Raw genomic sequence first — 67,092 nt, forward strand, 5'->3', positions numbered from 1 at the left:
AGATGGCTATGACTTCACTGATAGATCAGTTAAGTTGTCCAATGAACAGCATGAACAGCTTCATGTTCTATGTTGATATGTGGTAAACATGTTATATTTGATCTTAGTTCCTCGAGGTGTTTATGAAGTGGGCTTCTTTTCCTGATCAATATTTGTGTATTTGTTGACATACCAAATCTCTTCAAACTCCCAATGAAATATAGTCACTGTCTTGCCTTCTTTATAATTGCATCGATATGTTGGGACCAGGTTAGATCCTCAAAGATCTTGAAGCTGCTCACTCTCTCCACTTCTGATCGTTCTATGAGGATTAGTATGTGTTCCTTTGTCTTACCCTTCTGGAAATCCACAATCAGCTCTTTCGTCTTACTGATGTTGAGTGCCAGGTTGTTGCTGCAACACCACTCCACTAGTTGGCATTATCTCACTCCTGTACACCCTCTTGTCACCACCTGAGATTCTACCAACAATGTTGTATCATCAGCAAATTTATAGATGGTATTTGAGCTATGCCCAGTCACAAAGTCGTGGGTGCAGAGAGATTAGAGCAATGGGCTAAGCACACACCCCTGAGGAGTGCCAGTGTTGATCATCAGCAAGGAGGATATGTTACCACCAATATGCACAGACTGCAGTCTTCCAGTTAGGAAGTCAAGGATCCAATTGTAGAGGGAGATACGGAGGCCCAGACTTCGCATTGTCTCAATCAGGATTGTGGGAATGATGGTATTAAATGCTGAGCTATAGTTGATGAACAGCATCCTGATGTAAGTGTTTGTGTTGCCCAGGTGGTCTAAAGCTATGTGAAGAGCCATTGAGATTGTGTCTGCCGTTGACCTGTTGTGGCAATCGGCAAATTGCAATGGGTCCAGGTCCTTGCTGAGGCAGGAGTTCAATCTAGTCATAACCAACCTCTCAGTGCATTTCATCACTGTTGATGTGAGTGCTACCAGGCGACTGTCATTAAGGCAGCCCACATTATTCTTCTTAGGCCCTGGTATAATTGTTGCCTTTTTGAAGCAAGTGGGAACTTCTGTCCATAGCAGTGAGAGGTTGAAAATGTCCTTGAACACCCCCACCAGTTGGTTGGCACAAGTTCTCAGAGCCTTACCAGGTACTCCATCTGGACCTTCAGCCTTGCGAGGGTTCACTCTCTTTAAAGACAGCCTAACATCAGCCTCTGAAACAAAGATCTCAGGGCCATCAGGTGCAGCAGGGATCATCACAGCTGCAGTTATATTCCCCCTTTCAAAGCAGAATACCCTCTACCTGTTTGCTGTTGCTTTATCATCAATACTGAAGGCACCATTCCAGAAAAATATTCCATTTCATTGGTATTGCTTTCTACCCTGAACATTTATGTCCTCTGCCACATTCACCTTAGTTACTTGGCTGAGCTGCCAAGTATGAAACTTCCACTGCTAAAGGCCTGGCTTCAAGCACATTGAACACCTCAAAGTCATACATCATTCTAACTTGGGGAAAAAATACTTCCATTCCTGTATCGTAACAAGATCTGAACCTTCAAACTTCCTTCCCAACAGTTCGTCAGGAGTATCTTCACTGCAGGGGCTTGTGCAGTTCAGGATTAAATCACATTCTCAAAGTAATTGGGTATGGGCATTAAACGCAGCTTTTTCCAGCAATGCTCTCATTTTGAAAAGGAATTTAAAAAAATACTCCACTCATAATCTAGACTTTAAGCATTTTGGCCAATATTCTCCCTAAAGCAATGTCAAATTAATTTACCATTTGTCTGCTTGTGAGAACCTACTAGATACAAATGACATGTTTATCTTATTTATATGTGATTACACCTCAAAACTCTCTCATTGCAAGGTTGTTTGAGCTGTCTTTAAGCTGTGAAAGACACCAGATAATAACATCAAATGATATAAATGTAAGGATCCCTCTCAAACCTATAGGCATTTAATAACGCACAAGAAGACATATTGGATTTGACATGAGTATTTTTTTAGTTATGTAAGTTAGTTGTATTATCACCTCATTTAATCACAGAAATCATAACAGTGCAATTTTTATGCAGCAATAGCAATTCTGAAAATTTAAAGGGAATTGTCAAGAATGTCATTGTGATTGCCTAGGATTAAATTTCAATTTATTTTTGTTCTAAGTTCAGCTAATAAATTTTGACACGTTGCCATTTTGATTCATTATCTTAAATCCCCAAGAGGGAAGGTCAGAAACCGTGGTGATAATTAGAAATGTTTTTCATGTTACAGTTGATAACAATTAAACATCAAATTCGAGAATTTTGCACTGCACCAATTCCATCTTCCTGACAAGGCCACAAAGGATAAATCTTTCCTTTATCTTCAGAAGAAAATAATAGTGAATTAGGAACTTTGAAATAAAAATCTGACAAAATAAACATTTGGAATGTGTTTTTGCCTCTATTTGATAGGACACTGCAAGGCAGTGCAGGCAATGGCTTTCTGATACAATCCATCTTATAACAGTTCATGTGCCATTATCTTCCACTCCTCAGAACTACAGTGAAAGCGAGTCATCCTCAGTCCTAGTTTGAAGAAGAAGAATGGTGCAGAGAATATTGCCAAAGGGAGGCTTCTTCAAGCTGATCTACAAAAATAGCCTAATTTCTTCTTTTTAATGTCTCTCCTTTCCTTTTCCAGGTGGGTGGGACTCTGTTGGTGCCAGTGATCTACAGCTGTACTCATACTGCGGTTCTTTACAACAATGGTTCCCACTGCCAGGGCTCACTGAGCGGCCATTTTATTTTATCCCGAAGATGTGCATCTTCGGGGTGAGGCTCTGCAGCGCAGTGCACAGGCTGATTCCATACCGGAGTCACTGACTGAGGCAGCGAGGAAGAAATGAAACACTGCAAACAGTGGATCAGCTTTTGGAGGCCTCTGTAACCAGGCAATCACTCTTTCTCTCTCTCTCGCTCTTTCCTTTGATGGTGGGGGGAGAGTTGGCTGCCGATTCTCGAGTCGGTGAACTTGGAATAAAAGCGACGTGAGAGACAGTAATATCATAATTAGTGCGTAGTTTTGTTTCGATGGTCTTCCCTCCCACTGTGGGAAAGGTGACACCGTTCTGTCCCGTTACTAGGGAGAGAGAGAGAGAGCCTGTGGCATGTCGAACTAACGGGTGAACATGGTCTCTCTTTGGGGGCTTTTGGTGAGTGGTGGGTGCTGATGCTTCCTGCTGAAGTAAGTGGGGGGAGGGGGAAGAGGGCTGTTGCTTGTGCATGGGAGGGGGAGAGGAGGTTTGGGGGTTCTAACACTTTACTGTCATTAATTCTTTAGGGTACTCTTCTGTTATCATGAATATCTGCGAAAAGCAATAATTTAAGTTTGCATGCTGTATATGTTCCCTGATATCAAATAGAACCATTGAATCACTGAAGAAGTGCTTTTGAGTGGGACTGTGTGTTACAAGGATTTTAGAAGTTAAATGAGGAGCCGATTCTCAAACATATTTACTTAATGAAGCAATCTCTTCATAGTAGGTAAGTACTCATAATGTAGGCTTTCGAAAATAAAACAGCAGAGATGTTTACGTACAATGGAAACCGTAACAACTCATTTATTGTCCTCCAAACACAGAACGTAAAGCACGGTTTAAAAAATCTTCACATAATTACATCATCACATCAGGCCAGTCTCCTAAAGATTACCCCAACTCAATGTTGGTGGTAGTGAACTATATATGTTTCCACTCAATATATTGCCCTACAGTAACATTAAACTCAGTCATACTCTAGTTAGGTAACACAAAAGATTTTGCAATGAGCTAAGTGATTTTAAAAAACTTTATGCAAATGAGCAGCAAAATAATATAATTTGTCTTGACTGATCTTGTCAATTAGTTTATAATCAAGTTTTACTGTTATTTTGCTTGTGTTAACTACGGTTTAGTATTTCTAATAGCATGTTATCAATTAAAGTAGCTATTATGAAACTATATTCTATTATGAAACAAACATCAGCAGCAAAGTAATTAAAATACTAAAACTAGTTGGTAGAAATAGTCAGCAGGGAGTTAGTCATTGTGTAATATCCCATTGAGAGAGGCAATGATTATTGCTTGGAATGTCTGGTGCATCTATAATCTGAAGTTAGTAATTTACTTGCCACTACAATCAGGTAGAAGGTACAAGAGCCTCAGGTTCAAGAACAGTTACTACACCTCAACCATTGGGCTCTTAAACAAAAGGGGATAACTACACTCACTTTCCCATCCATTGAGATGTTCCCACAACCAATGACCTCACTTTAAGAACTCTTTATTATTTCATGTTCTCGTTGTTTATTGCTATTTATTTAGATTTGCATTTGCACAGTTTGTTGTCTTCTGCACTCCGCTGATCTTTCATTGATCCTATTATAGATTTGCTGAGAATGCCCACAGGAAAATGTGTGTCTCAGGGTTGCATATGGTGACCTATATGTACTTGATAATAAAATTGACTTTGAACAATGTATTAAACTAAACAGGTATTGACACTAATCACAAAGTTGATTTCCACAATGGAAAATAAACTTCTTTCACCTTCCCCCCGCCCCCCACCCCACCACCCAATGCCCAGGTCTGCAAGTTTCATGAATTATGGACCTCTCACAATTGTGAAATAATCCAGTGATCTGTTATTATCAGCCCATTACTGTTTTGTGAAAATTATTTCACATGTGACATACGAAGCATTTAATTTCAAGAATACAAAAATTAGAATGGAAGATTCCTTTAGAATCTACTGTTAACCATCATCACAGACTGTCTAAGCCTTGACCTGAGTAATCCTCAGTGGAACAATTAAATTATTGTACCTCTTACAATATAAAATTATCAGTTCTTCACTGTGGAAAATTTACCCATTTCAAACGCACCTTAAGTGCCTTGAGATCTTTAATCCTTTTCGCTCCTTATGGGGCATAGGGCCTCAACAAAAGTCCTCCACTTCCTGCGATCTCTAGCAGATGTTTTTGCAGTCTCCCAAGTTTGGCCGGCGGCTTTCAGTTCATCCAAAAGCCTACGCCTTCAGGTTTGCTTTGGGCGACCTCTTCTTCTCTTCCCTTGTGGATTCCATTCGAGTGATTGTCGAGTGACATTCGACTGGCTCTTCCTCAAGGTGTGGCCGACCCATCTCCACTTCCTCCTCCTTATCTGGAATACAATGGGCTCTTGGTTTGCTCTCTTCCATAGGTCTAGGTTTGACACTCTGTCGTACCACTTGAGGTGGAGGATCTGCCGGAGGCATTTGTTGAGAAAGGTCTGGATCTTGTTGCAGCTGGTGTTAGTGATTCTCCATGTTTCGGATCCATATAGCAGGATGGCTTTCACATTGGAGCTGAATATACGGAGCTTAGTTTTGACAGAGATGGCCGTAGATCTCCAAACTGGTCGCAGGGTTGTGAAGGCATGTTGGGCTTTTCCGATCCTTGCTCTGATGTCCTCATCTGTACCTCCTAATTTACTGATTTTGCTTCCGAGGTAGGTGAATTTGTCTACATCTTCAACTATTTGTCCTTCAATCCGTAATGGCTCTTCTTGTTTGTTATTAATGCGTAGAGCTTTGGTCTTCTCCTGACTGATCTTAAGGCCTACTCGCTGTGAGGTCTCTCCCAAGGAATCTACTTTCTTCTGCAAACCTTGAAGCCGGTGTGAGAGAAGAGTGAGATCATCTGCAAATGCCAGGTCTTCCAATTTCCCTTTCTTTCTTTTTCAATCTTTTTATTAAATTTCATATATAAAAAAAAACAACACATAATAATGAATAGATTACCGATTCAATAAACTTGAGATTACATTAGTAATAGGATAATAATATCCTATTAAAACATCCATCAACAACAGGTACATAAATCAATCAAGTCTATATAAATATATATGAAAAAAAAACAAAAATAATCATCAAAAAAAGAAAAAAAAATTGAGATTATATATGAGAAAAAATATATATTGAAAAAAAAAATACTAAACTATAACTAACATGGGCAATAATAGTACTTTATAAATATATGAAGGTGTCAAGAAAAGAACTCCGGAACTCCATACCTGAACAAGGATAAGTAGAGAAAAGGATCTGAAATAGGCCAAATTAATTCATATGAAAGTGTCGAATAAATGGTCCCCAGGTTTCTTCAAATTTAATTGAAGAATCAAAGATAGTGCTTCTGATTTTTTCCAAACTCAAATAAGAAATAGTTTGGGAGAACCACTGAAATGTAGTAGGAGGATTTACTTCTTTCCAGTTTTGTAATATAGACCTTCTGGCCATTAATGTTACAAAGGCAATCATTCGTCTGATTGAAGGGGAAAGCTGATTGCCATCTTCATTTGGTATACCGAAAATTGCAGTAATAAAATGGGGATGTAAATCGATATTCCATACTGAGGAAATGACATCAAAAATGTCCTTCCAATAGTTATGTAAAGTGGGACATGTCCAAAACATGTGAGTCAATGAAGCCACTTCTAAGTGACATCTGTCACATTGAGGATTAATATGCGAATAAAATCGGGCAAGCTTATCTTTAGACATATAAGCTCTATGTACAATTTTAAATTGTATTAAAGCATGTTTAGCACAAATAGAGGAGGAATTAACCATTTGTAAAATTTTTTCCCATTTATCTGTTGATATATTACATCGAAGTTCTTTTTCCCATTCTTGTCTAATTCTATCCGATATTTCTGGCTGTATCTTCATAATCATGTTATAAATAAAAGCTACTAATCCCTTCTGACAAGGATTAAAAGTAAAAATCAAATCTGAAAAATCCGATGGAGTTGAATTAGGAAAAGATGGAAGAATTTTATGTAAGAAATTTCTAATTTGTAAGTATCTAAAAAAATTAGATTTAGGTAATTCAAATTTGTTGGATAGTTGATCAAAAGACATCAAAGTACCTTCAAAAAAAAGATCACGAAAACATTTTATACCTTTCCTTTTCCATATACTAAAAGCTTGATCTGTCAATGAAGGTTTAAAAAAAAAATTACATAAAATAGGGCTGTCCAGAGCAAAGTTTTTCAGATTAAAGAATTTGCGAAATTGAAACCAAATTCGTAGTGTATGTTTAACAACAGGGTTAGATATCTGTTTATTGAATTTGGCTAAATCAATAGGAAGAAAAGAACCAAGAACGGAAAATATAGAATATCCCTTAACCTCACTACATTCCAAATTTACCCACTGTGGGCACACAGGTGAATCCAAATCTAGTTTCCAGTACATTAGGTTACGAATATTATTCGCCCAATAATAAAATCTAAAGTTAGGTAAAGCTAGACCACCATCTTTTTTAGACTTTTGTAATTGCCTTTTGCTTAACCTAGGATTTTTATTTTGCCACACAAATGAGGAAATTTTTGAATCAATATTATCAAAAAAAGATTTAGGAATAAAAATTGGTAAAGCTTGGAATAAATATAAAAATTTCGGTAAAATCATCATTTTAATAGCATTAATCCGACCAACTAATGATAAAAATAAGGGAGACCATCTTGTAGTAAGTTGCTGAATTTGATGAAGCATAGGTAAAAAATTCAGTCCAAATAAATCTTTATATTTCTTGGTGATTTTTATACCTAAATAGATAAAGTTATCAGTAACAACTTTAAATGGCATCCTATCACTCAATAAAGTTTGCGCGTTTAAAGGGAATAACTCACTCTTATCTAAGTTTAACTTATAACCAGAAAAGCTACCAAATTGAGCCAACAAGGATAAAATAGCAGGAATAGACCTACTAGGATTAGAAATATATAACAACAAATCATCAGCATAAAGCGATAATTTGTATAACTTCTCATTACGGGTAATACCAAAAATATTAGGAGACTCACGAATAGCAATAGCTAAAGGTTCTAATGCAATATTAAATAATAAAGGACTTAAAGGACAACCTTGTCTCGTACCACGAGATAATTGAAAAAAAGAGGATCTATAATTATTTGTAAGAACAGAAGCAACAGGTTTATAATATATTAATTTAATCCATGATATAAAATTAGGACTAAAATTAAAGTTTCTCAATGCATTAAATAAATATGTCCATTCAACTCTATCAAAGGCTTTTTCAGCATCTAATGAGATAACACATTCTGGGGTTGTAGGTGATGAAGTATAAATTATGTTAATCAATTTTCTAATATTAAAAAAGGAATACCGATTCCTAATAAAACCAGTTTGATCTTCTGAAATAATCTGTGGTAATACCTTTTCTAATCTAATGGCTAAAATTTTTGTAAGAATCTTAGAGTCTACATTTAATAATGATATAGGGCGATAAGATGCACATAAAGTAGGATCTTTATCTTTTTTAAGAATTAGAGAGATAGTAGCTTCATAAAACGATTGAGGTAATCTCTTCTTAACAAACGCATCATTAAAGATTTCACATAGCCAAGGAGAAAGCAATAAAGAAAAAGTTTTAAAAAATTCTACAATAAAACCATCAGGACCAGGAGCTTTCCCTGAATTCATTGATGAGATAGCCTCTCTTATTTCATCCATAGAAATAGGAGCATCAAGCAAGCTACAATCTTCATCTATCAGTTTAGGAATATTCAAGTTATTAAAAAAATTATCCATCGTAAACCGGTCACCGTCAAATTCTGATTGATATAAAGATTTATAAAAATCTTGAAAAGTGTTATTGATTTCTTTATAATCAGTAGTTAAATTACCGTCTTGTTTACGAATTTTAATAATTTGTCGCTTAGTCGAAATAGCTTTTAATTGATTAGCTAACAATTTACCAGTTCGATCACTATGAATATAAAATTGAGCCCTAGTCTTAATTAATTGATTCTCAATTGAAGAAGATAATAATAAACTATGTTCCATTTGAAGCTCAACTCTCTTCTTATAAAGTTCTTTGGTAGGAGTAACGGAATAAATCTTATCAATTTCTTTAATTTTATCCACCAATAAAGCTATATCTGAATATCTTTGTTTTCTTTTACCAGCGGAATATGAAATAATTTGTCCACGAATAAAAGCCTTGAAAGAGTCCCAAAGTATTCCTTTGTCAATCTCTTCATTATAGTTTGTTGAAAAAAATAAGTCAATTTGTTGTTTTATGAAGGTAATAAATTCTGGATCTTGAAGCAAAGTAGCATTAAGTCTCCAAGATCTAGTATTGATAGAAGAGTCCGGAATCTTAATAGATAACTTCAAAGGCGCATGATCCGAAATAGCAATAGAATCATATTTACAATCAATAACATCTGTTAATAAATGATGATCAATAAGGAAATAATCAATTCTAGAATAACTATGATATACATGTGAAAAAAATGAAAATTCTTTATCTTTAGGGTTCAAAAACCGCCATATTTCAGTAATTCCAGAATCAACCATAAAAGAATTAATAAGTAAAGCTGATCTATTCGGAAGAGTTCGAATAGGTTTAGATCTATCCATCGAAGGATTCAAACAACAATTAAAGTCTCCACCCATAATCAACATATATTCATTCAAATTAGGAAGAGAAGTAAATAAACGTTTAAAAAATTCAGGACAATCAAAGTTTGGAGCATAAATATTAACTAAAACAACTTTCCGATTAAAAAGTGAACCAGTTATCAACAAAAATCTACCCTGTGGATCAGAAATAATTTCATAATGTGTAAACGAAATTGAGGCGTCTATAAAAATAGACACACCCCTAATTTTAGCGGTACAATTTGAGTGAAATTGTTGACCTTTCCAGAACCTAAAAAAACGTTGATTATCCTCCCTCCTAATGTGGGTCTCCTGTGCAAAAATAATATTAGCGTTCAATCTATGGAATACTTTAAATATTTTTTTACGTTTAATCGGATGATTTAAACCATTAGTATTCCACGAGATAAAGTTAATAGATTTATCCATCATACCAATATTAATTGTGTGTATCATAAAAGGTTAAAAAGACACATAACCCACAACTTAGGAAGAAGGAAAATTGATTCAGGAGCAACCGGAGATCCTGACACCTCAACAATATTGACAATTTAAAGTCAGCCCATAAACTAAAAGCAAAAGCATGAAAAAAGATCCCTCCCCCCTCCCCCCACCCTTTGAAAGAAAGCCAAGCGGCAGGCGCATAAACTAATACTAATATTACCCCCATTTCAAGATGGCAGCTCCATAAGAAAATTTTTTTAAGAAAAAACTATATAACACCCCAATTAAAATATAGAGTTGCAAAAAAAAAAAAATATATATATATATATATATACCTACATATATATATATATACATACACATACACACACATATCAGACAAGTCAAAAAAAAACTAAAATAGTAAAACCAGAAAAATCATTAATAAAAAAAATGAACATTAAAGTTTAAAAATGTGATACACCTTTAAAAAAGAAATTCCATATTCAGATACAAAGATGACGTTTCACAAGCCAAGACTTATGGGAAGAAGAAACGACATTTTGAGAAAGCCATATTACAAAATATGAATATAAATTCAGCAATCTAATAAGAAAATTTAGTAAAAAAAAAGTTATCAAAATAGAATTTTTTTTTAAAAAAAAGATTTAATAGACACTACAACATATATAAAAAAAAAAGACTAAAAAAAAAGAATTCAAAACCTTTGTTCCATTTCTAAATACAGGCAAGCAAGTAAACGCTTATAAAAAGTAAAGACTTATGGGAAGAAGAAACGACATTTTGAAAAAATAATTCATTATTACAAAATACAAACGTGTATAAAAAAGGATATTATAAAAATTAAAACAGCATCTATAAGCAATAATAAAAGTAGTAAAAAAAAAGACCCAGACCCATAGTTCAAAATAAAAAGTTATAACCCAACTTCCAAGGTTAAAACTTAAAATGAAATGGCATCCTCTCTCCAAAAAAAAAATCTTCAATGTAACTCATAGTTCAAGTTGCACTAGAGGATCGATATTCTTCAACAAATTTCTTCGCTTCTTCAGGAGTGTTAAAAAAGTGTAGACTGTTGTCGGGCAGCACCATTCTAAGCTTCGCTGGATACATTAAAGCTTGTTTAAATCCAATCGAATGAATCTCTGCCATCACTGGTTTAAAAGCGATCCTGGCTTTCATTACTTCATACGAATAGTCCTCAACAATTCGAAATGAGTAATTTTTGTAGGAGATCATACCTTTTTTACGAGCTAACCGAATTAGAAGCTCTTTCTCACGAGGATAATGAAGGCGAACAATCACCGCTCGTGGTTTATCAGACACAGACGAAAGCCTCGCAACTCTGTGAGCACGGTCGATAACAGGTTCATTTTTCAAACCTTCACCACCGAAAATTTCCCACAGTAATTTAGAGAAAAATTCAGTTAAATCACCGGACTCAACTTTTTCGGGAATTCCGATGATGCGCAAATTCTGTCTGCGAGAACGATTTTCAAGATCAGTAATTTTAAACTTATACTGATCTAAAGTTTTAGCAGTCGACTCTATCTTCTTCTCTAACACTTCAATTGTACGTGCTTTTTCACAAATTGATTGTTCAAGAGTCGTGATCTTATTTCCAAGCTGCTGAACCACTAACGCCTGCGACTGAAACTTAGTTTCAAGCGATTTAACAACTCCTTCAAAATCGGATATTTTCGTAGTAATCCTCCTTTCCAAACTTAACAGTTTACTGTCCAATTTACCTTCTAGTCTGCCTTCCAGACCCGCAAATTTAGCATCCAGTTTATTGTCCAATTTACCTTCCATACCCGCAAATTTAACATCCAGTTTAATGTCCAAAAGACCAGAAATTGCGTCGATGGATACAGGATCCTTAGCCGATTTCTTACTTGTAGCCATTTTAGGTTTGACAAGATTAGATCAACTATTATTTTAGGAAAAAAGGGTCAATCAAAGGTAGCAACTCATATGATTAAGTTCGAAAAGATCTAATTAAAGGGTGATTATAGTTAAAAAAATAAAGAGCGCCTAAAAGGCAGATGCTTACGTCGCCATCTTGAAACTCCACCCCCCCCAATTTCCCTGTTAACGTCCACTGGATGCCTCTCTCTGAGCCAGCATGGGCTGTTCTTGTAGCCCAGTCGAGTACTATAAGAAAAAGTAGAGGCAACAGCAGGCATCCCTGTCTGACTCCAGTAGTGACCAGGAACTCTTCGGACAGTCTCCCATCATGGATGACCCTGCATGAGAAGCCATCATAAAGCTGCTTGATGATATTCACCATCTCTTCCGATACACCATAGTGTCGTAAGATGCTCCACATTGACTTTCTGTCCAGGCTGTCAAATGCCTTCTCAAAATCAATAAAACACACATGTAGTGGAGTTTGCCATTCTATTGTCTACTCCACAATGACTCTAAGTGTAGCTATCTGGTCAATGCATGATCTCTCTTTCCTGAACCCTGCCTGCTCATCTCTAAGTCTCTGGTCAATGGCGTCTTTCATCCACTCCAAGATGACCCTGGTGAGAACTTTGCTAGGAATGGACAACAAGGTGATCCCCCTCCACTTGCCACACAGTGAAAGATCTCCAGATTTTGGCAGCTTCACAAGGAGGCTCTTCTTCCAATCTGATGGGATCTCTCCTGTTCTCCATATCAAATTCAGCAGTATATGCAAATGGTCCACCATAACCTCTCCACCCTCTTTTAATGCTTCTGCAGGAATGTCGGCTTCTCCAGCAGCCTTGCTGTTCTTCAGGCTTTTCAGGGCTTTTCAAATTTCTTGCTTAGTGATTTCACCTATATTGATGTTGAGTGGGTCTCCAGGCTCCAGGTGAGGTGGGTTCTGTGGTGGTGGTCTATTCAATACCTCCTGGAAGTGTTCCTTCCATCTTGCCAGCTGATCTTCAACCGAAGTGAGCAGATGGCCTGTCTTGTCTCTAACAGGTCTGTTGAAATTGCTTTTCTTCCCTCTCAAAAGTTTAGTTGTCGTGTAGAGTGCCTTGAGGTCCCCTTTACTGGCCGCTGTTTCTGCTTGCTCTGCTATTTCATTGAAGTATGACCTCTTTTCCTTTCTGAGCTGTTTCTTCACCTTCTTGGCCATCACGTTGTACCTGTTGGCAGTGATTTGTTTCTGTTGCCGGGTTCTGGCCTGATTCAACTCCTGTTTGATCTTTTTCCTCTCCTCCACCTTCTGCCATGTCTCGTCCCTGATCCAAGGTTTACTGTTGACTGGTGGTCTTCCCAGTACTTCTTTACAGGCTCCTACAGTGGCCTGCTCGAAGGTAATCCAGGTGTGTTCCGCTGTTCTCTCATCTTGTTCCTCTATTTGAAGAGCCCCAAAGCTGTTTTGCAAGGCGATGTGGAAATCTTTCTTGTTCCCTTCCGTCTGTAGTTTTCTAACATCAAACTTTATTCGTGTGTTCTGTTGCTTCTTCTTGGCTGACAGCTTCATCCTCAGCTTTGCAACAACCAAGTGGTGGTCAGATCCAATATCTGCTCCTCTTTTGGCTCTCACATCTTGCAATGAACTTCTCCAGCGCTGGCGGACTATGACTTGATTGATCTGGTTCTCTGTTTGATGGTCAGGCGAGACCCAGGTTATCTTGTGGCAGCGTCGGTGGGGAAAGAGGGTACCTCCAATGGTCAGTTCATTGAAGGCACAGAAGTCGGTAAGGAGTTCTCCATTTTCATTCATATTCCCCAAACCACTCTGGCCCATCTCTCTCTCCCTGCCAGTGTTATCGCTGCTTACTTTGGCATTCAGATCTCCCATGACGATCAACATATCTTGCTTAGGTACCTTTCCAACTACTGCTTGAAGTTGGGTGTAGAAGAGATCTTTTTCTTCTTCCTCTGCGTTGTTAGTTGGGGTGTAGCACAGGATGATGGATACCTTCTGGAATCTGGACTCGAACCTGGCTGTGATGATACTGTCGGATGCTGGTTCCCATTCTATCAAACTTCTGGCTGCTTCTTTGGACAACATCAGGGCCACACCAGCCTCATGCGGGTCTTCCTCTTTTTCTTTGCTGGAATAGAGCAGAGTTTCTCCCATCTCCCATTTGGTCTCACCAAGAGTATTCCACCCTGCTTTGCACATGCCCAGGAGTGTGAGGTGGTATCGGTTCATTTCCTTCACTGCCTGTGCGCACCTACCTGTCTCCTAAAGCGATCTCACATTCCATGTTCCGATTAGGATAGATTTCTTCTGTGAGAGCAGCTTTGGAACCTCCATTATGGTTTTCCTCGGGTGAAGGAGGGTTGTCAGCCCTGCAGCTTCCTGACGGGTTTGGTTGCAGTGTGTCATCAGCCTCCTGAATGGGGCCCTGCTTTTCCCGAGATCTGGGTTAGTGGTTGACAATCTGTTGACGGTTTCTGTAACAATTGCTTGTTTTACGTGAACCGGTTGTTAGCCCATTGCACAACCCCCAACCTGGAGGACCAGGGGTTTTCTGTCGGGGTCACCTTCCCCTAGGCCAGGGGTCAGCAACCTTTACCACTGAAAGAGCCACTTGGACCCGTTTCCCACAGAAAAGAAAACACTGGGAGCCGCAAAACCCGTTTGACATTTAAAATGAAATAACACTGCATACAACGTTTTTTTTGCCTTTATGCTATGTATAAACAAACTATAATGTGTTGCATTTATGAAATTGATGAACTCCTGCAGAGAAAACGAAATTACATTTCTGCATGCAACAAAAACATTTTGAACTCCGAAAAAAAGACGTTGGGTTGAAAGTTACTTTTAAGTAAAATATTCAATGTCTATTTGAGTCCTTCTTGTATTTATGAAAAACGCCGAACTTAAATTTTCCGCCAGCAGCAAACCAAAAATAACGTCAGCCAGCTGTCATCCTGAAAAATGAAAGGACTATTTCACTGAACAATGAAAAAATATGAATATAAGTAAAATAATAGGCAATTAAAATATTTATCATACTTGGTTAATGGGATTTCTGCTCCTGGACCTCAGCGCACAGCGTCTGCACATCAGGGCTGTATGATGTCACCTTCATCTTTACACAGGATCGCAAGCTGTCATCTGTGAGGTTTTCAATATCACTCCATTTGTGTTTCTGAGCAAGAACGGCCTTCTGACGGGCAACATCTTCAAGGTCTGCTGTCAAGCGTCTAAACTTGGACACCCATATGTCTTTGTCGGCTATGTCGGCCAGTTCCATCTCAAGATCAGGTTGACTCACACCTGCCAATGCAGTCGTATTCAGTAGGGAAGGATCGATGCTTAAGGGGGTGACCGGGAAGGATAATGTGTTTTTTTCCTCTCTGAACTCACAGAAGCGTTTCCCAAACGATGTTTGCATTGCGATGATTGCAGAATGTAAATACTCCGAAATTATCATGTCATGACCTTGTTTGAACTCTCTCAAATTGGGGAAGTGAGACAAAGTGCCTTTCTGTAAATCTCTGGCAAGCACTGTCAACTTGCGCTCGAATGCCAAAACATCCTCCAACATGTGCAGGGCTGTACGTCCTTTCCCCTGAAGAGCTGTGTTCAGCGTGTTCAGGTGCGCTGTCATGTCTACCATGAAGTGTAGCTTTTCCAGCCACTCTGGCTGTTCCAGCTCAGGAAAGGTGAGCCCTTTGCTGCCCAGGAAAGTTTTCACTTCTTCCAGACACGCGACAAAGCGTTTCAGCACCTTCCGTCTGGACAGCCAGCGATAAAAACACGTTGTAGCGGTGTCAGTAAACTGCAGTCAAAGATAGCTTTATTCGAACTAAACAGCCTTGCTTTTCAGCTTCCCTCAACCCAGCCCCCATGGACGCAGATGCTGCAAAAGACGCGTACTTACAAACCCCCGTAGGCTATCTCCCTTAGCCGGAATGCTGGCTAATTGTGAGCCGTTTCGGATGTGGCAGGAAATGTGTCGCTACACTTAGGTTGTACAAGATCACCATAATTACATTTCAAAAGCTAATAAACTAACATAAAATACATTTTAATTAAATACTGACCAATTATTTCCCAAAGCCACAGGGAGCCGCAGCACAGAGGTGAAAGAGCCACAAATGGCTCGGGAGCCGCAGGTTGCCGACCCCCGCCCTAGGCGATGGCATTTCCATGCTAACGAGCTCCACCTGCCCGGGTTTGAAATCAGAGTTTACCCTCTCCTAGATAGGCTGCCTTCCAAGGCTAACGAGTCCTATCTACCCGGGTTTGGAATCGGAGTTCCTTCTCCTAGGCTATGTTGGTTCGCGGCACCTTCTTCCATATTATCCGGTGCACCCCTCACATGAGGGATCCCCCATCCACCACCCAGGGGACGTGCCTCAACGCCGTCCAGCCCCAGTGTGAGGGAAGTGCCTTGAGAGACTCATGATATTGTTGCCAAGGTGATATTCCACTTCTCTTTGCTATGTTATTAGGGTGTGTTTAATATGAGTACGTTTAACATTTTCTTGTTGAACTTTTTTCTTCACTGTGCTAGTTTCAAATTTATTAGACTAATTTTCTAGTTGACAAACTTCACTAATTGCAAGAACTGAAATTCCAAATAATACCTAAATATGACATTTACAGGATATAATTCTAAAACAGCCCAAGAGACTTAGCAATAACAAATCAGAGGTCTTGGAAACTTTTGCATTCTGTTCATGACAAATAGCTCCATCAAGGCTATTATCAGCCTTTACACTGATAAGCCTGCAATAATAGATCTGAGAAGTTACAATAGATACAGTGATGGCCTGGCCATGCACTTCCTCATCTAATAAAGGCAATCACACTGAAGGACGAATAATATAGACACCCCTAATTATTTGAACATTTCATATAAAAGATATGCTTATTCAAGAATGATTTGGAAATAACCTCTTTATGCTGTTCATTGAAATTGTTTTGTTAATAAATTGGAAAAGTCTGATTGCACTTCATCAAAAAATATATTTGTACTCCAAGACTGTCTCTTCACTAAAATAATTGGGAGTATTATTTCCCACACTACAAACTTGCCTGGTGGCTTTCAGATTTCTGTCTATGATGGAACTGTGATTTTTACTGCTGATTTCAAACTGTTACAAAATTTGAAATGTAAGAAAAATGAAATTTCAAACTGCATCATATGAAACACTGGAAACTAACCTACAGGCAATGAAACGTATTTATAAAACAGTGGAGGAACGAAAAATGCTATTAGCACAGAGTTAATTGTTTAGTTAATTGATCTCTGTAAATTGTCCCTCGTTTGTAGGTGAATGGTGGAATCTGAGGAAACAAATGAGAATGCGGGGAAAATAGATTTGCAGAATATGTGGGATTGCCATGTTGTCTAGCGTGGCTGAAGTGGGTTTAAATGGCCTCCCTTTTATGTTGTTCGAAGTTCAAAGTAAACTTTATTGTCAGAGTACATACAAATGCTGCATGCCACCACATGCAACCTTGAAAAATTTTTGGCTGCAGGGATACTCAGAAAATCTATAGACAGTAACTGTAAACAAGATCAATGAAAGAGCAAGAGCATAGAAGACAACAAACTGTGCAAATGCAAATATAAATAAAAAATAAGAGCATGAAATAACAAGATAAAGAGTCCTTAAAGAGGGAACAACTCAATAAATGAGTGTAGTTATCCTCTTCTGTTCATGATCATGATGGTTGGGGGATAGTAGTCATTGAACCTGGTGGTGAAAGCCCTGAGGCACTTGTACCTTCTACCTGATGGCAACAGCAAGAAGAGAGAATGGCCTGGGTGGTGAGGACCTCTAACGATGGATGCTGCTTTCCTACGACAGCGGTTCAGGTAGATGTGCTCAATGGTTGGGAGGGTTTTACCTGCGATGTGCTGGGTTGAATCTGCTACCTTTCGTTGTAAAGTGCTATGGAAACTATTGAAGGACCTAAACAAGTATATGTTCTATTTCCAGTCACAAGCATTTCTAAAGCTCCCCCATTCAGAACAAGAATGATTTATAGAAAGTAGATATCAACAGCCCCTTAATAAAATCAATGATGGCTATTTTATATTAAATGTCAACAAATATGACATACTAAACATTTGTGGTTGCCAGGTGCCATGTTTTAAAATACTGATCTCAAAATGTTACTGCCCTGTACATGAAACAGACAGAATATTTTCTGAGGGCAAGTGACATATCAATATAACAAGGAGGTGGAGACACAAAAGACTGCAGATGGTGTTATCTGCAGCGATAAAAATGTGCCGCATGAACGCAGTGGGTTAAGCAGCTTCTGTGGAGGTCAACTCTCAGGTCAAAACCCTGCATTAAAGCTGGAGATATAGGATCTCAACCCAAAATACTGACTATCATTTAATCAAAAAGAAGTGAAAAAGGAATGTCCTGAGGGACTTATTGCTTATACAATCATAGTTATACAGAGTAGAAACAGGTCCACCGACCGAATCCGTCCATGCCAATTACTGTACATTGTCTACCTAAACCAGTTCCATTTAAGGCACACAGTCATAGGGTAATGATTACAGGATTGAGAGCTTAACACAGGAGAAGCGTTTAATGGTCCTGGACCTGTACTCACTGGAATTCAGAAGAATGAGGGGTGATCTCATTGAAACCTATCAAATATTGAAAGGTCTTGACAGAGAAGATTTGGAGAGGATGCTTCCTATGTTGAGGGAGTCTAAGACGAGAGGACACAGCCTCAGAATAGAGGGAAAACCATTTAGAATAGAGATGAGGGGGTATTTCTTTAGCCAGAGGGTGGTGAATCTATGGAATTCATTGCCACAGGTGGGTGTGGAGGCCAGGTCGTTAGGTATTCTAAGGCAGAAGTTGACAGATTCTTGATTAGTCATGACATGAAGGGATATGGGGAAAAGGCAGGAGATTGGAGCTAAGAAGGAAATGGATCAGCCATGATGAAATGGCCAAGCAGACTCGATGGGCCAAATTGCCTAACTCTGCTCCTACCTCTTATGGTCTTAAGCATTAAGAGGATGGTACAGACAGTAAAGGAGATGGTTATGAACTACAGGAGGAACAGAGGCAGGTTCACCCCTATTGACGTCAATGGATCTGGGATTGAGAGGGTGAACAGCTTCAAGTTCCTCGGTATATAAATCACTGAGGATCTCACTTGGTCTGTACATACCGACTATGTGGTGAAAAAGGCACAACAGCAACTCTTTCACCTCAGATGGTTGAAGAAGTTCATCATGAGTCCCCAGATCCTAAGAACTTTCTACAGGAGCACAATTGGTAGCACCCTGACTGGCTGCATCACTGCCTGGTATGGGAACTGTACCTCCCTCAATCACAGGACTCTGCAGTCCAGTCCAGCACATCTGTGGATGTGAACTTCCCACTATTCAGGACATTTATAACAACAGGTGCATATAAAGGTCCGAAGGGTCATTGGGGACCTGAGTCACCTGCAACCACAAACTATTCCAGATATTCCATCCAGGAGACATTACCGCAATATCAAAGCCAGGATCAACAGGCTCTGCGACAGCTTCTTCCACCAGGCCATCAGACTGATAAATTTACTCTGGTACAATTGTATTTTTATGCTATATTGACTGTCCTGTTGGATATCTTAATGTACATACCACTCATTACAATTTAATTTACACATTACCATCAGATGGAGATGTATATGAAGGATGTAAGAAATAAAGTCAATTCAATTCAATTAAATTTAAAGCTATGTTATTAACCTAGAATGAAATTATAAGGTCGTATCCAGTGTTATGTTGGTCTCTGGGAGGCCAGAATGTTGACAGGAAGCATTTTGACTATATTTGCTTGACGCAGAGCAATATGTTGTTGGACACATCTGCTAGGAAGGTTCCCTCAATTATTGGGAAAATAAACTATTGGAATGCCAGTGGAGATCAATTGATCAAATTATCCACCTCTAGACTTAGGGGTGTGCACCTATTACCAGAGGACTTGGACAAGGAGTGACGTGTTTCAGGAGATGTACCCAAACGGTTAACTGCTGAGAAGTGCCGAGCACTTCTAAAGCACGGAAACACTGGCAGACCAGTGTCGCAGACTGCAGCTTCAATGAAGGCACACAAAATCAAAGGTTATCACACAATCATGTAGAACAGCGAGAGACAGTATAACTTGGAAGTAGAGTCCAATGAGGCAAGTGACTTTCTCATCCGAATAGGCATGATGAGCAGAATCAGGTTTATTATCGCAGATGTATGTTGTGAAACTTGGCAGCAGTTTAGTGCAAGACATAAAAAGTTACCATAAGTTACAGTAATAATAAATAAATAGCTAAATAATAAATAAACGAACAAATAAATAAATAGTGCAAAAGAGGAATAATGAAGTAATAATGTTCATGGGTTCCTGGATCATTCAGAAATTTTATGGCAGAGGGAATAAAGCTGTTTCTAAAACATTGAGTGTGTGTCTTCATGCATCTGTACCTCTTCCCTGATGGTAGTGTGGAAGTTATTGTAAGGCAAAAGTTAAAGACAATGTCCAGGCAAGAATAGCCTGGGGCAGTTGTAGTGTAGCCAGACCTCTGCAGTGAGAATGCTGGAGCTGATCTTGCCTACTGCAGGCGAGATAGGTGGGGAATGGCTGTGGCTGTGTGCATTCAACACAGAGGAACATGGCCTCCCTTTACACCATTGGCGATGCTGTAGTCAGACAAGATAGAAATCACAGAAGGATATGAAACGCACCCAGCAACTAAGGGACAATTGCTTCACTTACTTCAAAATATCATTGGCTGTCAATTTGTAGTTTCTATTGACTTTATCACCTCTATTGTGAAGGGCGAATGATCTTGCAAGGAATTCAGACATAAGTAATTTAAACAAATGGCCAACTTCCATAACTGATAAGCCAATTCTGTATAAGAATAGTGGTTTTCTGTCCTGGCTTCAGAACAGTGTGGACAACAGAGGCCACATTCTTCTTCTTGTGTGCAAGTAAATCAAATATGTTTGAGTTGACAGAAGTACTCAGAAAAGGGGATGTCCTGGATCGTGAGAGTCCTCGATTTTCAAGATATGGGTCACAATGCATAAGATGGAGGTTGATGGTGGTTTACCTAAAGAGGAATGTTTGGCAAATAGGTCAGCTACGTAGCTAAACGTAAGCCCTTGCTGGGAGGGTGTATACCAACGGCAAAGGTTACTTGCTAGGGAGATGAAGAAAGGAAGGATATCGGGCCCTTCAGTGAAATGTTACAGTGCAAAATATTTATCACAGACATCAATATTATCAACAAAGCATATACATCCTGTGACATGAAGACATTAAAGCGTTATTCAAAAGCCAGGAATGTGCAGTGCTAAGCATTTGTGTGTCTGCCAGCAAGGGATGGGCATCTGAGCAAGTAAAATAAATGTCTTATTATGCTGTCAGGAGAATACTATGGGAGAAGAGTCTTTTAGAGTTCCCACAAGGCTGCAAGTCTAGCCTGTGTAAAAGGAGTAAGAAATGAGCCAGGGAAACAGACCAGCGTGGGGCGAGCAACCAGCTAGAACGAGGAATCGGAATACCGAGTGTCACTTGGGCAAAGATTTAGCTTAACAGTAGCAACGGGAATATTCCCACTCCTCAACAGCCAGGCATTTCAGAGGAAGTCTGTAATCTGAATGGTATGAGAAAATTGGTTCTCTGGAGCTTGAAGGTGATGGCTGTGTCACCCCAAGAATTCACTGATAAGACTGAAACATAACGAACAGCTCGGCATAAAGTGTTGTAGAAAGGTCATTTCAAATACATCTGGCACCGATGACACTGCTGAAGAAGGTGATACTGTTATGTTACGGGGGAAAGGCTCAGAGTCTGTAAGGCTTTTACTGTTACAGAATTTTGAATGGTTCAAATCAAGATCAGACTGAGCGATATACTTTAATGGATCTCAGAACTGTCATACGGAAATAGTTCAAAAGTCCAGAGGATCCTTAGACAGATGATCTTAATTGTGAGCTCCCCGTACAGTGTAGCTAGAAGGTAGCACTCTAAACTCAGAATCAGAATCAACTTTAACATCTCCTGTATATGTTGTGAAATTTGTTGTTCTTGCAGCAGAAGTACAACACAATACATAATACTGTAAAATTGTGAATTACAGTAAATATAAAAATAATGAAATTTTTATAAAGTAGTGAGGTAATGTTCTTGGGTTCATTGTCCATTCGGAAACCGGACGGCAGAGGGGAAGAAGCTGTTCCTAGATCGTTGAGTGCAGCTCAAGGTAAAATTTTAAATATTGGCAACAATCCAGCAGTCCCGGAAAGAAAAGTCAGATGACACAACTTTGTGACTTCGGGAAGGATAACAGTCAGTAGGAAAGGATTGGTGACTGCAGGTAGCCAGAATGGAAGCCAAGATACAAGAAAAGTGATGATGGAGAGCACAAAGAGATAAAGAAGCTTTTGTAAATGCAATGTGTAACTGTAACTACAGGTGCCCCCCGCTTTACGAATGTTCGTTTTACGTCACTTCGCTTTTACAAAAAACCGACATTAGTAACCTGTTTTCGCATTGCAAAGAGGATTTTTGCTTTTACAAAAATGTTTCCCATATAAATTAATGGTTCTTCGCTTTATGCCATTTCGGCTTATGAAAGGTTTCATAGGAACACTCTACCTTTGGAAAGGGGTGGGGGGGGGAGACACCTGTACTTCAAAAATCAGTCTATATGAAATCAGAATCAGGTTTAATATCTCTGGCATATGTTGTCAAATTTGTTGTTTTGCGACAGCAGTACATTGCAATACATAATTTTTAAAAGCAGTAATTAAGATAAGAAATATATATATTAATAATTAGTGCAACAAGAGAAAGAAAAGTAGTGGGGTAGTGTACATGGGTTCAATGTCCATTCAGAAATCAGATGTCAGAGGGGAAGAAGCTTTTCTTGAATCGCTGTGTGTGTGCCTTCAGGCTTCTGTACTTTCTTCCTGATGGTAGCAATGAGAACAAGGCATGAGCTGGATGATGGGGGTCCTTAATGACAGAAGCTGCCTGTTTAAGGCACTGCTCCTTGAAGATGTCTTGGATGCTGGGGAGTATGATGTTAATTGTTGACATTTAGGAAAGAATTTATAGTTACAAGAATAATCATAAAAATCTTAAAAAATGGTATAGAATATGTATTCCAGTGCACAAGAGGCTTTCCAGAGAAGTGATCAACTAGGAGTGTCAATATTGAACTGGGAACCACTGAAGTATTAAGTACAGCTTCTCAATGAAGGATTGAGAAAGTTAAGAAACTGCGATGTGTGTTTGGTTACATTAGCAACTCTGTTTATTTGTCACTATAAATAGTGATTACATATTTTCATAACTATGAATAGTTAACTGTTAGAATGTTTTATGAATATAAACAGTTGATCGATATTATGAGGAAATTATAATTTTAGAAGTAAGAATAGATGAGACTTAAAGTACCTTTAAGTTCTGCATAGATTATATGGGTTGAGTTTTGATGCATTGCTGCATCTGCCACTGTTGTTACTTGCGATTTGACTGTCTTCAATAAAAGATGGCTTCTTGATATGCCAGTTATTTGCCTAATTAAATAGTTGTACTGAGGAACTTAAAGGCACAATGTTTTCTGAATCAATGCACACAATGTTTCAGCCTGAAATGTCAACTGTTTTTTTCCCATCCATAGATGCTGCCTGACCTGCTGAGCTCCTCCAGCACGTTGTGTGTATTGCTCTTGACTTCCAGCATCTGCAGTAGCTCTTGTTATATGTTGTCCATGCTGAGGTTTCCCCTGTGGAGAGTCGCAACTGAGGCACTGCGGGGGCTTCACTTGTAAAGAGAAGCAGGAGAAAGTTTAAGTGAGAGCATATTCTGTAGTTAGGGGAGCAGACAAGCATTGCTGTCGTTCCAGATGTGAGGGTGGTACATTGCCTTCTGGGTGTCGGGGTCAAGGAGAGACCAGCCTTACTATATTGTTGCAAAAGGCCCCAGAGTGGGGTGGGGGGGAAGACTGGTTACGAGCTGAGCTGCGCAATCAAATTCTGAGCACTCCATTCAATATTAAAGTGCAAAGGCTTGAGCAGTTTATTAGTGCAGTCTGTTTTTTTCAAAACATGTAGTTCATATAAAACAAAGCGAAACCCAATAGCATGAATGGCAGCGATGGTTAACCACCAGATGAACTGAATGCCTTCTATGCCCACTTTGAAAGGGAGAATATAACTAAAGCTGTGAAGGACCCTACAGCACCCGGTGACCCTGTGATCTCTGTCTCAGAGGCCGATGGAGTACCTGGTAAGGCTCTGAAAACCTGTGCCAACCAACTGGTGGAAATACTCAAGCACATTTTCAATCTCTCACTGCTATGGGCGGAAGTTCCCACTTGCTACAAAAAGGCAACAAATACCAGTGCCTTAGAAGAATAATGTGAGCTGCCTTAATGACTGTCGCCCGGTAGCACTCACATTGACAGTGATGAAATGCTTTGAGAGTCTGGTCATGACTAGACTGAACTCCTGCCTCAGCAAGGACCTGGACCCATTGCAATTTGCCTATTTCCACAATCCTGATTGAGAAGTTACAGAACCTGGGCCTCTGTACCTCCCTCTGCAATTGGATCCTCGACTTCCTAACTGGAAGACCACATTCTGTGCGGATTGGTGATAACATCTCCTCCTCACTGACAACCAACACTGGTGCACCTCAGGGGTGTGTGCTTAGCCCACTGCTCTACACTCTGTATACACATGACTGTGTGGCTAGGCATAGCTCAAATGCCATCTACAAATTTGCTGATGATATAACCATTGTTGGTAGAATCTCAGGTGGTGACAAGAGGGCGTACAGGAGTGAGATACGCCAACTAGTGGAGTGGTTCCGCAGCAACAACCTGGCACTCAACATCAGTAAGACGAAAGAGCTGATTGTGGACTTCAGGAAGGGTAAGACGAAGGAACACATACCAATCTTCACAGAGGGATCAGAAGTGGAGAGAGTGAGCAGTTTCAAGTTACTGGGTGTCAAGATTGGAGGTCCTAACCTGGTCCCAACATATCGCTGCAGTTATAAAGACAGTGCCAGTACTTCATTAGGAGTTTGAAGAGGTCTGGTATGTCAACAAATACACTCAAAAACTTGTATAGTTGTACCGTGGGGAGCATTCTGACAGGCTGCATCACTGTCTGATATGGAGGAGCTACTTCACAGGAATGAAAGAAGCTGCAGAGGGTTGTAAATCTTGTCAGCTCCATCTTGGGTACTAGCCTACAAAGTACCCTGGACATCTTCAAGGAATGGTGTCTCAGAAAGGCAGCATCCATTATTAAGGACCTCCCAGGGCATGCCCCTCTCTCACTGTTACCATCAGGTAGGAGGTACAGAAGCCTGAAGGCACACACTCAGTGATTCAGGAACAGCTTCTTCCCCTCTGTCATCCGATTCCTAAATGGACATTGAACCCATGAATGCTACCTCACTTTTCTAATATTTCTGCTTTTTGCTTGACTTTTAATCTATTTAATATACATATACTGTCATTGATTTACTTATTTTATTTAGTATTGTTTTTCCTCTTCTAGATTATGTGTTGCATTGAACTGCTGCTGCTGTTAACAAATACCACGACACATGCCGGTGATAATAAACCTGATTCGGATTCTGATTCTTCTGACATTACCTGATAGCAGGGTCCCCAGCCTAAGGTTCACTGACCCCTTCGTCAGTGGTAAGATTCCATGACATGAAACCAGTTGTGATCTTCTGCCGTAGAGTATATTGTTGATGGTATATAAATAGCATAATTTCTTAGGCTAACCTCAATGGAAAATGTGGCATGGTTTTGTAGAATGAGTCACAAAGTATGAAGTGATGATCTTTAATGAACAACAAACTTACTACAACATATGACTACTCATTTGGAGTGACTGAGAAGCACTTTGTTTTTGACCTTCCAGAGGTATGGTCAGGTGTTCAGAAGACAAGATGCGAATGCTCCGGAGGAGTCACAAGGCATACTGAGTTTGGCTACATAACAGAACATCAACAGTGCCTCAGGGGAAGGCAGCCACTTTCTGAACTGTCTATTGGTGATATTGACACAAATTGAATGTAGCAGCTGAACAGAGGGCAACCTATTTTAATGCAACCTGTCTCGTACCTGGAGGGCAAGTGGAGTGGTGCAGGTCTATTCCCAAAGAAATTCTGTTCAAAGCAAGTGATACAATGGCCAAGTATTCCTGGCATGAATTTTGCATTGTGCTTCTGGAGTGGTTCAACAGTGATCTCAGCTCAGTGCCAGATGCAATCACGTCACAGATCTGTTTAAATCCGAATCATAAGCAGATGCAGAATGTAGGAATAACTGGATTTTTAAAAAAATATTTCTTTCAATTGCTCAGTTACCCGGCACAAAGGTTTAAACTCATAATCCTTTTATTTCCCTTTTCAGTTACGAAGAGTCACTCAGTAAGCTGGTTCGTTTCCCTTAGAATGGAGAAGGCTGATGGGACAGCTGATTGAGCTATATTACTTTTGTTACTTACCCCGTGGGTATCTTGTGACTGTCTTATGACCATGATGTAATTGAGTATCTGATGAGCATGATGTAATGGTCTTGTGATGGTGGGGTGATGTAATATCCCGCCAGTGTGAGGTCACATGATGTAATTTTCCCACCAGTGAGAGGTCATGTGATGGCCTGTTCTAATGGGTGTAAAACAGGAAAGACTTGCTGTGACACAGGTTAGTTCATTGTTTAATTCGTCAGTTACTCTGTTATGCTGCGTATTCATCTCATGACACAGTTTTGTCTTAAAGTGGAGTTTTACTTTCTGTCTTAAGTCTCAAAGGTTATTGGCGGCAGTTTCGCCAAATGCTGCCACTTGTGGTTTGGTTTTTACCTTTGCAGTTCAGTTAGAGAGTGAAGAATTTATCAAAGTACGGGAACCTGAAGCCTCGAATAAAGTTGGTGTCATCGGCGGTAATACAGGATCAACCTTATTGGATCTTCGTTCTGGAATTAGTACCCTGCATCTGAGATAACCCCTGTCTTGTAAGGACAGAAAGGGTTGGGGCAGTGTTATTCATCAAGGAAAAGGTCAGTTCCTTCAAGCCGTTTTTATTTCCTTCGTCGCAAGTCTTTCAGGCAAGGCATATTTCAGCTGGGATCAGCAGTAACGTCACATCATCGAGGAATACATTACTTCAGGAAAGTCTCTCCTAATTGACTGTATAAATCATTTGGACTTTCGCATTTATCGCTTTAAGAACTGCTTCAGTTGCCGTATTGCAGTTAACCTCCGGTTAAGTTAGTCATTTGTTTACTTTTCATTTTTATCGAGCAGAATTTAAATAAATATTTATTTGTTTATATAAAAATAAACCTGTCTCAATTCTATATTCATAGTTGCTGGAGAAGTATCGTAACACTTTGAACCAGTCACTCACATCCTGGGTAAGCCAAGAAGGCAGGACGTATTCACAACATCTGAGAAGTACCTAAATCAGCACTTAAATCAGTAAGGCATGGAAAAAAACAAATCAAGTACTGATAAATGGGATTAATATACATTCTATTGTTGATGATTACGATGGAGATGTTGGGCTGAACTGTGGTATGCATCCCTGTAATCCTATGACTCTAAACAACTAAGGCAAGAACAACTGTCGTCTTTAAGAACTGGACCATATTTTTGTAGACCTAGATCCATGCAGCATTTATTATTGATGGAGGTTTCAATAACTAAGAAATAGTCTTTATTGGTCTAGAACAGGGTTCCCAGCCTGGTGTCCATGGACCCCTCGGTCCACAGCATAGAAAAGGTTGGGAAACCCTGGTGTAGGATTTAAGAGCAAGGAAAGATGGGCATTCTTGGCTGAAACTTAAGTTAACTGAGAGAGGTAGATTCTCAACCCTCCAATGTTTTCAGGCTGTAGGACTTCTGAACAGAAGCACAACAAGATGTAGGATATTTGCTCAGGTGAAGTGAAAAACTGACTGGTTACTTCTGGGAATAACACCTCATCTAACTGGTCCAAACAGAATGAGCCTAACTACCCAATAAATCATTGAACTACCATGGAGTGAAACCAAGTCATTGTCACATTCTGTTGAAGGAAATGTCCAAATCCTCTGGGAAAGATTTTAATAAATACCCTTTGTGTGACAGAAATAAAGTTCATACGCTGATAGTTGGTGTTTTCAACACCACCCTGATATATCTGCAAGATAAACCTATGAAACCAACCCATGAGAACTATTTCCATTTCCAAGGCCCAGCAAAATTTTAGAAACAGCTTCTTTCCCTCTCCCATCAGATCTCTGAATGTTCAATGAACACTACCTCACTATCCTCTGTCTCCCTTTTTGCACTCTATATTGATCTATCCATCTATCTATTTGGCTATCTATCAATCTATCTGTTTATTTTATTTATTGAGATACAGCATGGAATAGGCCCTTCCAGCCAAGCAGCCTAGCAACCCCCCAATTTAATCCAAGCCTAATTACAGGGCAATTTACAATGACCTATTAACCTGCCAACTGGTACATCTTTGGACTGTGGGAGGAAACCCATGCAGTCATGGAGAGAACGTAGAAACTCCTTACAGGCAGCAGTGGGAATACTGAATATATTTCTTACTGCAATTTATAGCTTTTTTAAGTATTGCACTGTACTGCTGCTGCAAAACATGTTTCACCACATATGTCAGCGATACTGAATCCTAATTCTGATTCTGAAGATGGAGCAGATGGTCAGTAGCGAGAATTCCACCTGTAAAATGACATTGTCTTATATTGCAGATTTGTACTTGTGACTTCCTCCTATGATTTATAGAACACCAACATGCTTCCAACAGGTAGGTATCCAGGACAGCATCTTAGATAATGTCCCGGATTTATCTTGGTGTCTAACAAGACACCAACAAGAATTAATCTGAGGCATTGATAGGATGTAAATTATAGAAATCTCAATGTCTCACGCTTTTAAATGCTGCACTTTTCTCTCTTTGGCTTCTCTGATTGTATTAGCCTACTCCTTTAATCTTGCTTTGCAAGTTAAGTTCCCTGAAGGTTATCATCTCTTCCCTGATGGGCCAACAGAAAATATTCCACTTCAAGGAGCCAGATACTCAAATGTTCTGCGGAGGGCAAGAAGAGTATTACAGTGGAAACTTCATTTAATGATGTTAATTGTATTGGTAGTATTTCAAAGATTGGTTTTTGGAGACTGACGAGTGCACATTGGCTAATGGCTGTATTTTACAAAAGTAACTCAAAGGTACTTAAGTGTATGTCCTTCAAACTCAATTATCATCCTACTGAATATTAATTAACACAGAGGGCCAGTTTTCAATGCTTGATCTCAGGTGTCTGATGGCAAAAATGAAACAATAATTGTGCTATTAATTATCTTTATATGCTATGATTGAGCATTACCTTAATTAGACAATATCCCTTCGGATAATTATCTCTTTTGGACACGTTCATTCTTGATGAAAGGTTGCTCCATTTACTAATGTAATATCATCATATTTAAGTATCTTGTATCATAGAAGACGTGTTAAGCACTGAGGTGAAGCAAAGAGAGATTTTTTTATTCACTTTACATCATATGTTTCTAAGCTTTCTGTGCAGAGTCATTAGTTCATTTGACAACATCATTCTTTATTGTTTTTTTGTAACCAATATTTTTTGTGAGAAAGGGGCCTAGTTTAAATTTTCTTCGATCTCTTGAAATAAGATGCTTTCTTTTGTACAAAAATGGAAAGCTTATATACGCAGAAAGCTCTGGAAAACATAATGAATAATCAGATTATTTTAAATAATCTACTACATTTTTCATCGGAGTGGGACCAAAAAATATCTAGCTCATTTACGGAGGGAAATGTACCAGGTTTGCCCAGTCAGACCTTGGTGTGACTTCAGACACGTAGTAAGATGGTTGGTTTTTAACTGATCTGTGAAATGGCTTGTAATGTCATTTGACTATAAGAACATAATCGAACAACATAAGAAAACAGGAGAAGAAATTATACATAAACAAGAGAAGGTCTGCAGATGATTGAAATCCAAGCAACACACACAAAGTGTTGGAGGAACTCAGCCAGGCAGCATCTATGGAAAAAGATACAGTCAACGTTTCGGGCCAAGACCCTTCAGGAGTAGGCCACTCAGCCCCTCAGTCCTGGTCTTGTCATTCATGGGTGATCACCTGTGACGGTTCCCTATCATCCTCAATTCCCTCATAGTTAAAATATTCAGCTAATTCTTTTTTAAATACAAATGACAATGGAGCAAGATTCTCAAATGTCTATGTTCAAATACCAATGACAAATTCAAAGTCAAATTAGCATTGGTTATTAAAATATGAAATAGTATTAAAAGTTCTTTTGATTATTAGCAGATAATCCGGCATCTGAGGAAGGTCAAATAAAGTGGGCATTTCAATGACCTTTTTTCAGAAATAGGAAAAGTTTGACATTAAACAAGGTTTAGGATGGAGAGCAATGGAAGAAGGGGGGAAAGAACCTACCTGTGGAAAGCCATAGCAACTAGGCCTCAGGCTATCTGGCTCTATGGCTCAGAAGGGAAAAAGGGAGAAGAGATCAGTGGTGATAGCGTATTCAGTAGTTAAGGGAACAGGAAGGAGATTATGTGGACATAAAAACAGATGATATGTTTCCTCCCAGGATCCAGCATCAGAAACAGTTCAGATCGAGTCCACAGCATTCTCAAGGGGGAGGGGGAGCAATTGGAAGACATGATACTCAGTGATACCAATGACACAGCTAGGAAAAAAGATGGGGTCCTGAAGAGAGAATAAAGAGACCTAGGTAGAGAATGAAAAAGCAGGACCAGAAGGGGAGTGATGCCAGTGAGGGTTTTATGGCAAGTGAATGCATAGCTGAAAAATAGATGCAGGGGGGCAGAGTTTAAGATTTGTGGATTATTAGGATCCCTTCCCGGGGAGGTATGACCTGTACAACTTTCTCTCCCAGGCCGTAAGACCACTGAACTCCCTGCGACCACCCAGGTCTTATTATGTATGAAGCACCAATTGTGTTCTACTGTTTACTTTTTAACTTGTGTCATAGTCTGCGGTGCAGACTCGAGGGGCCGAATGGTCTACTTCTGCACCTATTGTCTATTGTCTATAAATTTATTTGTGGTAATATAACGTTATGTGTTATGTGTGTGAGTTACTTGTACTGTGTTGTGCACCTTGGTCCTGAAGAATGTTGGTATACAAGTGTACTGTTGAATGACAATAAACTTGAACTTGAACAGGGAAAGGGTACACCTGAACTCAAGCGAGAACAATATCCTTGCAGGTAGGTTTGCTAGAGCTGTTGGGGAGGGCTTAAACTAGGTTGGCAGGGGGATGGGAACCAGGTTGATTGGTCAGATGATGGAACAGTTAGAGAAAACGTAGATGCAATGTGCGAGGAAAGATTGGCAGTGGATAGAGCATAAATTTAGTCAGTTGGATGGATTGAAATGTATTTATTTTAAAGCAAGAAGAATCGAGAACAAAGGTGATGAACTTAGATCATGGATCAGTACATTAACCTTGTTGCCATTTCGAAGATTTGGCTGTCATAAGGCCAGGAATGGCTGCTGGAAGTTCTGGGGTTTAAAAGAGGTGGCAGAGTGGGATAGCTAAGCAGGGACAGTATCACAGCTACAGAAAGGGAGGAATTGTCTTCTGAGTCGGTGTGGGTGGATATCAGAAACAGAAAGGGAGCAATCACTCTATTGGGAGTATTTTATAGCCCCACCACCACCACCCCAATTGCAACTAGGACTCTGAGGCACAGATAAGTAAGCAGATTTTAGAAAGGTGCAAAACTAACAGAATTGTTGTCATGGGTGACTATGATTGGCAGCTCCTCCATGCAAGAAGTTTAGATGGGGTAGAATTTGTTTCGTGCATCTATTGGAGTATAAAAGTTGCATTATTTGCTGTGTAACCAAAATATGTACAGTCAGCTTTGAAACTTGCTATTTGCTATGCATATATCCAATTGAATGTAGAAGACAATGTTGTGTTAATAAGAGGAAGCTAAGAGATGTAAATTATGTAGTCTGAGTTTGCTATTTGCTATGCATGTACCCAATTTAGTAGGAGAATGAAACCTTAAGAATGTAGAAGACAATGGTGTGTTAATGAGAGGTAGCTAAGAGATGTAGATTAGAACATGATTAAGTCAATGGGTAGAAACAATAGTGGCAGATGTACCTGTGATACGCAACTATAGACCAATTGCATATGCTAATGCAACTAAACCAGGAGATTGCTATAAAACATTCTATGTCCAAGGATCGGTGGGCAATCAGCAGCTAGTTCAATGACTGTCTCAGCTTTGATTTGCAAATTAAAGTTTAACCCTTCTTGAAGAATCTTCTGCGTCTCCTGGTCATTTGTGGGACACGAGAAACCACGACACATCCAGGAAGGAGTCCTTACACAATATGCGGACAGGATGACTAGAGGAGAGGCCATACTGGATCTTGTACTAGGCAATGAACCGGATCTCTCGGTGGGTGAGCATTTTGGAAACAGTGACCACAACCCTCTGTCCTTTACCATTCCCTTGGAAAAGGATAGGAGCAGACTGTGTGAGAAAGTATTTAGGAGGGCTAATTATGATGCTATGAGGCAGAAAACTGGAATTATAAATTGGGAAGAGGTATTCTCAGAAAATGGAAATGCAAAGGTTGTTTAGGGAGCACGTGCATGGGGTTCTGGATAGGCTTGTCCTATTGAGGAAGGGAAAGGAAGTGGAACATTTAGTCAAGAGGAAGAAGGAAGTATACTTAAGGTTTAGAAAGCAAAGGCCAGACAGGGCTCTTGGGAGTTATAAGGTAGCCAAGAAGGGACTTAAGAGAGTTTGAAGGGGATATGAAACCCCAAGACATTCTATATATACATGAAGAAGAGGAAGATGACTAGAGTGTGAGTAGTTCTGCTCAGGGATAAAAGAGGAAACACGTGCCTGGAGATAGGAGAGGTACCTAACAGGATAGGGTAGGTCCTTAATAAATACCTTGCTTCCGAATTCACCAGAGAGAGGGACATTGACAAATATGAAATCAGCATAGAACAAGCTAATATGCTTGAACTGGTCAAAGTTAATAAAGAGGGTAAGTTTAAACTTTTGAAAAACATTAGGATAGATAAGTCCCCAGAGCTTGACAGGATATACCCCAGGATGCTACAGGGAGTGAGGAAGAGATTGCTGTGCCATTGACAGTGAGCTTTGCATCCTCATTGGCCACAGGAGTAGTACCAGAAGATTGAAAGAATGGCAAATGTTGAGAAATAGACTATGTGGGAAGTAAGGATTAGATTGATCTTGGGTAGGCTAAAGGGTCAGAACAACATCATGGCTGAAGGGCCTGTATTGTGCTCTACTGATTTTATGTTCCTGTGTTCTAGAAGGCAAAGAGAGGTCAATATTTTTGAGACATCTTGAGTCTGCAGTCAGAGGTCTGTCCAATGCAGCAGTAGAAAAGTATTTCATCCCCCTGCCAGGCATGATTCTGCTAATGATAAGTGCAAATGAACATGAATGTAAATATTTTACATGGCAAGCACTGGTGTTCAGTTGCTGGTGTTTGCTTTAGGAGGAATGTTCCAATGTGCTCAGCTCTTACTGCCAGCTGCAGGCAATGAGGCAGCTTGTGAAACTCCCCCCCCTTCCTTGACAACATCCATTTGACGTCTCAGATGAGCGCGTGGGGAACGTATCCTTCCTAGTCATAGGTTTGCCTCAGTGTCACAGCCAGGCAGTGACTTCCACCCACGGAGACATGGACAGGGGACCAGCCAGGCTTGGCCTACTTTCCCAGGCAAAGGAGTCAACACTGATCCACTGATCTGGGTGCAACAGAAACAGAAAGAGATTTACTATAATTGTGTTATGTCAAGAAAATCTTTGTTTTGCAGCAGCAGTACTGTGCAATACATTTAAAAAATTACTATAAGTTACAGTAGATTCCAACTAATTGGGATATATCGGGACCAGTACATTTTAACCCAATTAAGCAGCTGCTCCAGTTAGCTAAGGTTTCATGAAAATAGTTAAAAAGGTACATGAAAAAAACTACCATTGAATTGAGTAACAAATTATGTACTTAAATGAAATACAGAATAAATTAGAACACTACCAATATTACACAGTACTATAAAATGGTGTATTAGTTCCTAATAGCTAATACGAAGGAATTTATTCAGTACATGCTGATGTGTTCTTGTAAATGAACAAAATCAGCGCAGAGACTTTGTACAGATAATGGACTGCCTTCACACAATGCTTTCGATGATCATGTCCTCCAATCTTCATTTCAATTGTAACATTAAAGATTATTGTCAATATCTTCAAATTCTTCCTCTTCCCACCCTGTCTCTTGCAAAAAGGCTATCCCCTTTTCACAATTCCTCCGTCTCCGCCGCATCTGTTCTCAGGATGAGGCTTTTCATTCCAGGACGAAGGAGATGTCTTCCTTTTTTAAACAAAGGGGCTTCCCTTCGTCCACCAGCAACTCTGCTCTCAAAAGCATCTCTCCCATTTCCCGCACATCTGCCCTCACCCCATCCACCCGCCACCTCACTTGGGATAGGGTTCCCCTTGTCCTTACCTACCACGCCACCAGCCTCCGGGTCCAATGTATAATTCTCCGTAACTTCTGCCCCCTCCAACGGGATCCCACTGCCAAACACATCTTTCTCTCCCCCACTTCTGCTTTTCGCAGGGATCGCTCCCTACGCGACTCCCTTGTCCACTCGTCCCCCCCATCCCTTCCCACCAATCTCCCTTTGGCACTTATCCTTGTAAGCGGAACAAGTGCTACACCTGCCCTTACACTTCCTCCCTCACCACCATTCAGGGCCCCAGACAGTCCTTCCAGGTGAGGTGACACTTCACCTGTGAGTCGGCTGGTGTGGTATACTGCGTCCGGTGCTTCCGGTGTGGCCTTTTATATATTGGTGAGACCCGACGGAGACTGGGAGACCATTTCACTGAACACCTACGCTCTGTCCACCAGAAAAAGCAGGATCTCCCAGTGGCCACACATATTAATTCCACGTCCCATTCCCATTCTGATATGTCTATCCATGGCCTCCTCTACTGTTAAAATGAATCCAAACTCAGGTTGGAGGAACAACACCTTATATACCGGCTGGGTAACCTCCAACCTGATGGCATGAACATTGACTTCTCTATCTTCCGTTAATGCCCCTCCTCCCCTTCTTATCCCATCCCTGACATATTTAGTTGTTTGCCTGTTCTCCATCTCCCTCTGGTGCTCCGCCCCCACTCCTTTCTTTCTCCTGAGGCCTCCCGTCCCATGACCCTTTCCCTTCTCCAGCTCTGTATCACTTTCGCCAATCACCTTTCCAGCTCTTAGCTTCATCCCACCCCCACCCGGTCTTCTCTTATCATTTTGCATTTCCCCCTCCCCCCACTACTTTCAAATCCCTTACTACCTTTCCTTTCAGTTAGTCCTGATGAAGGGTCTCGGCCCGAAACGTTGACAGCGCTTCTCCCTATAGATGCTGCCTGGCCTGCTGTGTTCCACCAGCATTTGGTATGTGTTGTTGTTTGAATTTCCAGCATCTGCAGATTTCCTCGTGTTTGCTCTTCAAATTCTTTGTAGTTTCTAACTTGCTGATTTAGTGAAATTGTTTCATTTTCAATCCAGGCCCTTTCTGGCATCTCCATGTCTGAATGCTTGAAACTGCCATGAGCAAAACAGTTCATAATTGTCTTTCTGTTTATTACTTACCATCATTGACAAAAATCACTACATTTTGAATACAAACATGCAAGTGATGGTATTTGAAAACTGTTGGCTCTAAGCACAGTGTATTGTCTAATGACCAGAGGATGTACACACAACCAACGTTAGTTAGAAAATGTTCGGCAACAGGTGCCTGCCCCAATTAAGTGGCATGGTGTCCCAAATAAATGAAGGGAATTCCAGCTGGAATCTCAATTTGTTTTTGTTCTTTAAGAGTTGTCCCAAATAAGCAGCTGCCCTGCTTTACCAATGGACCAATTAACCGGAATCTATTGTATGTATAAAAAATATAGTGCATCGTGAGAGCAAAGCAGTTGGGTAATTTCTTGAGTTCATGGACTCCTCAGAAATCTGATGTCGGGGGGTGGGGGGGGGTCAAAGTTGTTCCTAAAACACTTAGTGTAACCATTGACTAAATACCTGAGGGGAACCTGAGGGGGAACTTCTTCACTCAGGGGGTGGCTCGAGTGTGAAATGAGCTGCCAGCAAAGGTGGTGGATGCGGGTCTGAATGCAACATTCAGAAGAGGTTTGGAGAAGTGCATTGATGAAAGGTGTGTGGAGGGCTATGATCCAGGTGTGGGTCGATGGGACTAGGCAGAATAAAACTTCAGCACAGACGAGATGGGCCAGATTGCCTGGCCCCGTGCTGTAGAGCTCTGTGACTAAAATATTCCAGTAAATGTGTCTAACTTTATAAGGAATAAAAAATGAGGTTCATTCAGGGCTTTAATTTTATACCTGACCAGACTTGCTGCATATTTCTCTCATGACCAGCAATACAATGTCCTTACCCACCAGAGGTTTGGTGCACCTATGAGAACAATAAGCCTCTTTCCAGCAGTAAACACCTCCTTTGTATGACAGCTTTATGATTCCATTGAATGGGACGCATTCTTTAACTGGCCAGGATGTCGTCCACCAGCGAGGCAGGTGCTTTGCCCACTAACAAGAAAGGCACTTGGCTCATACTTGTGACAGATCTTCTTCTTGTGAGTGGAATGGGCTTCGTACTCACGAGTAAACGTGCAACATCACCTTTCAGTGAAGCAGGCCTTATCATCTCGGAGCACGGGACACTGAACCAACATTGAGGTAGGGAATATCTGCCCAGTAGAGGGGCAGGACCCTTGTGATGGGTTGTTGACACTGGCGAATCAGACCTCTTGCTCATCTGTAACGCTTTAGTCCATTGGGTACCATTCAAGGCCTTTGTAGGGGTGGATCAGCACAGGGTACAGTAGTGAAGCAATTAGAGCTTCACCACCAGAGTTCCTGTGGCCCTGGTTTGATACTGATCTCAGGTGCAGTCCGTGTAGAACCTGAATGTACAGCATCTGGCTTAGTGGGTTCATTAGCCACTGGAAACTCCCTAAAACACAGACGAGTGGTGGGACAGTCCATGTGGAGATGGTGGACATGTGAGCGAAATGAAAGGGTGAATGTGGCTGAGCATAATGCTCTGTGAGCTAGCATAGAACTGATAGGCTGAATGGCCTCCTAAGTATGTCACATAGAAATATCAGAAAAATATGGCACAACCATATATATCCCAGCCATCTCAAGACCCACTAGATTTAGGGGCGATTAGTTTTCCTTCCATCTCGTACACTCTTTCTACCCAGATGCTAGCTATCAGGCATCATTGTGGATACAACTTCAAAATGAGGTGAGTTTCTCACTTTGGAGCCTAAAACTTATAAGCACTTGCAACTCTCCTATATTGGCATCTACCAGTTCGATGTATCTGGAACTACCCACTTTGAACAGTGGTCTTTAATTGAACAGCCCAGATTTAGATTTAAACATCATAGAAGTTTTCAGACTAGGATTACTAATGAACAATGTTGTTGAAGATCCACAAGAATGAATCTATCCTTATGCTCTACTTTTGAGCAAAACAATCTTGCTTTGGTGTGCTTAATGAACTGTTGTGTTTTACCAAGGTTAGTGCAAGGCAGGTGCTTTCTTACCATATATGGTTTCAGTAATTTAATGCAGGAATATCATGTTTCTTTTTGTCTGAAGCCACTGCAGACGAAAATAGAAGACATACCATGCTCCACTGGGAGTTTGCTTACACTGACAGAAAGTGCTTAAGTGTACTCGAACTAAAGCACATCTTGTTGCTTTTCTGTTGAGGATGAGGGTGATGTGCTTTTTCACTGTACGTTTTTGGCTTGATGTACAGTACTGTGCAAAAGTCTCAGGCACACGTAAAAACAAAAATCTGGAAAGCAAAGATGCTTTCAAAAATAATAAAATGAGAAGCTTCTAAATAGCAAAAAATTGACTATAAAGAGCAAAAGGCAGTAAAGAAAAACTGAATCAAACGAGTATTCGGTGTGACCATCCTTTGCTTTTAAAACTGCATCAATTCTCTTAGATAGGCTGTCATGCAGTGCTATCAGAAAATCGACTGGGAGGTTGTTCCAAGCATCTTGGTAACTTGCCACAGTTCTTCTGGAGACTCTGGCTGTCTCGGTTACCTATTTGTCAAATATGCCGGGAAGCACTGGATCCTTTTTCTGTTGTCTCTCCCGGTAATCCCAGACAGCCTTAATGTTGAGATTAAGGTTCTCTGGAGACCATACCATCTTCTTGTTCTTCTTTTCGCTGAAGGTAGTTCTTTATGACCTTGGCCTTGTGTTTGGTGTCATTGTCCTGCTGCAGAGTGAAGCTGGGACTGATCAGTCATCTCCCTGATGGTACTGCTTGATGGATAAGAATCTGCTTCTAATTCTCAGCATTGAGGACTCCATTAGTTCTGACCAGATCACCAACTCCATTTGCAGAAACATGGTCCCAAACCACCTGCAGGAACCTCTGCCATGCTTTATTATTGCCTACAGACATTCATCTACGTAGCACTCTCCACTCTTCTAAAGTGTCTCCTGTTTGAGCCAAAATTTTCAAATGTTGACTCCTCAGTCCAGAGCACTTGCTGCCATCTTCAGCTACCTGGTCTGCGTCTTTTTGTGCATAGGGGAGTCTTTTGGCTTTGTTTCCACTGCAGAGCAATGGCTTTTTGGCAACAACTCTTCCATGAAGACCCCTTCTGATCAGGGCTCTGCAGACGCCACACAATGTGTACCCGTACAAAAAATGAAGGGTGTCTAAGACTTTTGCACGTCATTTAAATTTAGCCAAGGGAAAGGCAATAACAGGGCAGTGATCTGCGTTGTGAACCTGAGCACTTTTGCAGTTCTGTAGAAATAGCAACACAGAAATGTTTATGTGTACAGTACATTACAGCAATGTCCTGCCACAATATTTCTCCCATTGGAAGCGGTATGGCACTATAAAAATCCATGCCATACTCTAAAGTGCTTTCATCCAGCAGGCAGTCTCTTTTTTTTTGGCCAAGTGGGTGGGTGGGGAGGATATGGAAATAGTGGTCAGGAACTTATACTGAGTTCATATCAATATTGGTGTAATCATGATGAACTTAAACCTGGCATGTGGAATTTCACACAGGATCTCTGCACTCCCTCCTTGACTTTCACTGGATCTAAAGGGCCCATGCTGCAGATTTCACACCCTTGGGTTGTGCAGCAAAGTCTCAGTAGGCCAGGGGTGACATAGCACAGAGAACTGGTGTGCAGGCTTTCACAAAATTCAAAGCTGGGAGGCAGTCTTACCTTCTGTCAAAACAGTGTCATTTTAACTGTTACTTAGGTTAAGTTAAATATGTAAAAATGTTACGTGATTTTTTAGTAAAAATGTTAAGGAAATTCAAACCACAAAACAAATATATTTAAAATCATTAAATGAAAATAAAGCCATTTAACAAAATACCTACTTTCCCCATGCCTCCTAATCCGCAAGCCTAGAATCCATGGAAAAATCAATGTGATTTCAGATCCTGTACGAGAGAAGGCAATGATAGAAATGAGACCACTCATCTGTCATTGTGCTTGGAGCTCCACACTAAACAGCATATGTACAGAAGTCTAAAACTTACCGGAATTTCAATATATGTTGTCAGTTCCCATTGGCATTTTTGACTCTAGTCAGAGGACTTCCCTCACCATGTCTGAATATTTTATGTCAATTCCTTTAAAGTATTTTCAACTTTTTGTTGTGAAAATAAGCTGATTTTTTTCCCCAAACTGTTTCACACATATGAATCATAAAGTTCCTCTGTCTCAGGTGCAGCTATAGGAAAGTACAGCACAAAAGCAGGCCCTTCAGCCCATCTATTCCATGCCAAACCACTTAAACTGCCTACTCCCATCAACCCATAGCCCTCCATACCATTGTCCCTATCCAAACTTCCCCTAAACATTGAAATCGAGCTTGCGTGCACCACTTGCGCTGGCAGCTCATTCCACACTCTCACGACCCTCAGGGTGAAGAGGTTCCCCCCTCATGTTCCCTTTAACTTTTTCACCTTTCACCCTTAAACCATGACCTCTAGTTGTCGAAGAAAAAGCCTGCTTGCATTTACTCTATCTATACCACTCACAATTTTGTATACCTCTATCAAATCTCCTCTCAATCTTCTACATTCCAAGCAATAAAGTCCTCAACCTTTCCTTATAACTCAGGTCCGCCAGTCCCAGCAACATCCTTTTAAATTTTCTCTGTGCTCTTTCAACCTTATTTACATTTTATAACTTGAGTTATGATAAAGTCATCTAATATTTAATCGGTGACTGCATCTCAGGAAATGTCAGAAGTGGAATCATTTTTTTTTCCTTTTAAGGCCAGCAGAGAAGGGAAAGCTTTCTATGTTATCTATCTATGTTAGCACAGTGGTAGAGATAACAAACAGAAACATTCTGTTCCTTCCAACTAACAGCAGAGTTTGATGGTATTTAACTAACAACGTGATAACTTGTGAATAGATGAAAATTCACTCCAGTCTGTTTATTGATTCGATCCAATTTACATAGAACAACTGGGAAATTACAGCATAGAATCAGGTCCAATTATTCCAGGGTCTTGGAGCTTGTTTCCATCACTTAACCTTCACGATATAGCTTTCAGTCCGTCAATGCCCCATGTAACATTGCATCTTGGCCATTTGCCTCAAGCACTCCTTGAGGAAGCAGGTTGAACATTCTACCCACTCTCTGCTTGAGGAAGGTCCTGTTGCATCCCCTTCAGATTTTTGGGGGGCAACCTCCACATTCTCTGTTCAAAGTAAATTTGTTATCAAAGTACGTAGATGTCACCCTATGCCACACTGATATTCATTTTCTGTGGGGAGCTGTTGGAGTCAAAAGTACCCTTTCAGCTCTGAAATCCTTCAGGTTGGTGACACACATCCAAAATTACCAGCAGGCATATTCAACAAGGGTTGAGTGACAACAAAAATGCTCAATGGGTCAGTCTGCACCCGTGGGAAGAGCAGCAGAGTTAATATTTAAGACTAAGCATCAGGTTTTCATTTCTAACAACAAAAATAATTTGTCTCTGGGAATGTGTCGCATCTATTCTCATGTAGGGAGAGGGACTAGGCTGGAAGATGTCATTGACAAGACATTCAAGAGAAAGAATTCAAAGTTATCTGATGGTGCAGACTGTTCAACTAATTTTAATGCCACAGCATTGGGTTGTGGGTGGAGATATGTCCCTACCAAAAGGAGTGTAAGATACTCCTTCCCTCCAATTGTCTTCAGGTCACTCTTTGGCCAGGTGTAGCTCCTGCTTAAACCCCACAATCATGATCACATGAAGGCATGGGAGCAGGTAGTGAGTGGTTGTGTAAGCAGCTGGGTTCATATCACAAGTCCTGGTTATGTGACCACTGACGCCAGGCAGACAATCTCTGAAGAATATTGATAATGGCTGGGGCCTCCCATCTTGTAAAGGTTCAAAGGTTGAAGGTTCATTTTATTGTCTAAGTATGCATGTGCAATACAACTCTGATATTTGTCTTCCCCAGATAGCCATTAAATACAGAAAGACCATGGAAGTTGCTGAGATCGACCGCTGATCTCTTCCGCATTTGCCTCGATGCTTCAGTCTTCCTCAATGCTTCGAAATGGAATTGTTCATGACCTCTGGTCTTTTCCACGAGGCAGTTCTTCTCCACATGGCAACCGTCGTTGTTGGTCCTCTCAGCACGCAGCAGAGTGCTAGATCTTTCTACCGAAGTCCAAGCTGCATGTCACAGGCTCCAACACTTTCCGTAACACAATCAGAACAAAAGGAACAAGCAGAAGACTTAGAGAAAGTGAAACAATCAATGAGATTAGCTATCTGAAAGATGTCGCAGGAGGAATCGTTGTCCTCTGGCGCCATCTTGACTGGAAGTCTAGTAAAAGCATTGCCCATAAGTAGGCAATGGCAAACAACTTCTGTAGAAAAATTTCCAAGAACAATCATGGTCATGGATAGACCAGGTTTGCCCATGTATTACGACACGGCACAAAATGAGGATGATGACAGTATTCAGGGAAGAGAAACAACCAGAGCAACTGCGAACAAAATCAACTGACAGGTGACTTTATGGAAATAGGTAGGCATATGTATGATTTAATTGGAACACCACTTCGGTATTTATCCAGAATGTACTGAAGGGGATCTAGAGTTAAAATGTTGAAGGACAAATTTTAAGGCACACTTCACCAAAATGACAATGAAGGAATTGAATAGTGTTTCAGTAAAGACTATTCATCGTATGGTGGGGAAAAATAGATCTCCTTATGCTTGAAGAGTACTTAAAATGGATTAAGTCACTTTCCTCATCAGTATCATATTGTGATGTGAGGTCTTCAATTTGAAGTGTGAAGAAGACAAATAACATCATTAAATATTAAAAGTAGACCCACAAATAAACACATTAACGAGCACAACATGTATATTGTTACACTCTAATATAACAACTTCTCTACAGCTCCATGTATCTTGGTCAAATATCAGATTAGACAGTGATGCTAAGGAGATTTTGAATTTAAAAATACAAAATAAAGATAATATAATTTTGGAGAAAGCACTTATAACTTCCTGTTTTATTACAAATTTATTTAATGCACTACAACTTTTCCATAGAACTGAAAATCTTCAGTATCAAAAAAAATAAACTTTTGTTCCATATTTATTTTGGCAAATGGGCTGTAATAAAGGGAGTAAATGCATTGTGATTTATGCCAAGGCACACTGCCTTTAGTAGATTCTTGATGCAATTTGCCTTGAACTTAGTTCAGGATTAAGCAATTTGCGTCTAAATTTATGAACACATTTTGTCACATTTGACACAATGGAAGAAAAATCCAAGTGATGTCTAATCTAAAAAAGGAGGGATGCTCGCCTGAAAATGTACTGTCTTATAAATAGCTATGTGCAGTAGAGCATATAAAACTTCAGAAAGCAAAGTTGGCAGATTGTCATTATTGGTTGCTAGCAGCCAGGCATAAATCTTTGCTCTTCAGAAAACAATATTTACAAGCAATATGTGTGGATAATGAAATGAGATGTCTTTGCAGTTGCACCAAAAAAAGTCACCTAATGTCATTTTAGCAGAAGCACCTAACACAGAAAATTGCAGGCTTTGCTCACTTTCTGTGCATATAAATCCTGCCAGGTATCTAAAGCAATCACATGGAGTTGTTTGTCATCTTTAATCTACATGCAGGTGCTCCTTGGTGTAAAATGTGCTCACATGCTCTAATTAACCAGCTCCTTCAGTTTGCTGACAGTATCCCTGGTGAACACCAAGTTATTACTCAACATCAGCCTTTCTACCTTTATCTGCTTCGGCACTGCATTTTTGCCTGATATGAGAGTGCTGGAGCATCACTGAAATGATGACCAGATTAACGTGTACTATTCATAACTTTGCTGTCATATTGGGTCTCAAATGACCACTGAACCATTTCCCTGCACCATCATTAAGATTGTTTATTTGCATTTTTGTGACTTAACCTAGCTTTTGCCCCCAATCATTTGCTGCTCAATCCCACATCCATCATCTTGTTCAACTAGACTTGACCGCCTTCAATGTTTTCTTGGCTCAGAAAAATGTATCATCCAAAATTCTAATCTTTACTTTCAATGTGCTATTATTCCATCATTCCTGGGTTTGCTGACTTTTAGCGGTTTCTAGTGAAGAGAGTTTTCAACTTGTAAATTCTTACCTTTATAAACCTTGCTGTTTTTGTCATCTCCACCATTCCTGTAAAGCTCAAAGATATTTGTAGCACAAAGACCAAGTAATCTGTAGATGCTGGAAATCCAAGCAACACTCACAAAATGCTGGAGGAGCTCAGCACGTCAGACAGCTGAGATGTCTGGGCATGAAACTCTTCTCTACAGATGCTGCTGACCTGCTGAGCTCCCCCAGCATCTTGTGTGTTTCACGATATTTGTACTCTCCAAAATCAGCCATTTTGAAATTGCCCCATACTTAGTTGCCATGGCATTAACAGCTTTGCCGTCAGCTGTCTCAGAGTAGGCACTGAAATCCCTTTTCAAAACTTCCCCACCTACATAAAGCCACTATCATTGATCAACCGTTCAGTCAACAGTACTAATATTCTTGCTGATCTGTCGACTCTCTGCTCAAAGTGTGGTGGAAGCCGAACACTGCAACATATTTAAAAAGTATGGTACACAGATAGGCACAGAAAGAGCCATCATTTACAAGAGCTCAGTCTGAGAACTGAGAAGTGGAATGAAATAAAATGGCTCCATATTTAGATGGAATGAAAGCAAAGGGCGAGATGGCATCCTTTCCCATCCATTAATTTATATGATTCCATGATCATAGGCAGAACAGGCTATTTTTCATTTCTCTACAGTGTATTTTCCTCTCTTTCGCTTATAATTAACAAGAGAGAGAATTTCTGCACAGGTCCTCCTGTAGACTTGTCATATCTTCAGCAGCGCAACGCAGAAGCCCCACAAGGGAACGATACAATACTGCAGAGTGGGATAAGCTCTGCAGAAGCTGGAGCACTGCAATCTGCTAATTAAATAAAACAGAAAATGATGTAAACACTCATTTATTAACCATTTCAGATGGCAGCAGAAAGATGTGAAATGAGCTGCCGGCACGTGGTGCATGAGGTCTTGATTTCAATGTTTAAGAGAAATTTAGATAGGTACATGGATAGTAGGGGTGTTAAAGTTTATGGTCCTGATGCAGGGTGATAGGAATAGGCAGCTTAAATGGTGTTGCATGGACTAAATGGGCAGAAGGGCCTGATCATGTGCTGTACTTCTCTATGACTCTATGTGTGAAATGATTGATTCAGCAACCAATTTTAAGGAAATCACTTTTGATCATTGCAAATTAAAAGTGTGATAATCTAATTTTCTTAGACATCTGGTATTTGGACACATCTTCCCTGAAGCCCAATCTTTAACTGATTATTTCTGATGCTCGATGACTGATTGACTTGCCTTATTGTTCAGCAACAGCTGATCATGCAGACATTGTCCATTATGTTCTGATAATTGTGTTTGAACATTGAACCTGAAATACTTGTTGTTAATCACCAACACCCAACTTTTTATCTGATTCAATAAACATTGGATGTTGGAAGCTGACATTTAACAAACCCAGGAACTTAATGGTTGGAAGTACGATATATTTTTCTAAATTTTATTTATTTATTTGCTTGTTTGCTCAGGATAACAAAACTTTCAATTTCCAGATACACTTACATTTACATTTCTTTCCCTCACAGATATCAGGTATCAAACACTTCCATCGAAATATAAACATCACCACAACATCCTATACAAAAGCCCTTATTAGTATAGCAGACTGGTTTACATCTACATACTGCAGAAAAGGTTGCCATGTTTTCTGAGTGTACCATGCATGTCGAAAAGTCCAAAGGAATGTATTCCATGATTAATTATGCCAATCAAAAAGTCCAGGGAGTACAATATTTGATGGACTTAAGGTAAACTGAACAACTCTAGAGGAAAAAAAGAAGCATCTGCTAATTTGTGGTTGAATGAAGATGAGGCCCCTATGGACTATCAGCATGATAGACCCCTATAGAGGACCCAATAGACCATCAACACGATCACAGCTAAATGGCTTCTTTTTTATGAGGCTTTTCCAATTACTACAATAGGTCACCTACCAGCCTCTATCTCGTCCCTCCCACTAACTTATTGACTCGCAACCTTCCATCGACACTCTTAGTCCTGATGCAGGGCAATGGCCCGAAACACTGACTATCCCTTTCCCCTCACTGATACTGATGACGTTTGATCCGGTGAGTTCTTCCATCCCTTGTTGCTCCAGATTCCAGCATCTGCAGCTTTTGTGTCTTCATTCTATAAGACGTTTCCCATTGTTTCTCTTTCCACAGATGCTGCCTGATCTGCTGAGTGTTTCCAACATTTTCTGCTTTATTTAATTAACAAATTGCAATGCTTCAGCTTCTACAGAGCGCCTCTCCTTTGGTCGTCTTTTATTGTTCTTGTGGGGTTTTTCTACTGTGAGTTGAAGTGAATGGGAGAACCTGTGTGGAAATTTTCTCTTAATGATTACAAGCAAAAGAGAGGGAAAACACTGCAGAGCAGGAGTTTCCAACTTGGGGTCTACGGACCCCTTGCTTAATGGTATTGGTCCATGGTATGAACAGGTTAGAAACCCCTGCTGTAGAGAGCCCGTTCAGCAAATGATTAGATAAAAATAGAAATTCACAAATTGGAAAGGAATCCATTTGGCTCCTTGCCTCTAAGCTGGCCAAGTATGAAGCTATTTTGTTTCATTCCACTTCTCAGTTCTCAGACTGTACTCTCGTAAAAGCTGGCTCTTCCTGGCTGAGCACTTGTTAAATATGTTGAGGTTTTCTCATTCCATTCCCCTCTGAGCAGAAGGTTTCAGATCCCCGCTGTTCTCAAAGCAGTTAAAAAAATACCGGAATGATCTTTTGAAGACCTGCAGCCTACAAGGCTGTGCACCAAGAGCTGAGGTGTTGACAGTGAACTTGCTTTTTATCGTTCCAGAATCAGAAAAAAAGGATTCAATACCATTGTCCTTTGTCATTATTATTAATGATTCTACTCTTGAAGATGTGCTCTGTTGACATGCAATCTCGGATGAAGAAAGTGTTCTTTTAACCACTATTTGCACAATTCCTTTCAAGTTGCACACCATCCTGTGTTAAAATAATATCTTTCGTCATTATCATTGGGTCTACCAAGAACTCACTCCTGAACAGCACTATGGAAACCCCCTTCTCCAGGAAAAGAAACACTATAGAGACAGGAAAATTAGTCTCTTATACATCTTAGGGACATACACTATATAAGGCCAAAAGACCATAAGACATATGAGCAGAATTAGCCCATCTGGCCCATGGCTGATCCTTTATCTATCTCCTCCTCAACCCTAGTTCCCGGCTTTCTCCCCAAAACCTTCCATACCATGTCCAATCAAGAACCTATCAATCTCTGCCAACGACCTGGCCTCCACAGCTGCATGTGGCAATAAATTCCACAAATTCACCACCCTTGGGCTGAAAAAAATTTCCCCACATCTCTGTTTCGAAAGGGCGCTCCTCTATCCCGAGGTTATGCCCTCTTGTCCTAGAATTTCCTGCCAAGGGAAGTATCCTTTCCACATCTACTCTGTCTAGGCCTTTCAACATTCGAAAGGTTTCAATGAGATCCCCCCTCATCCTTTTGAATTCCAGCAATTACAGACCAGAGTCATTAAATGTTCCTGGTCTGATAACCCTTTCATTCCTGGAATCTCTTTGTGAACCTCCTCTGGACCCTCTCCAATGCCAGCACATCTTTTCTAAAATGAAAACTGTTCACAAAACTGTTCACAATACTCAAGGTGAGGCCTCACCAGTGCCTTATAAAGCCTCAGCATCACATCCTTGCTCTTGTATTCTAGACCTCTTGAAAGGAATGCTAACATGGCACTTGTCTTCCTCACCACCAACTCAACCTGGGAGTTAACCTTCAGGGTGTTCTGCACAATGACTCCCAAGTCCCTCAGCATCTCAGAGTCCTGGATTTTCTTCCCATTTAGAAAATTGTCCACACATTTATTTCTACCACCAAAGTGCATGACCATGCATTTTCCAACACTATATTTCATTTTCCACTTTCTTGCCCTTTCTCCTAATCTGTCCTTCTGCATCCTACCTGTTTCCTCAACACTACCTGCCCCTCCACCAATCTTCATATCATCTGCAAACTTGGCAACAAAGCCATTTATTCCATCATCGAAGTGTTTGCAACACCGACCCCTGCTGAATACCACTGGTCACTGGCAGCCAACCAGAAAAGGATCCTTTTATTCCCACTCACTGTCTCCTACCAATCAGCCAATGCTCTAACCATGCTAGTAACTTTCCTGTAATACTGTGGGCTCTTAACTTGGTAAGCAGCCTCATGCATCGTACCTTGTCAAAGGTTCTTCTGAAAGTTCAAAGATACAACATCCACTGCATCCCTTTATCTATCCTACTTGTAATCTCCTCAAAGAATTCTAACAGGTTCGTCAGGCAGGATTTTCCCTGAAGGAAACCATTTATAGTTAAGATGCCTAAGACTTTTACACAGAACTGTAGTCATTTTATGCATTGCTCTACACTGCTGCCACAGAAAAAAGCAAATTTCATGACATATAAACCTGATAAACCTGATTCTGATATGGGCCTCTGTTGTGGACTGAGAGTGGAAAGGGAGGCTGGGAGAGGGGAATCATGGCTGTGGAAAGAGGAAGGGAGAGGGGAGGGAGCAGGAAGCACCAGAGACACCTTCTGTCACGATCAATGAACCAATTGTTTGGAATGAAATGACCTTGCCTTGTGCACAGGGTTATGCCTGGCTGTGCACTTGCCAACACCCACTTGTGGTACTCCTCTGCCACCTGTCCCATACTCCACCTGCGGTGCTCCACTCATGCCATCCCCAAAGTCCTTTGCTCCCATGAGATTTACAGACTCGCTCTCCACACCACGTTGACAAATATGGTACCATGCAAGAGTCTTAGGCAACCTAGCCATATATACGTGGCTCTTCAATCTTTTGTATATATGCTCAGTGACCTTAAGGTTGTTATAGCTGGGGTGATAGTAGGGATATGCTCCCACTACCTTTTAAATGCTCCCAATGGTGCACGCCTCAATTAGCCTCAAACAACCAAATACAGCCACACGTGGCTTAATAACTAAGCCCGGGGAAACTGTTTCTACTGATAGGAGAAGGGGGAAAGGCAGGTTACTGGTACCTTAAAACTAGTCGCTTTGGGCAGATGGGGCTTATCAACTATGGTTGGCAGCTCATTAAGAAGGAAAACTCTGATCTCAAACCTCCACTGCCTTGCAGCTGTACCCACTCATGGGGAAGGCTTTGGGAGTAAGCCCCGAGGGAAAAATCTGGAACTGGATTCCCCAAGGCAGATCTACATCGAGTTCAATGCTGACTGACAACTCCTGCAATGCTGCTGGTGCCACACTGTATCGGTCTCTGCCATTCCTTTGGATTCATCAAATGCATGGAGGGGGCAGCTTGCTACATGGGCAAGAGCTCGCTCTCCATATTGTACTGCCCTGGCTTACGTATCTAGGCAGCTAGGATGCAACGTCCATTGGGGACTGACCAAGAGCGGCCTCAGAGTGTACTTAATAAATAGGCCACAGGAGTGGATCCCTTTGCGGTCGCCTGCTGCTGTTGCCCATCCACCTCAAGGTTCAAAGTGTTGTGCATTCACAGATGCTCTTCTGCACACCACCATTGCAATGCATTGTTATTTGAGTTACAGTCATCTTCCTGTCAGCTTGAACCAGTCTGGCCGTTCTCCTCTAACCTCTCTCACTAACAAGGCATTTTCGCCCACAGACCTGCCTCTGGATTTTTTGGGTTTTTTCTTCGCACCATGCTCTGCAAACTCTAGAGACTGTTGTGTGTGAAAATCCCCGGTGATCAGCAATTTCTGAGATACTCCAATCACCCCATCTGACACCAACAATCATTCCATGGTCAAAGTCATTTAGATTACATTTCATTCCTATTGTGATGTTGGTCTGAACAACAACTGAACTTCCTGACCGTGTCTACATGCTTTTATGCTTTGAGCTGTTGCCGCATGATTGGCTGATTAGATATTTGCATTACTGAGTAGGTGTATAGGTGTACCTAATATAGTGGCCACTTGTGTATAAAAATAACAAGAACATCCATTTAAACAATTGGCCATTCCCATTGATAGATTGCACATAATTTGTTCTACTTTTCTCTTTTTCTCCGTTAATCTCTTAAGACATGAATTGGCCGCTCTTTGAGAAGAGAAATTGCTGAGATTTCTCTTTGTATCGCAAAGGTATTTGAGTTAAGGCTGTACATTTAATGACACAAATATCATTACGTGCTTTCCACAAAGAGTATGTGAAAATTATTGTATTCATAATAAGGTGTAACTGAAACTGAGGTGAAGCCAGTTTTTCCCATTATTAATCACATGCAAACTTGACAAGGAAATGATTAGTGATATTCTGTTTAGAGTTTAATTGTGAAATGCAAAAATTTATGGAGATGATAACATATAATATGGTTCTTGCCAAGAGTCAACATTTATAATACCATAATATCTTAATGCATATAAATGATAGAGATAAATAAAAGTTCCACTTCATTGTCTTAATCACTCTGAAGAATAAATGAAATATCTTTATTACTGTAAGATTGATGAGACTTAGTGATCCACAAAAGTGAAATGCACGTAACTACAGCAAGTAATTGGGAAGACTAATTGAATGCGGGTTTTTATTTCAAGCTGGTTGGAGTATAAAAGCAGGACTCCACAGGTATCAGTGCGAGCACGTTTAGAGTATTGTGTGCAGATTTGATCTCCTTATTTAAGGAAAGATAAATTAGTTTGGGATGATGGAGGGGGGGGAGACACATCTCTAGCAAAGGAGGTGTAAGGTGCTCCTTCCCTCCGCTAGCCTGCAGGTCACCCCTGGACAAGGTGTAGCACCTGCTTAGCCCCCCCATCAGATACATGTGAAGCCATAGTGGTGGATTGGTCGCATGAGAGGCCAGCGCATGTCACAAGTCCCGGTTATGTGACCACTGACACCAGGCAGACAATTTCTGAAGAGTATTGATAAATGGCTGGGGTCACCCATTTTATAAAGACACTGCCCAGAAAAAGGCAATGGCAAACCACTTCTTTGGAAAAATTTGCCAAGAACAATCACAGTCACGGAAAGATCACATTACACAACACGGTACATAATGTGTCACCATGTTCGGATATGGCCCAAGTGCAGAGCAAGAGACACTGAAACAGGTTGATAGTTCACAGACTTTAATGCGAATGGAGTTAGAGGGAAAAGAAAACAATAAACGCTAGGCCAAACAGGGCCATTAACTAAAACTCTCAAATGGAAAACTATGCCTACACTGCAGCTGATCAGAATGACTAAATATAAAACAAATACTGCTAGCCTTCAGAGTTAGTTCACTCGACTGTCCAATTTCACAGGCAAGGCCAAATGCAAGCAGGCAGCAAAACATTGCTGTGCTTTGTTCAAGTCTCAACAAAAATAATGGAGTTAAATACTATCACAATTAGCTGACACATGCATGTTCACAAGTGCAATTGCTGTATCTGCTGCGCTGCCGAATCCAAGGTTGTGACTTAATGATGATAATGAAATTAGTTCAGGGAAGGCAGTTGAGAATGATCCCCAAGTACAACGAGAATAGCTTATGTGGGAAAGTTGGATAAATTGGGTCTGTATTCATTGGATTTTAGAAGAATGAAAGGTGATCTTAAGGGAACATATAAGATTCTTCAGTCTTGACCAAGTAAATGCTGAGAAGATGTTTCCCCTTATGTAAGAGTCAAGAACCAGTGTTCATGTCCCAGAATAAAAGGGTGCCTATTTCATATTGACAAGACAAAAATTTCTTCTTTCAAAGTGTTGTAGGTGCTTGGAATTTCTTGCCCAGAAAGCAGTGGAAACTGTATCCTTGAAGGTACTCAAAGCGGAGTGAGGAAGAATTTTAATTAGGGAGGAGAATCAACAGTTATGGTGAGACGGTGAAAATATGAACTTGAAGAAAGTTGATTCAGTTAACAAATGACAGAACTGTCTCAAGGAACTAAATAGCTTATTCTAGTGTTAATTGGTATTGTATCATACATGGATTCAGAAAATGGAGTCAGATTTGATCAAGCCTAGTACTCTGGGAAAGATGGTTTGTACAGAGCTCCGGCAGTGAAGGCGTGATCTGTGGAAACTTTCCCCATGTCCCATGCATTTCACTGTGGAATGTTGGCCTTCTCCAGTAGCATTGCCCACCAAACTCCAATTGTGGAGACCTCTGCTATAACCAGACAAGTGAACTTGTCTACATGCACAATCCTTTCTCTTGCTCCATCCATTGGCATGTTCATATTCCCTCACTGTACTATATTACCACGTGATGACGATATCTAAGCTTGTAACCGCGAATGTATCCTCAAGGTTGTTATAGTCAGGGGTGGTAATGTGGACAAGCTCCCACTCCTATTAAATAGTCCCAGTGGTGTGCATCTCAAATAGCCTCTGACAACCAAGTCCAGCTCCTGGCCTTCATGTGCTGCTTAGCTACTAAGCCAACTGGAATTGTTTCCCCTGAATGGTGAAGGGGCAAAGACGGGCTACTGGCGCCTTCAAACCAGTTGCTTCGGGCAGCTGAGGCTCGTCGGCCATGGTTGGCAGCTCATCTAGGAGAAGGAAAACTCTAGTCTTAAACCTCCGCTCCTTTGCGGCTGTACCACTCATGGGGAAGGCTTCGGGAGGAAGCCCTGAGGGAAGAGTCCAGAGCTGGAGTCCCCAAGGCAGTCCTACACTGAGTTCAACGCTGACTGACAACACCTGCAACACTGCTGATACCAGACTCTATCGGTCTCTGCCACTCCTTCAGATTCATTGGATGCGTGGAAGGGGAAGCTTGATACGTGAGCACAGCTTGTTCTCCATATCACACTGGCCAGGCCTGTGTATCTAGACATCTAGATCCAAATATCCATGGTCAGATTCAGACCATGAACGTGACATTGAAGGACAGTGATCCCGAAGGTCTAACGTACAATACAGTTATATTATGCAGAACAACATAAAATTGTGGGCACACGCGTGGCTAGCAAAGACAGTCAACATAAATTTGGAAGTCCCCTGTGTGTTGGCTCATGAATAGTGCAGGCAGTAGTTTCACATTAAGTATGCTAGGCCAGCTTCTGTGGAAGCACAAGTGGCCTTTCTGTTTCCACCTGCAAATAAGTTCACATTTAGATTTTATCCTTTGCAACTAGCCAGTCACGCAGACCCTCACTTCTGCTCTTCTCTGGGCTCAACACCATCGTCCCTGGCCCATTCATGCTCTTGGCCCTCCTGTCAGCCAGCTGCAGTCCCCACATGTCTCAAGCTGATTTCCAACATCTCGGCCTTTCCTACAACTCCAAAGTGCTCTGATGCAGGCCCCTGTCTACCTCCCCTCCCCAGGGTGGTCCACAGATCATGAACCAATAACCCCAAAGCTCCTTCACCACCTGCACTGTTTTTGAAGCTGAAGAGGAACAATCATTTTTGCATTTAGTTATGCAAGATTCAAAGTTCAAAGTAAATTTATGTGATCAAAGTACATACGATGGCCTCCATTGGTCATGTCGGCCATGGATGGTGTGTCCTAGCTGTTGAAGTTGATACACAAGCCAGGGCAATATGAGATGGAAAGCGAGCCTCCCCCTATCCACACAGCACATGGATCCAAAGCAATGGCAAAGACCGATACAGTTTGTCACCAGAAGCATCGCAGGGGTTGCAGGTCAGCTTTGAACCCAACGCAGGACTGCTCAGGGACTAGGATACATATTAGCCTGAGATTTGCTTTCTTGCAGGCATTCACAGTAAAATAAAGACATACAATAGAATCAATGGAAATTCTCCAAGCAAGCCAAGACTGAGAAACAACCAACATGCAAAAGACAAACTGTGCAAACACAAAAATGAAACAAATAATAAATAAATAGATAGATAGATAATGCTGAGAACGTGGGTTGTAGAGTCCTTGAAAGTGAGTCCATATATTATGGAATCAGTTCAGAGTTGAGGTAAATGAAGTTATCTACAACAAACCTTAGGTCCTAAGCTCAGGTAATGGGGAATCCAATCAGAACTGTGGACAATAGTCAGCATTTATAGCCAATGAAATATTGTTGTCAGCCTGCCTTCATATCCCATTCAAGTGAAAACAGAATTCTGAAATAATTTTCAAATGATATTCTTTGTAGATCATGATCATTATGGCAAAAAATTTAAATAAACAATCGTAACACAACAGTCCTCATCAGGACCTCACTACCAGTACACATGTCAAGAAAGACCTATGTGGAAACAAGCAGCAGCCATAGATAAGACTCTGCTGAAATCAGAACATTTACCCTAATTATATTGTTTGTTTGTTATGTGCCATGTTGTAAGACATAGACAATCATGGCCGTTCTATGACCATGATTGTTCTTGGCAAAATTTTTTACAGAAGTGGTTTGCCATTGCCTTCTTCTGGGCAGTGTCTTTACAAGACAGGTGACCCCAGCCATTATCAATACTTTTCAGAGGTCGCCTGCCTGGTGTCAGTGGTCGCATAACCAGGACTTGTGATATGCACCAGCTGCTCATTCGACCATCCACCACCTGTTCCCAAGGTTTCACGTGACCCTGATTGGGAATTGGAGGGTGGCTATGTAGGTGTTACACCTTGCCCAGGGGTGACCTGCAGGCTAACAGAGGGAAGAAGTGCCTTACACCTCCTTTGGTGCAGACTTACCTCCACCCGACCGCCCACCTAGTTATATATAAGCCAGAAAACCAATGGATACTGGCTTGCTTGCCGAACTGGCTTGGAGAACAGAAAAATAAATATTTCTCACTCCATCTGTTGCGGTGTCCAAGGATTAAAACTGTACTTTATTTTGAGTCCAGAGCACTAAAATCTGATGTAGTTAATTTTCATCTTCATGCTTATTTTTAGGCCTGAAAATAAGAGTGAATGAATACTTCCCCATTAGGGTGTCCATTGTATGTCCAGCTGTTACACTTTCTCCTCTAGTCAAAAGATCAGGATATTCTTGGCCCTTGCCTTTGGCAGTGCTCCACCGTAATCAACTGACTGGGTATAAGCAGTAATCACGGCCAGCTTATCCTTACACGCCCTTCACCAAGGCCAGTGCTGTTCCCCATTACTCAGCTAGAGCTTGATAAAACTAATACCAAGCTTGTTTGTTCTCAGTGCAATCTGGAGAACCCAGACCTAGAAATTCGATAGCTTCATGCAAGTTTTTTTTTTATGTTGTGCAATAACATTTCTGGAAGAGATGATCATTTGATAAAAGGTATATTTACAAAATGCAATACAAATTCTGTATTGTTTCCTTCTGGCCTTCTCTGTGTCTGATGCACTGTTGCAAGGATGTGCTTGGATCTGGATACTAGTTCTTTAAGGATAGAGCTGTCTTGGAAAATTGAGCACCAGGCAGGACGTGTACCACGATGCAGGAAACTACATCATGCTCTAAGTTAAATATTTCCCTCCTCATGATAGCAGTCCCTCACTCTCCCACAACTCCCCAGCCCCTTGCAGTTCCAATAACTCTGCAACCCAATCACAAGGCACCAATTACTGCCCTGACCTGTTCACTGCCCTGACCTGTTCACAACCCCATCACCTTGCAGCTAATCATACTGACCCTCCCTTCCCAAGGCCCATCCTGACATCTGAGCTGCAAAAACAGGAAAATCTATCCTGGAATGAATTTAACTAACCTAAACAGCGGAGATATTGATTTGAATATAATGTCTTGATGGGGTGGATATGGAGAGGATGTTGGTTCTTGGGGGAGAATCTAGAACTAGGGGACCATTGTTTAAAAATAAGATGGTCTCTCATTTACAGTACTTATTTATAGAGATACAGCATGGAGTAGGCCCTTGCAACCCTTTAAGCCATTCAATCCCCGCACACCCCCAGTTTAACCCGAGCCTAATCACAGGACATCTTACAATGACCAATTAACCAACCGACCAGCATGCCTTTGGGCTGCGGGAGGAAACTGGAGCACCCGGAGGAAACCCACACAGTCGGGGGGGGGGGGGGGGGGGAGAACGTACAAACTCCTCACAAGCTGCTGCAACAACTGAGCCTGTACTGTAAAGAGAAGTGTTAACCACCATGCTACCGTGTGATAGGGATGAGGTAAAATATTTTCTCTCAAAGGGTCGTAAACTTTTTTTCCTCCGAAAACAAACAAATAAAGCAAAGTCTTAGAATATTTTCAGGCAGAGGTAGGTGGATTTTGGATCAGCAAGGGGTTAAAAGGATTCTCCGGCTACACAAGAGGGTAGAGTTGAGTTTATAATCAATTTATTAATGATTAAATGATGGAACAGGCAAATGGCAGAGTGGCTAACACTTCCTCCTATTTCATCCAAGATATTTTTTAAAGAAACAGAAATATGATGTCTAATATTGAAATTAAAAACTTTAATAATTAACTAATTTCAGGCTGGTTTCTTGAGGTTGTCAAAACCGCAGAAGATAGTGGGGATAAGCTCCCACTGCCTGTTAAATGCTCCCAAAAACATGCACCTCAAATAGCCTCTCTAGCTCCTGGCCTTCACGTGGACTTAGCTACTCCCAGCAGAAGCAATTCTACTGGCAAGGGAAGGGGCAAAGATGGGGCTTGTCAGACACGGTTGGAGCTCATCTAAGGGAGGGGAAACTCTGATCTCAAACTTCCACTGCCTTGTGGCCACACCCACTCGTGGTGAAGGTTTCAGGAGTAAATCCCAGGGAAAAATCTGGAGCTGCAGTCCCTAAGGCTGCCCTATGTTTGAGTTCAATGCTGACTGGCAACTCCTGCGATGCTGCTGGTTCCAAACTCGATCAGCCTCTGCGGTTCCTGTGGGTTCGTCAGATGTGTGAAGAGGGAGATCTAGCTACATTGGCAACGGCTTACCCTCCATATCGTACTGCCCTGGCTTGTGTATCTGGACAGTGAGGATGCAACCTCCACGGTTGACCCTGACCAACAGAGGCCTCAGAATGTCAGGCTCATCTAAGAGTCACATGGGAACTATTGGAGCCAAGCATGGAAGTTAATTATTGTATGCACTTTCAAATACTTGCCCAAATTACTTTGCTTCATCATTGTTGTTGTAGATATTGTCAATTGATATGAACTTTTTATTAGCGTGTGATACTAACAGATTATTCAAGTATAGTATTCATAAAACCTATTTTATTTCTTTATTTTCCTGCAAATGGCTGCAATAAAATGAGTCTCCAGGCTGCAAATAGTGACATATACATACTTTGTTAATGAGTTTGCTTTGGCTTTGTCAGATGGAATGGACTCCACTATGATACATTGTACTGAGCTGGAGGTTCAAATTTACATCAACAGTAAATGCTTTAAAATAAAGAAAATGCTAATTTTAAGCTTTAAACAATCCAATGATTTGGCAAAGTTGGTTAATGAATATTTCTGAAGGGACGTAGCATTAAACAGACCTGTCAAGAGTATGTTTGAAGCCCAGACCATCAGTCCATAACCCAGTTTCTCTCTGTATGGTTGGCAATTGGCAGCTGTTTATTAAGAATGAAATCATTCCAGTGCGTTCAGCTCTTTCAGTTTCTGCTGATTGACTGTCAGTTAGCTTCAGATCAGTGGTGCTGTCATTCATAGATCAGCTGTTCCATCTAGATTCAACACCCGGTGACTGGCTGGGTGACAGTAACTATAAGTGTTGAGTATTATTTGGTAGGAGCCAGGCATGCAGTTAAATCAGCCATTTCTAAAAGGAGACGATGGAAATGTAGAAGTGTAGAATAGCTATTAGAATCCAGTCCCAACAGCTAACTCAGAAAAAAACATCTTTAGAAGCCTTGGTTTTAAGCCTGGCTAAAGCTTAGACACAAATGCGCAAGCAGACTTCAACGGTTCAATTTCATAGCAGAGAATGTATAGAGTATACAACCTGAAACTCTTCCTCTTTGCAGACATGCACCAAACAGAAAAAAATCCAAAAGAATGAATGAGAGGAACATCTGAACCCCAAAGCCCCCTCTCGCGTACAAGCAGCAGATAAAGCATTGACCCGCGCCTTCCCCCCTCTTGCTCCAGCAAAAGCACTGACAACCCCTCCCAAGCAATAACAAAGCTCACAAAGACAACTTGATCTAGAGTCCCTCAAAAACTACAGCCCCAAACCCAGTCCCTCCATATCTCAGACAGGCTCCCTCTCACTAGAGATCACTCCTGCAACACCTTAGCAATAACTGCATGCAATCTCCTGCTTGTTAATGCCTGGAATATTAACACAGTTGCAGCAGAAAACATTGACATTACTGGAGAGTGCAGGAAACTGCTCAGAAGTCAGCTTCAAGGCAACAGGACGATGAGCCGGTGAAATCCCAACGGGCGAAAGCTCTTTTTCCTGTGGAGGTGAGCTGTCGGGTGAGTGTCAATTGGAAGGAAATCCTTGTGAGTCAGCAAGAGTTTACAAGTGACAACCCAGCCCAGGATCTGACATATAAACAAAAACTGCTGCAGACACTCAGCTAGTCAACGAGCACAAGTGGCAGTGAATTGAAAATAGTTTTAAAAATGTGGATACTGGTATTAAAAAGAGAAAAAAGGACAGGTCGGGCAACATCTGTGGAAGGGGAAACAGAGTTCATCAGCTCTGACCCCATGTCTGATAATTGTTCTCAGCCCCTCTTCACCATAGGGCCACTTGTGAAATCTACCTAGATAGCCATCTACTCGAATTTCTCTTGACATAGCTCTATATCTAATTTTGGTTGTAAATCCAATTGAATACATGATTATTCATTTATTTATTTTAATTATTGAGATACAGCACAAAATACCCTTCGAGCCATGCCAACCAACTATCCCCTGATTTAACCCTGGCCTGATCATGGGTATATGTTGTTTTGTTTGACTCTTTGTGACCTCGTGAATCATAGGGTCCATAGGGATAGATACAGATACTGCCGCTGCCCAGGCTGGGACCTGGCTGGGTTTGAACTGAGGACCATCTGCCTTGAAGCCCAGTGCTGATACCACGACTCCACCGGCCAACATCACAGGAACATGACCAATTAACCTACCAACCGGTATGTCTTTGGGCTGTGGAAGGACACCGGAGCACCACCTTTATCTTACCTTTAGAAGATAAAGGTTCACTTTATATGGCACATGTACATTGAAGCATACAGTGAACTGTATCATTTGCGTCAATGACCAACACGGTCCAAAGATGCGCCCAGGGGCAACCGGAAAATGTGTCACCATGTTTCCAGTGTTAACTGTAACTGAAACCTATCGAATGTGGAAAGGCCTCGATAGAGTGGGTGTGGAGAGGATGTTTCCTATGGTGATGCAGTCTAAGACCAGAGGGAGCAACCTCAGAATAGAGGGACGTCCATTCAGAATGGAGAGGAGGAGGAATTTCTTTAGCCTGGGAGTGGTGAATCTGTGGAATTCGTTGCCTCAGTTGGCTGTGGAGGCCAAGTCATTAGGTATATTTAAGGCAGAGGTTGATAGATTCTTGATTAGTCAGGGCATGAAGGGATACAGGAAGACAGCAGGAGATTGGGGTTGAGTGGGAAATGGATCAGCCAAGATGAAATGGTGGAGCAGACTTGATGGGCTAAATGACCTGATTCTAATTATCTAATATAATTCTCCTATATCTAATGGTCCTATAGTCTGCAGTCATATGCAGATCTACATTTTTGGAGTAACATATGAAATGGTTGTGAACAGGAGAGTACTGTCTGTCAATCTGATTGAAATGCAACAAGTTTACGGGAGTGGGGGGTGGGGAGGACAGCCTGGCAGGCTGGGTGTGGAGTTGGTGTTTCTCTTCACTGGAATATCTAGAATTGGAGTCACAGAGTCAAAATAAGTGATCAGTCAGCCAGGACTGAGAGAGGAAGACGTTTCTTCTCAAGAGGTTGTAAATACTTGGAATTGTTATCTGAGAGGTTGTGGAAGCTCAGTTGCTGAAAATATCCGAGAGAGAAATGGATGCATCACAGCCTGGAATGGAAACACCAATGCCCTTGAATGGAAAATCCCATGAAAAGTGGTGGATACAGCCCAGTCCGTCACAGATAAAGGCCTCCCCACCACTGAGCACATCTACATGAAATGCTGACACAGGAAAGCAGCATCCACCATCAAAGATCCTCACCACCCAGGACACAACTTCTTTTCGCCGCTGCCATCAGAAAGAAGATACAGGAGTGGCACAACTCACACCAGCAGGTTCAGGAACAGTTATTACCCCTCGACCATCAGGCTCTTGAACCAAAGGCGATAACTTCACTTGCCCCATCATTGAAATGCTCCCATAACCAATGGACTCACTTTCAAGGACTCTTCACCTCATGTTCACAATATTTATTGCTTATTATTATTTCTTTCTTTTTGTATTTGGACAGCTTGTTGTCTTTTTGCACACTGGTTGAAAGCCCAAGTCGGAACAGTCTGTTTATTACTCTATAGATTTATTGAGTATGCCTGCAAGAAAATGGATCCCGGGGTTGTATATGGTGACGTATATATAAACTTACTTTGAACTTTGATAAAATATCAAATGGTGCCGAGGTAAAAGATCAGCTGTGAAAATATTGAATGGCAAAGCAAGCACAAGGGTCGTATGACGTACTTCTGCTTGTCTCTCCCATTGCCAGTGAGGATTAATAACTCATTGCAACAAGGTCTGCAGGTGATGTGCATTAACTATTGATAATTGTGTCACACATTTTCTTATAACGAGCTATGTAAAATAGTCTCCCAAGATTAAGGTTTTGCAACTTAAGCATCGCCTGACATTTCCAATTTATCATTATGTTGCAACAATTTTTGATGGTTTAATTACTTCTCTGTGGGTCAATATGCAACATGTCATCCCATGTGACTTGGCACATAGAATAGCAACTGCTCCTGGTGAATACTTTCATATAAATTAACTGGTAAATTTATAAATCAAGGTTGACTGAAGGAATTTGCAATATTTGCTGCACTCATCTACAGATGATGAGAAGGCTCTTTGGTGTCGTTGGGGAGAGGGAGAAAAATTAGGGATACTTTTTAAACCATGAGTATTTGAAACAAAAAGACGGCTGTTTTGAAAATGGAATCCTTGTCCAGTTTGTAAGCGCAGTACTGTATTCCTGTTTGTGATTTAATGTGATTGTTAAGCTCAGGAGTTAATATATTCTTGAACTAAAACTGTAATTTTCTACAGTTCCTAAGAGCATATGTGCAGATTAAAAAGTTTATTATGTTCTGTTGCCTTGGCTGAGTTAAGTTTAGCACTGAGTGTCAGGTTTCCAAAGCCAGCGTGGGGCAGTTCACTCTGTTGTGCTGACCTCTTTCATAGCAACAAGGTTAGCTCTGCCATACTGTACTGATCAGCAGGATCAGGCACTATGTCTGTCGGCCTACCAGCAGCTAGAGAACCATTCCCCAGAAAGTCACACTCAGCAGTTCCTTAACAGACAGGAAGAAGAAAAACAAAATCTGTTCTCCAAATGGCAACCTTGATTTAACCTATCAGACATCCAGATGTCCTCTTGCTAACTGGTAATGGTTTAAGAACAGAGTTCTAAAAGTGTAACTTTTTCTTTGCAAGTTATCTAAAAATAAAGAGACTGCACTTTCCTCAAACCGTTACTTATGATTAGAACCAGAACTGATTTTCTTCTGGAACAGACCAAGCAAACACTATCCATTGAGAAAGCTTTCAAAAGTTAGTGTTTAACATACAAAATGCCATGACCTGATTTATATTGCTAATCATATATGATCTATCAAGTCAGTATTTTAATTCCCAGAGATTTCCTTTTTTCATGGAAAGGATATGTTGTACTGACATTCTTACCAATCCACATTTGCCCATCAGTGAGGACTGGCGTATTCACCGACTCAGCTCCCCTCATTAGCAATTTACATCTTAGGACATCTTCAAGGAGCAATGCCTCAATAAAGCGGTGTCCATCATTAAGGACCCCCAGCACCCAGGTCATGCCTTGTTCTCATTGCTGCCATCAGGAAGGAGGGACAGAAGCCTGAAGGCACACACTCAATGACTCAGGAACAGCTTCTTCCCCTCTGCCATCTGATTTCTGATTGGAAATTGAACCCATGAACACTACCTCACAACTTTTTTATTTCTATTTTAGCACTACTTATTAAATTTAACTATTTAATATATATCTATATTTACTGTAATTCAGAGTTTTTTCTCTATTATAGATTGCACTGTACTGCTGCCGTAAAGGCAACATATTTCACGACATATGCCAGAGATATTGAATCTGATTCGAATCTGAATTGCCCACCATGGTTTCTGAATGGACAGGATAGGATTGCAGAGCTTTTCTGATCTGGTGTCTGTGGGATCATTTTGTTTTGCCATTAGCATACTATCTCAGTGCTTTATTATGCATGCATAATGTATTATAATTTCACCAGGCTCATCTTCATTTCCACTTGCAGATAATACTCTTCACTCAGTCAGGGTTGACACCATAGTTTGATTATAATGGTAGAGGGAGGGATTGGTTTGTGCCAAGTGCTTACGGGTTATGGTGGAGTATACTGTATTCTTTTGTGACATTGCGTAAAGCCTCGTTGCCCAGTTGTGAGCTGCAAAGTTATTCTGACTTAGCACAGTGGCAGTGCAATTCAATATAATGGAAGGGATACTCAGTTCAAAGTTCAAGGTCCAAAGTACATTTATTATCAACCTTGAGATTTGTGTCCTTATAGGCAGCACAAAACAAAAAACCCGAAAGAACCTGCCAAAAAAAGCACAAACAGCCAATGTGCCTCAGCTTCAGTTCATCACACAGCAGAGTAAAACGTTGTGGAGCTTGTTTACACAAAACCCAGCGCAGGCCCACAGCCTCAACCTCAGTTCATCACACAGTGGATTAAAGTGTTGTGCAGCTCGCAGGCACAAAGCCTGCAGCTCAGCTGATATTTAGCCAATAGAACGTTGCAGTGAACAATGCACATCTGGCACAGACAGTAAGATTGAGCTTTATTGCCCAGTGCCTGCTGCACACTAAAACTGGTCTCTGTGACCATCAAGCCGCAGCTATCTTAGTCAGTACTGCCATAACTAAGTTACATTGTGTTGGACTATATAATCCTTCATCCAAAGGAACACACTCCATGTCTTTGTTACTATCAATTCTCCTTCCAAAGTGCTGTTTAACATTTTGAAATAATACCATGTCTTGACTACAAAACCAAGCATAGAAATTTAATTTGTGATCAATCTTAAGTGCTGCCTAATCAATAATGCACTGATCAAATAAGTTTTTTTAAATATCTGAAAACGATAATAATTGGTGATTTAGTTATATGGATAGTATTGTAACTTTTCTGAAAATATTCTAAAGACTGTAAAATCTTCAGATACGTTGAAATGATTGCAACTTCAAAAGTGAAGTACCGCCACCTAGTGGCCGTGTTGTGAGCAGAATGTGATGGACAATATGTAATTAATGCCAGGCTAGGCTAGGCTTATTGCCCATCTGTTGGGCTGTGTATGGGTAGTTTGTAAATAGAATTGAATACATTCATTCAAAAGAGGGCCTGGCAGGTCTGCCGTTGTATAGCACCTTGTGCTAGGTTAATGAAACCATAGACATGGATGCCAGAAGCTGGCCAAATAGACTAAGATATTTTGGACCAGAAATTCTATGAAACAAGCTACCAAGGTCTGTGGAATTACTTCTCCATTGAAAAACATTTCCTAATCCAGAGGCCATGGGTTAAGGGTGAAAGGTGAAAAGTTTCAGGGGAACATGAGGGGAAACTTCTCTACTCAGAGGTCGTGAGAATGTGGAATGAGCAGACAGCGCAAGTGGTGAATGCCAGCTCAATTTCAACATTTAAGGGAAGTTTGGATAGTTGCTTTTTAATGGATTCTAGATCATTTTCTCTTTGGCGAGTTTGCTATTGCTTGCATTGCCAGTGGTGGTGGGGGGGGGGGGGCTGATGCTTTAGCTGAGGCAAATGGGGGGATGGGAGGGTTGATGCTTTTCTGCAGTTTGTGCATGGGGGAGAGGGCTTTGGGATTCTAATGTTTTTCTGTCATTCATTCTTTGGGGTTTTTCTTCAGTTTTGAGGTTATCTGTGAAGAGTAAGAATTTCAGGCTGTATACTGTGCCCGTTCTCCGATATTGAATGGGGCCATTGAACAGGCCCTTCATATGTTGTAATGTGGTCTGGATTGTTTGCAATGTAGGAGGCAAAGTCATTGGACATGATTGAACCCTCCACTCCCACCAAACCCAACTGCAAGCTTGGACTCTTTGCCCTATCCACTTCCAACCCAAAACCACACCCACCCTCCAAAAACACTGCTTCCCCTGAGCAACTCCCTCCTGCAATATTCTCCTCTCAACACCGTGACCAGTGACCAAAGATGAAACAATCCAATAATTCATTTAATTGTGGCAAAATGCCATTAAGTAATCAAGCCATACCTGTTGTTTTCATAAGACTTCATTCATTTGTAAAGTAGTCATTTCACAAACATAATATACATACTTACCTTATTTTTATCGATCACCAGAACGAATAAATCATTACACAACATCCCCTTAAAATTTTTGGTGAGCAAAGAATTACTATCAATAGCAACATACACGAAATGCTTAAGGAATGCATCAGATCTGGATGCATGTACGGATATGTAAAAAAAAGTTCCAAGCCAAGACCCTTCTTCGGGACTGAGAAGGAAGGAGGAGAAGCTTGAATTAAAAGGTGAGGGTGGGAGGGGAAAGAGGCTGGCCGGAAGGTGATAGGTGAAGCCAGGTGGGTGGGAAAGGTTAAAGGCAGGAGAAGAAAGAATTTGATAGGAGAAGAAAGTGGATAATAGGAGAAAAGGAAGGGTGAGGAGACCCGGGGGAAGAATTAGGCAGGGGAGAAGAAGTACAAGTGCAGAGTGGGGAAGAGAGGAAGGGGGAAATTTTGATCACCAGCAGAAGAAATCAATATTCTCACCATCAGGTTGGAAGGTACCCAGACGGAATATAAGGTGCTGCTCCTTCACCCTGAGGATGGCCTCATCTTGGCACAAGAGGTGGCCATGGATCAACACGTCAGAGCAGGCATAGAAACTGGAATTTAAATGCTACCAGGAAGTCCCACTGGCGGCGGATGGTGCGGAGATGCTCGATAAAGCGGACCCCAATTTACAACGGGTCTCGCCAATGTAGAGAAGGCTGCATCAGGAGCATTGGACACAATAGATTCACAAAGTGAAGTGTTGCTTCACCTGGAAGGACTATTTGGGGCTTTGAATGGAGGTTACTATCAGTAGTTTGTAGTAATGATTTTCAGCCCTGCTCTGGCTGAACTGACTAAATGAAGCTTTAGTCAGGGACATAGGAAAAATTGAAAATTTGCAATGTCCTATTTAACTTTTTGATCACTAGATAGTGGAGGTTATATTAAAAGGTCTTTAGCACAATGGGCTGGATTGGCTGGCCTGCTCCACTTGCAGAGTCTCTGAACTCCACCTCTTCTGTTCTCACAGTTTCTGATCTCCCACTTGCCCGTTCTCAGGACCTTGAGAGCAACTCTTGGTCATTCCAGGGCTCCAAGTCGGCTTCTCCCAGGGTAGTCATCAATTTATTATTTCAGACATTGCCAGTGTGTCCCAGTTTTGTCAGGGATCGGGAAGAGCCAACGATCTATTGGAACTTAACTGCTATTGGCAACCATTATGTTTCCTCTTACATCATAAGTTTTACAGCTTAAAAAATAGCTAAGCTTTCGTGTTGTTCATGCTTAGCCAAAATATTTCTAATATGAGAGGGAACATTAAATAACAGAGATCTGAATAACTTCTTGAAAATTAATAAGGAATATCTTTCTTACAGAAGACTTGTTTCCAGTTGAAAGGAAATCCAAGGCTGAATTTGCCAGCCTTCTTGACAAGCCCCATCAGGAGGGCAGAAGCAGAGATAACAGGAATGACAGAAACTATTACTGAGGCTATAATTTTCTACAATAATGTAAACAAACTTTCACAAATTAAAGTTTGCTCAAAATCTTCCAATAATTGCAGCCTCTGAATTTCAGGGGAAAAATTGCCTCTGAGATAAATAAAGCATGTGTGTACTCTTAAATGACTTGTAAGAAAAATAAGCAGTTCATTCACCACAAAATAATCCTTTTATTTTCCAATTATTGATAAATAAACCGCAATGATATCATCCCACACAGGCATCTACACTATTCTCGTGTGCTGCTGCTTGGATTTTGGGTGTTAATTAATACAAGTAAATGTCAGATTTTAATGAAATAATGAATCAGTCTCCAGTTTCTTGCAAAGCTCTTTGGAAGCGTCAAAGGGAAACTTGAAATGGATGGGTCAATTTAGGGGACAACAAACTGTGCAAATGCAAATATAAACAACTAGCAATAAATAATGAGAACATGAAATAATGTGATAGAGTCCTTAATTGAGATCATTGGTTGCTGGAACATCTCAATGATGGGCAAGTGAGTGTAGTTATCCTCTTTTATTCAAGAGCCTGATGGTTGTGAGGTAGTAACTGCTCTTAGAAACATAGAACACCTACAGCAAAATACAGACCTTAGGCCCTCAAAGCTATGCGGAACGTGTCCTTACCTTAGAACTACCTATTTTTCTAAGCTCCATGTATCCATCCAAGAGTCTCTTAAAAGACCCTATCGCTACCCGCCTTGACCACCGTTGCCGGCAGCCCATTCCACACACTCACCACCGTTTGCATAAAAAACATACCCCTGACATCTCCTCTGTACCTACTTACAAGCACCTTAAAACTGTGCCCTCTCCTGCAAGTCATTTCAGCCCTGAGAAAAAGCCTCTGACTATCCACGCAATCAATGCCTCTCATCATCTTGTACACCTCTATCAGGTCACCTCTCATCCTCCATCGCTCCAAGGAGAAAAGGCCAAGTTCACTCAACCTGTTCTCATAAGGCATGCTCCCCAATCCAGGCAACATCCTTGTAAATCTCCTCTGCACGCTTTCTATAGTTTCCATGTTCTTCCTGTAGTGAAGTGACCAGAACTGAGCACAGTACTCCAAGTGGGGTCTGACCAGGGTCCTATTTAGCTGCAACATTACCTCTCGGCTCTTAAACTCAATCCCATGATTGATGAAGGCCAATGCACCGTATGCCTTCTTAACTACAGAGTCAACCTGCGTAGCAGTTTTGAGTGTCCTATGGACTTGGACTCCAAGATCCCTCTGATCCTCCACACTGCCAAGAGTCTTGCCATTAATGCTATATTCTGCCATCATATTTGACCTACCAAAATAAACCACCTCACATTTATATGTGTTGAACTCCATCTAACACTTCTCAGCCCAGTTTTGCATCCTATCAATGTCCCACTGTAATCTCTGACAGCCCTCCACACTAACCACAACATCCCCAACCTTTGTGTCATCATCAAATT

General features: G+C 40.9%; 1 protein-coding gene and 1 long non-coding RNA gene across 2 annotated transcripts; both read right to left on the reverse strand.

Moving 5' to 3' along the window:
• Positions 1-14,362: 14,362 nt before the first annotated feature.
• LOC132397832 (general transcription factor II-I repeat domain-containing protein 2-like) lies at positions 14,363-15,757 on the reverse strand. The gene is made up of 2 exons (XM_059976583.1): positions 14,838-15,757; positions 14,363-14,752 (listed from the first exon to the last, which is right to left on the reverse strand). The coding sequence occupies exon 1, from the start codon at positions 15,442-15,444 to the stop codon at positions 14,842-14,844; it is 603 nt and encodes a 200-aa protein (XP_059832566.1). The 5' UTR covers positions 15,445-15,757; the 3' UTR covers positions 14,363-14,752; positions 14,838-14,841.
• A 13,634-nt stretch (positions 15,758-29,391) lies between these two features.
• LOC132398645 (uncharacterized) lies at positions 29,392-41,435 on the reverse strand. Its single transcript, XR_009513733.1, has 3 exons — positions 39,414-41,435; positions 35,299-35,549; positions 29,392-33,687 (listed from the first exon to the last, which is right to left on the reverse strand). It is a non-coding gene; the product is annotated as an uncharacterized LOC132398645 (long non-coding RNA).
• Between the last annotated feature and the right edge of the window lie 25,657 nt (positions 41,436-67,092).

Source organism: Hypanus sabinus, chromosome 8 (genome assembly GCF_030144855.1).
Source record: "Hypanus sabinus isolate sHypSab1 chromosome 8, sHypSab1.hap1, whole genome shotgun sequence".
NCBI classification, from domain to species: domain Eukaryota; kingdom Metazoa; phylum Chordata; class Chondrichthyes; order Myliobatiformes; family Dasyatidae; genus Hypanus; species Hypanus sabinus.

What these genes read in the sequence shown, in the direction of transcription:
- LOC132397832 (XM_059976583.1), bottom strand. Translation starts at nt 15,444, where the DNA reads ATGGTAGACATGACAGCGCACCTGAACACGCTGAACACAGCTCTTCAG.